At 42.8% G+C, this 72,089-nt stretch overlaps 1 protein-coding gene across 2 annotated transcripts; it reads right to left on the bottom strand.

The window, feature by feature from the left end:
• Positions 1-34,185: 34,185 nt before the first annotated feature.
• A530021J07Rik (Riken cDNA A530021J07 gene) lies at positions 34,186-65,161 on the bottom strand. Of its 2 annotated transcripts, none has more exons than NM_177895.3 (5): positions 64,924-65,154; positions 64,421-64,520; positions 58,381-58,447; positions 57,688-57,891; positions 34,186-34,998 (listed from the first exon to the last, which is right to left on the bottom strand). In NM_177895.3, exons 1-4 carry the CDS (start codon positions 64,978-64,980, stop codon positions 57,702-57,704), a joined length of 414 nt encoding a protein of 137 aa, NP_808563.1. In that variant the 5' UTR covers positions 64,981-65,154; the 3' UTR covers positions 34,186-34,998; positions 57,688-57,701. The 2 variants fall into 2 exon arrangements, with proteins under 2 accessions (NP_808563.1, XP_030098555.1); XM_030242695.1 differs by having other exon boundaries at positions 34,204-35,003; positions 64,924-65,161.
• Between the last annotated feature and the right edge of the window lie 6,928 nt (positions 65,162-72,089).

Raw genomic sequence — 72,089 nt, 5'->3', positions numbered from 1 at the left:
TCTCTGAGAGACTGAAACTGCAGCCATTACTCTCTTCTGCCCAGCTCCAGGCAAACCATTGATCTGCTTTCTGTGTCTCTGAGCTGAATATCTATGTAAGCAGGATCATATATGGCATATTGTACCCTTATTGTACATGTGTGCTCTGGATTTATTCATAATTATCCATTTGTATACATCGCATAGTGGTACTTTTTATTTTACCATCGTTTCTATTATTATATATGTATTAATATATTTCTCAATAGTCCAACTTTCATTTATAGGTTAATCTCTGATTTATGGCAATGCTTTCTTAGTATGTTCTCAAATCAAATACAGCTCTTCTTGGTACATATTAGTCTCCTCAATTTACTTAGCCATGATTTTCCTTGGGCTCATCTCTGTTAGGAGTTGATACCAAAGGCAGGTTTGCATCACAATTGGGCAGATGCCATGTTTGTGAAAACTCCAGAGGAATTAATTCCACTTAATAGAATCTCTTTCGAGGACATGTGTTAGCCTTTTCCTGATTGGCTTAATTCTAATTTTGTTTCCCATAATTATTTTATCATCCTCCCTTATGGCTGTTTCAGGTTTTTGCCCTGGTGTGGTTTATTTTCTTTCTGTATTGATAAACAATTTAGAGCATTTAAGATTGTTTTCCACCATTGTAGAATCTACTCCCATTAGTTTTCTCTCACTTTCATAATTGCTTATTAATGTATACTTTATCTCCTTGTGTATCATTACTGATTTTAAGAGGCCCATTTTCTCATATTTTAACATTTTAAATTTGTTCTATGAATTAAATATATAAGGCTCTAAGCAAACAGGAACAAATAAATTAACATCTGTTCAAACTAGCTGGTGGGTGCTTGGGATCTGTTAGGTAAATCTTTGATAGGAGTAGACAGTGAACTTGCCTTATAATTAAAGTGACATTAACATGTGCTTTAAAGGTAGCCAAGGAGGGAAAAACGAGCAAGGAGCAATGTGTCCAATGGCTTCTTTTCACTCATGAAGAAACTGATATCACTTGAGAGGAAACATGTGGGGAGGGGGGGGAACATGGTATGTGTGAAACATGAATGGCTTCCTGAAGACAAAGGGCAGAAATGGGGACTCAAATGAGCTACCAGGGCCATGTCCTTCACAGAGGAGCAGCCAGCTCTCTCATTGTGTGCTTTAAGTTGATTCCAAAACATAGAAATGGCTCCTTAACATTATTCCTGGGGTGTCTGGCGTGCCCACCATTATTCAGTCTTTGGACTAGGACTAGGGACACCTGCAAAGAGATAACAATCGCAGGGAAGCTAACACACTGCCCCTGCTCCAGCCAACTTCTTGGCCTCAGTTTCTTCACTAGCTGTGATTGTTGGTCATATTTCAGGATGCAGAGTATCTGCATGTTTGAGCACTATCATGGAGGCTTCTCACTGTGTTTCCCTGTTTCATGCTTTGGGCTGGGGCGCTGTCTGCTCAAGGAGGACTAAGAGATGAGCAAGGTTTTAAAACCTGGATTTAGCCAGGTCCCAGGATTGAGGAGACACACTAAGAAAGCACGCTCTCCTGAGAGTCACATGTCACATCATTTTACAAAACAACAGCTTCTCACTTAGAAGAGAGATGTGCTTATTCTCCTGAATAAAAGGATGTGTGGCCAAACACTCAAATGTACGTGGACCAGCCTACTAATGTCCAAGCACTTGTAGCAATAGAAAAACCACGCTTGAGCAAATGCCAACTTCCTGACTTTCAAATACCAGAACTGGAAGAAGTCGTTGGAAAGTCATCTATAATCAGGATGGCCTAGTGCTCAGGTGGTGGATGTGGGCAGATCAGGTGTTCAAGTCCAGAGTGGACTACATGAGGTTCTGCTTAAAAACAACAACCAAAGTCATCCATCACGGAGCACAGTGCGTAGCCACAAATATCTTAGTGGCTTTGCCAATTCACTTTCCAAAGATTAGTAGCCAAGTGAGACTATAAGAGAAACGGCTGCTTTTAATTTAAAATCATAATAGTTTTTATTTGCTTAGGTTTTGGTTACATTTTATTGCTTAATTTCAGCTGGAGAAATGAAAAATAACCTAACCAGACATATATGTGTTGAAAATAATGGATTATTGTGTATATACACACAATGGAATTGTTCATTCACAAAGAAGAATGAAATTACGCCACTTATGAGCAACTGGGTGGAGCTGGAGAAAATCAGTATGTGCAGTAAACTAAGCTAGACTTGGAAAGGCAGATAGCACATGTTGCCTCCCTGTATTGAATTTTGATTTAGATTATATATTATATATAATGCCATGAATGTATAAAGGGGACAAGCACGCGAAGAGGAAGAATAATGTAAGTAAAGCATATAATCCACATTGCTAAAATAATTCACCCCATAATTAAACCCATCCCTTTATATAATGCATATATGCATATCAAAAATAAAAACATGGATGGGAGGTCTAAAAAGGAAAAAGGTAATGAATGATTAAAGTCATAAGTTAATGTAAACCTTTAAGAACAGCAACACAACACAAGTGGTTTTGTTTTGGGCTTTTGGCCACATATCCATTTGTTTAGATAAAATCTACTGGAGAAGCTGGTTTGTGAAGTGATTGAAAAGAGCTCTTCTGGCTGGAGGTAGACTTGAGGCTAAAGAGGGGGTCCATGTGATAAGCAGGATTAGAATGAGTGAAATTTTCCTACTGCCCTCATAGCTATGAGTGATGTATGCTGTGTTTTGCTTCTGTAATCACCATTAAGTTCTCTCTCAATTAACCTCCAACCCCTCTACCTTGAAAAACAGACAGCTATGAAGTAATTCTCCTAACCTCACCCTTTCTCCTCCTGTAAACATGCTGCTCATGGACCTTAGTCAACTTAGGCTAAAATTCAAATCCCTAACTTAGAGATAACGGAAAAGATCAAAATGATGCTGTATAGCCTATAAATGTAACTATAGCTCAGGGCTGGTATCTCTCCAGGGCACCAACTCACTATGTCTGATAGACTAGCAAAAATATGTTCTGCATCTCTCTTAATGTATTCTTGATTTCTATAAGGTCTGATTTACACAACACATGTGGGCCCTGTATCAGCCAGCTTTTCCAGCAATAGTGCTATGTAACAAACAATCTCAAAGGCTTAGAAACGTACAACTGCAAACTTTTACATCTTGCTCACAGGTTCTGTGGGATAGCACTGCTGCTCAGTTTAAGCTTGGAGCATGGGCCAACATCTGACAGTCATTCTAACTATAGGACCAGGTTGAAGGGACAGTCACTTAGGACAGGGTGTCAGAAGAGGATGAGGTTACCATGGATACACTTCAGTCTGTGCTCAGCAGCTTCTTGTCCACCTATGGAGAAAGGGGTTAGTAGTTGTTCAAGCTCAAGACTTTATCATCCCAAGTTAGTGACCTACCTAGACCAGAACACAATTTTACAAACTCATTATCTAGCAAACAGTGATCCAAAAGATAGTTTGTGTCTCATAAATGATGAAATTCAGCTAGGGTTACTATTGCAGTGATGAAATAACATGACCAAAAGCAACCTTGGGGAGAAAAGAGTTTATTTGGCTTTCAGATTCCGAGTCACAATTCATGGAGGGAAGCCAAGGCAGGGACTTAAAAGGGGTAGGAACCTAGAGTAGGGAGCTGATGCAGATGCTTACTGGCTTGTTCCTCTTGTCTTGTAATGCCTACTTTCTTATAGAACCGAAGACCACCAGCCTAAGGATGGCCCCACCCACAATGGGCTGGGCTGGGCCCTCCCTCATCAATCACTAATTAAGAAAACACCCTACAGGCTTGCCTACAGCCTGATCTTATGGAGACATCACATTGTCCTAAAAGTAGCCAGTACAATGTGACAAACTAATTAACTATATCTTTGGTATACCAAAAGTCTTGAGACTCAGTTTAAGCACCATGAAACTGTTCCTGGAACCAATGCTTTCTGTTTACAGACAGCCTCTGATTCCATCCATGTCAACAGCATTTTGGCAGAGTCAGTGGCCTTGTCTGAGGCACCAGCATAGGATGTGAGATAGAAAATGGAAGGATGTCAGGGTTTTGAGGTTGGATTTCTATTTGGTTTGGGAATTTAGTTCCCAAGTGCATTTGTGTCTCCATGTTTTTTTGAATAGGTAACAGAAAGAAAATGCATTTCCTTCTGTTTGTGTGAACTTCAGACATGATTCTTGCATCTCTATCACTCCAGCTCCTCTCTTTCTTTCCCCCAACTCTTCCCATGTCCCATTATTCCCTTCCGAATGTATGATCTTCTTTAGTTATTGTTACATGTATATATAGATGTGTACACACACATCCATGCACATATACATACATATCAGTAGGCTATACAGATACACACATTTATATACAGAGTCTGTCTAGTGTTTCTTGCATGTTCGTGTGCCCAGGACTGGCCACTTGAATTGGACAACTTGTTCAGACCTCATCTAAGGATGAAACCATTTCTCCCTCTATCAGGACTACTTGTAGCTCTTATCTAATGATGGGACCTGTAGACCTTGCCCTGCTTGCATTAGCATGTCCATGTCAACTGATATTATGAGTAGGTAGGGCTTGTTGAGATTGCATGGGTGCATTTTCCCTATTACATGTAATTGATACTGCCCATAAGCAGGCACCCTATAATCTTTCTGTCCCTTCTTTTAGGATTGTCCCTGAGCCTTAGGTATTGGGGATGTGTTACAGGTCTATCAGCTGGGTTTGGGCATCTCACAGTCGTTGATTCTTTGCATGCTGACTAGTTGTAGATCTCTATAGAAGTCTCCAGATGTTGCAAAAAGAAGCTCTGCTGGTGAGGGTGAGAGTTATGCTTATCAGGCTGGGCCAGGGACTGTGTGTTAGATTTTTCACTGCTGCTCCAAAATACCTAACAGAAGCAACAGGATGGATCTATTTGGGCTCAGGGTTTCAGGGTTGTTGGCTCCACTGATTCAGAGCACCATGATGCTGGAGCATGTGGCAAAGGCTACTTACCTCCTGGTAGACAGGGAGCAGAAGGATGATGAATGGAACTTCAGAACCAGTAAAACATCCGAAGCATGCTGTCAGAGATGTACCACATTCTGTGAGACATTCCTCCTCCCCAAGTTTCTACCACTTCCCCACTTATGACCTCCAGCTATGAACCCAATTCTGGACATGTGAATCTCTGGGGTGAGTTTTATGTTCCAATGGTAACAAGTTGGTAATTTTAAAGATATTAGGGTTTTTTTACGTTTTATTTTTTTTTCCGATTAGCATGAAAGAGCCCATTGTTTGGCTTATCCTTTAAAAACAAGCTGTGACAGCCACTTTTATATTTCTAAAGAGTCTCAAAACAATGTTTTCCTTATTTGAAGTTATCAAGCATTTCTCAAAGACTTCCAAGCTTCCTTTTTCCTTCCTACCACGGAAGATCCTTTGTGTCAGGCTAGGGATCTTAGAGAAAAGTGCTTCCTAGATCCTGAGTGCTTCGTTTTAGAAACTAGAGTAGCAAAAGATGAGTGTTCTTTATAAACTGCCAAAAGACTTAAGCGAAGTTGCCACCTCCTTTGTTATCCCACAGGAGAGAGAAGCAATCCTGGGATGCATTCACTCTGAAGAAATGAGCTTTAGCCATGTGTGGTGGTGCAAGCCTTTAATCCCAGCACTCCAGGGCCAGAGGCAGGTGGATTTTTCTGTGAGGTCCAGGACAACGTGGCCTACATAGTGAGTTCCAGGGCACCTAGGACTACATAGTGAGATGCTTACAAAAGCAAAATAAAATAAATAAATAAATAAATAAATAAATAAATAAATAAAGTTTCTGTCTGCATTGATAGTGTAGCAGAAGCCAGAGTCCTAGAACCAGACCAATGGCTCATTGCAATGAACAAGTAAAGGTGTGTGGACCAAAGGGTATTTACTGTAGGACACACTACATATTCCACAGCGAAAAGGTGGAGATTTTTGTTTGCTTGTTTGTTTGTTTGTTTTAATTTTTATTTTAATTTTTTTATGTTCTTTTGGGTGGGAGGTTGCAAGGGCAGAGAGTGGATAGGAAAGGATGGGCTGGGGGGAGATGATTGGTGATATTGGAGGGTACATGATGTGAAGTGAAATTCACAAAGAATCAATAAAGAGGAAAAAGGCTTCTGTATTTTTCCATATTCGTGGGGGAGAAACATGACTGCTGATGTTTTGGATTGTTCTTTAATGCAGGGTAGACCACCAGCCTAGAAACAAAACAAAACAAAGTGTTTCTGAGGATCTCTACATAGGTATACTGTTTCCTCTCTCAAGGCAGAAGCTACTTCCACAATCTTCCTGGCTGGGTGTTCCCCTGACCTAGAGATCTCAACAATCAAGAGGAAACGGCTCCATTGTGTCTCCCTGTGAGTACCCAATGGGGCATGAAAGACAAAAGGAAGACAGCAAATAGCAGCCTCACCCCTCTGTGGTCTGTAGTGTTGCTGCTGTCCTGTGGGTGACAGATGCACAGCAGAGATCCTGACCTCCTAGGACATCATTCTCAGTGTCCTGAGAGCCTTGCTCTTGCTCTAGGTTCACGGGGCATCAGAAGCACTCCAGGCTGTGACCTTGCCTGTCTTTTAGTCAGAACCTACATCTTCATGACCTGGATCAATACAATACAGAATGTCTTAGTGTCTCCGTATTTGTGAATTTCCTCAATCTCAGAAATAAACAAAATGTGTTATTGAATATGTGAATGTGTTCTAGAATTAACTTGAATGTCCACCTTGCTCATCTTTGTGACTCTTCCAGTGTAAAGTAGACTAGTCCTTATAGTCAAGGCACTCTTGAGACTTCCTATAGCATTTGTTTGATCACTTTAATCTAAAATATTGAACCCTGATCGGGAAGAACTTTAAAAAGTCTCTTTGTCCACAACTGAGTTCTCTTTGGTCTTTAGGTGAAAGGTTCCAACCTTCCTCATATAAGGCCATGGGTCAAACTGGAACTTCCAGAAGAGCTCAGAGCCCTTGAACCTTTGTCTGTGCACACTGGGGATCAAACTAATGGTCAGTGCCAAGCAAGCACCCTAACACCAACCTGCACCCCCAGCCCTGAAGAAGGACCACAGGGAACAGGCTCAATCTTCAACAGGGATAACCGCAGTCAAGCACAAAAACAGAGCTTATAGCTTCATCTTCTCAAGTTTAGGGCAGGGGTCATCGTGTGGAGCTAGTTTGCTTGGCGTACTTAGTGTTCTATTGCTGTGAAGAGACATCATGACCGTTGATGTGTTAGAATGGTGGGTAGCCTATCAACAGCACACTAGGCCAAAGCAGTTCCATGTGAAAGAGGTTCTATTGGAAGGGAGAGACAAAGTAGTGGCAGAGAGAGAAGACGGGGAGAGAAGAGAAAGAGAAAAAGAAAGAGTGAGAAGGGGTGTTCTCCTTATTTATATGGAAAGTGACATAACACAAGTAAAAGTGGGAGGTGAACCAAGTGATTGCTGGGAATATGGTGCCTGTTGTCTTGGCAACAGGTCTGCAGGTCACAGGTCGAACAGTTGCCTATGTGATGTCATAAGTTTGGTATGTCCTGATGCCAACAACCATGACAATTATTATTTTTGTTGTTGTTGTTTTTTTTTAAGCATTTAATTGAGACTAGCTTACAATTTCAGAAACTTAGTCTAGCATTGTCATGGCAGGAATCATGGCAGCACACAGGCAGACAAGGTGCTGAACAGGTAGCTGAGAGTTCTCCACCTGGATCCACAGGCAGCAGGAAGAGAGAGTCACTGGGTCTGGCTTAGGCTTTTAAAAACCTCAAAATCTACCCCCAGTGACATATTTTGTCCCAACAAGGCCATTCCTACCCCAACAAGGCCACACCTTGTTGTACTCCAATAAGGCTACATTTCCTAATCCTTTAAAATAGTGCCACTCCCTAAGCATTTAAATATATGAGCCTTTGGGGACCATTCTTATTCAGACCAATACAGCCTACAAGGGTGCTTTTAACAGGAGATTTGTTGGCTTAGGGTAGGATACACAAGTGCAACTCTAGTACTCAGGAGACTGAGATAGGAGGACCTTGAGTCAAAGCCCCTTCCACTCATATCTCTTGTCCCATCCCCTCCAAAAGAAATAAGGGGGGGCAGGGAGAGAGGGAAAAGAATAAGAATTGTTGCAAGATGTTAAAGTTTGAAAATGTTCATACTAAAATTATCTCGGGCTGTATTTGACGATTTCATATGTGAAAGCATCAGGCCAGCAGTGCCCTTTTAAAACAGGCTAGCCAGCACAGTCCCGTGATGCATGATGCGTGATGCGTGTCGCACACCTGGACTATTTCATTCATTATTGTTAAATGCAGATGCTATGGGGAAAGTGTTCACTTGACATGCAGGTGACTTCCGTGTCCCCTGCAGGGATCCAGCTGGCTGTTCAACACCCAGAATAAAATAGAGGGTCCAGAGCACAGGGAAAGGTTGCCAGTCTTGCTTTTAGCAAGACCCCAGCCACTTCCTCCTAGAGGAAGCAGAGAGAGGGGGCCCTGGCTACTAGCCAGACAGCTTCTCAGGGCAGGTAAGGAGCTACAGAAAGATGCAACGCTGCAGACAAGCTGGGTCGCTGAACAAAAGAGCTGCTTGGTAACTGAGTCCTGCCTGTGGTTCTCAGCTTGCCAGTGTCTGTCCAAAAGCAGGCTGCGACCCCCACACCTGCTGGTATCTTCTCTCCATCCAAGCGGCCTCTTAGCAACCGACCTGGCTCCGCACAACTGCTAGAAGCCGCAGAGGTACAAAGGAACCTTGGAGGCAGGCAGAGGGCAGAGGCAGAGCAGACAGGATCCTACCAGAGCTGTCAGCTCAGCAGGCAGGGCCAGCGACTGGGCTCAGTAGCAGAGAGAGCCCCAGCAGCCATAGTTGCCTCTTGCCATCTTTGCTGGGCCAAAAGATCCTCCTTGGTATTCATGCTGCACGGACAAAGCACTGAGCCTTGCTCCCTGATGCGCATAGGTTCCAAATGGCCTTTGCCTCGAGCATCGCAGCCTGCAGACAGAAGTGGGCATCCTACCAATGACCAGGGATAGCCTGTGATCGCATAAGCAGAAGCCTCTGGCTGGTGTGGGCAGCAGAAACCACAGTCCTCAAATTCCTTGGAGGGAAAGGTAAGGAGAAGACAGGTGTGGATGCTGCATTTGCCTCCCTCCCTGAATCTCTTCCCCAGCACCCACACTGGCCAGGGAAGACAAAGCTAACCCTGACCCTGTTCCTAGGCCAGCTCTTGTCTCTTCCTTGGATCTGCAGCAAGTAAGTCCTCTTGGAGTTCTGCTCCTATTTGGCTGAGGGAGCTACAGCTACGTGAGAGCTGAATTGATGAAAAGACATGAATGGGGGAGGTGCAGCCTTGCCTGGCAGAGAAACCCAGGCGAGCTCTTTGCAAACAGCCCCCGGGGGATCAGGTGTATTCATTAATCATGACCTTCTGTTCATTTCCCGTGGTCTCACTCTCAGGCATCCCATGGGCCTCAGTTTGGGTTTAAATCCAGGGCACTGTCCTCTTGTGCCCTTTTGTCCCTGAGCCCAGGATCTCATTTATCAAGCAAAGGAGCATAATACCACCTGCCATAGGGACTCATCTTGTAACACACCCCCCCCACACACACACACACACATACTGTTACTTCTCATTAACACCCTAGACCAGCTGAACTGGTCACACTTTTCAGTCCTCTGTCTCAGCTTCATTTACATGGAGTTTCCAGCCTACTCTCAGATGTCACAGCCTGAATGGGCATAGAACCAAGCCACCGACCTAGTACAGAGTGCCAAAATGAATGGCCTAGCCTAGACACCGACCAGGTGGGAAGACTTCCACTGGGTAGGAAAATGAGGCTGGCAGAAATGCTAAAATCCTAAGGCACGATGCATGTGCTAGAAGTGGTGATTCCCAGGGCTGTGGCTGTAGGGCTCCCTGCAAGGAGAAAGGCAATTCCACGTTAATTTGGGGGGCTTGCAACCAGGTGTGCTTTGCGTTCACTTGCTTCGGGCTTTTATGGTCTCCCTTCTGCTTGGTACCATTTCATTAGGAGCCAGTGAGATGTATCTCAGCGTGGTGCAGAGAAACATCTCAGTGGAGCGCAGCTTGCCAGCATTTCTCCTTCCCTGGCGAGATTCAGGATCCCTAACAGTGGGTTTCTGATGCCTTGGAGGTGCCAATCTGTTTCCTGGATCTGCATGGACAACCTCAGTCCTCTCCTTGGTGAATTCTCTGATGTCTGGGCCGAGACTTTGCCCTTTTCATGACCATGGGAATAAGTTATCAACAGAGAAACAAGGAGCACCATCCTCCCAGTGAGGGACTATGGGTGCTCACTCTAGGGCTCCCTGGCCCTCCCGGTCTTTTGAGGCCAATAATTTTTCTTCCCACCCCATTTCAATCTCCTGATAGAAGACATTCTTTGTCATGGATAACTAGATGAACACAGAGCTCAAATGAACCACTAGCTGGGGGCTTTACAAGAGCATCCTTGGATGAAGCAGCCTTTGCAAGGCTTTCCAAGAGGGACTCACTTAGAGTGGCTTGTAAGGCATACATGCAAAACTAGGAGAGAGGCTGAATTTCACTTCTAAAAGGTCCCTCTTTTCCTGTTTCCTCCTTTAAACTATAAAGAGCTAGCCAGACAGATTTCCTTTGTCAAAGGAAGGCAGGCATTGTCTAGTCACAGAACTGCACCTAGATCTCTATTCACTCGGTAAACAGTCAGACTGATTTTTTGGGCATTTGGGATAAGAACTCAGTGTGAGTGTGGTATTATCTATATTGAAAAGAAACACTCTCCACTCCTTTGTATTTGTGTGACTGTCCAATTAAAAAGCACCCTCCAAGGCCAGGCAGATCATAACGAGCAGATGCAAGTGTTCAAATCCACATAACCCATGGAACTTGGGCACTGGCTCCTCAAATAACTGTGTGGTTTGGAACCATTTTGTTTTTCCAGTGTTGAACAATAAGCTGATTAATTCCCATTTTTCAAAGTCAGTTTCAAGCAGTAGTTTTTTTCTTCTTCTTCTTCTCCTCCTTTTTAACATCTACAGAAAACCTGGAAGGGAATACAAATTTCTTCCTGGAAAACACATCTCCCTTCCTGCCCTCCCTGCACCCTCTGATAAATAACATGAGCATGCAGTGATTTGCCAACAGCAGCTCCAGGCATGAAGCACAACATCTGCTAGCGAGACGCTGGAGAGACAGTGGAAGGCATGCTGGCTGCCTGCCCACCTTCAGACTCCAGATTTTTGCTGACAAGGCTGTCAATAAATGGGCAGATGGCATGGACTCTGCTGGCGGGAGAGTTCAGTTAACCTGACTCCAGACATTATCTCCAGTTCATGGTGCACTGGGCTGAGCCCTTCACTCGACCATTAAAGCTGTTCCTTGATGGAGCACAGAGAGCAAGACATAAGACTGGGAAGGAGGAGGCAAGCGCTCGCTTCCTTTAATTACATTAACTGAGTCTCTCCTGCAGTTGGCAGGCAGAGTGAGTGAGATTATTTAGCCCCTGTGACCACGGAAGTGGAGCGGGAGCATCCACACTGTATTTCATGCTGTTTAAACATGGGCATCCCATCCTCGGGAGCAGAGTACCTCCCTGGGGATAGAGTTTGGCATAAAATAAACACCCAGTAGGATGGATCTGGGGTCCTCCCTTGCAAGCAGGCAAGCTCTTGCATTGTCTTACAAGGACTGTCTGCAAACAAGCTGCAGCCAGTGTTCTTTACCCAGAAACAGCTCTGCTAACTGCAGAAACGTCCTCTAGTGGCGACTTGGGTAAAACACCCTCTGCCATCTGAGCATGCTTCAAACTTGTGGCAAGGGCAGTTTAATCTAAACTCATCAGACTAAGGAGCTGAGCACTGTGCTCTGAAGTCAGTTATTTAAGCAATCGGCCCTTTTTTCCATCTCTGCAGAAATCAGCTGCTGGAAGTAATACATGCATCAATGCTACACACCCGCATGGTATTGCAGAATTACAAAGTGACTTTGCATACTTTAACAGTGGTTTTTGACTGGGAGTGACTTTGCCCCCCCCCACCCCCCAACCCTATCCCTGGCCGGGGACAATGCCTGGAAACATACTAATGTCTCTAGGACAGAGAGCAGCAATGCTGCGGAGTGTCTCCACTGCACAGGCTTCACATTCACCCACAACAAAGAGCTCTTCCGACCAGAGTGTCAGCAGTGCCAGGGTTGAGAATCCTGCATCAGGACAAAGGAAATGAGTGAACATTTCTCACATCCCTTGAAAAGAAGAGCAAAGAAGGAGCAGCTGGTGGGCATGCAGAGGGGAAGCTGGGGATTTGCTCTTCGTGTCCCAGGTAGACTCACAACAGTGTCATTATTCCAAATGCTATTCACTAGTCAGGAAACAAGCAGCTCCCCAAGTTCTTACAGCTGTACTTCCATCAGATCTGAACAATGAAACATCGCATCCACGAAAGCCATTTTAGTCTAATTCATGTTTATTAAATGAGAATACCCACCTGGCGCCAAACTGGGACTGCAGAGGCTTCAGTGGAAGAGTGTTTTAAAACTGGTGCCTGGGTATTGTGGCTCATGCCTGTAATCCCGGCACTCAGAAGGCTAAGGCAAGAGAAGTGCCATGAGTTCCAGGTCAGTCTGGAGTACAGAATGATACTCTCTCACACAAGAAACACACACACACAGACATGCACACACACACTTATGCACAGGTACATGTTCACATATGCACAGGCACACATGCACGTGCACACACACATGTGAATGAAATCAAAAGATTAAATAAACCTAGCAATTAAAGTCTGGGACAGAAATCAGACTGGAGGGGTTGAGGGGGAATTAAGCTGAGCACAGAATATATGAGGGTAGGGGCTTAGGATTTAACAGATATGATCACATTTTCATTTGTCGTCTGTGGTTTGAGCAGCTTTGCATGTAACCACTAGTCTTAAAGGTATAGCACTCCTTTAAAGATATCGGTGAAGCTAAACACTGGCCTCTTTCTTGTTAGTTTTGTAGAACTGTGTATCCCTGCCCCCTGCCCCAAGAAATCATATGTTAAAGTGTAAGGCTGAATGCTGCCATCAGGATCAATGAGATATCCCAGTTTACACCTAATCATACTGAGTAGGTTGAGCCTCCAACCCCATGAGGCTGCTGTTTTTATCTAGAGAAGAAACTTAAACCCAGATTTCCACCCAAACAGATGTCAAGGCAAAGGTCAGAGTTTTGCCAACAAGGTCTTTGAATCCAGGAGACATGCACAAAGCAGATTACTTCTTGCACCCCTCTGAAGGCATCTACTTCCAGAACCGAGAGCCTAAATTCTGTCGAGGAAGTCATCTGGGATTTGTTTTGGGCTGTGATGACAGAGTTCTAGTTAACCAGTAAAGATGAGGTGAACACTAGAACAAGGCAGGGGCAGACAAATGATCCTTACTAGAGTTTTCTTTCCCAACTGATGCCTGCAAACTACTACTTCTTCAGAGCAGGCAACTCAGAGGATCCACCTTGGGCTCAAAGGCCGGCATCCCTCCATCTAACAGGAAGCAGGAGCGAGGTAAGTGATTAATTAATTAAGAACATACATTTCATTATGCCCCTGAGCCCACCTTTCAGGAATTCCTGATGTATAGCTGGGAGACACTCTCCTTTCTAAACCAGCATGAGAGGTGGGTAATGAGGGTGATACTTCTACTATTTTGGGGAAACCTGGTATTTCCAAGACTATCGCACAAATAGGGGGATCTACAGCCATAGTCACACATCTATGCATACTAGCAGTATCCTGGACTTTTAAAACAAGTCAACTAAATAATATATAGGGACCCATTCCAGGACAAAATCTGGGAGGGGTCTCAGGCTGAGACACATACAGGAGTGAGACCCAAGGCCAGAAGGAACATCTTACTGCAGGGACAAATCTACCTGAGATGGGAGACCAAGTTTTGGGATCCCTGTGAGAAACCATAGTTATGCTATGCAGACCTTAAACCTAGCATGCAAGGCAGTCAGATTTCCATTGCAGGAAACAATTACACTAACAGATAATCCTCTCCCGCTAAGCAGTGAGTGTTATTATTATAATGCATGTTTTACAATGCAAGAAAAATCAGCCTTACATTAGATTTACTGGATATTAGGAGTCAGCCAAGAAGTGGTAGGTTTTAGGGCATTCAATACTTTTCTGTTTGCTGTGACTAAATATGTAGCCGGAAGCAACATTAGGGAAAAGAGGCTTGTTTTATCTCATCGCTTGTGAGTATAGTTCACAGGGTAGGAAGTGCTGGCTACAGGAACGTGAGGAGACTGGCCATGTTTTTTTTTTCTGCAACCAGGAAGCACAGAATAGACGGAAAATAGGATGGGGCTATAAAACCAAAAGACCCACCCTGACAGTGACATGTACCCTCCAGCAGGATTGCACCTCCTAAAGGTTCCATAGATTTCCAAAATGGTGTCACCAACTAGGGACCAAGTATTCAAACACATGAGCCTGTGTGAGACATTTCACTTTTAAACTACAGCACCTGTGTTTAAAATCTTTAATTAGCTCATTGTACAAGTGTTTAAAATTTCCTAGGGAAAGTTATACAAGATGCACAATAAAATGTACCATGCTGTAGGTTTGCTCTTGACTTGGTTGCGAAGTTGTGGCTGGTTTGGGGCTTTGGAGTTTTTTGGTTTTTTTATTATTCTTTGCTTTGATCTTTTCTTTTTTTCCTGTCGTTTCTTTTTGTTGTTATTTTGTTTTGTTTGGAATCTTTAATGTGCCTGATTCAGAGAGCCAGAAATCTGAGAAGATGGCAGACTGGCACCCTCAAAGCTGCCTTACACCTCATCTCCAGCTATCAGGTTAACTATGGCAGAGATGCTGGTGATACGCCAAAGGCAAGATCATCCTGGAACCCAGTCTTGGCCCTCTGGCTGGGTGATGAGCCTTACACTGAGACTTGGGGTGTTTGTGGCTCTCATGTTATCACCCCGCCACTTTTTATGGTTGTTTGGGAAGAGTGTCACTCTGTGGTCCAGGACGCCCTGGAATTCACTATGTGCTCCAGTATACCCTTGAATTCATGAGTACTCCTCCTGCCTCAGTCTTCCTAGTGCTGGCATTACAAGCAGGAGCCACCATGCAGGCTCTAGTATTTTGTTATTAACTCATTAAAAAAAGACATTATAATTAGTATCTCTGGTCAACTTGACACACCTGGTAAGAGAGACCCTCAACTGAAGCACTGACTCCATCAGATTGGCTCCTGGACCTGTCTGTGGGGCACTTTTTACATTGCTAATTGCTGTAGGAGAGCTCAGCTCACTGTGGATGAAGCTCCTGAACTGGTGGTCCTTCCTTGTATACGAAAAATAGCTGAGCATTCCAGAGGAAGCAAGATCCTAAGCATTCTGCCTCTTAGTCTGTTTGAGTTCCAGCACTGACTTCCCTCTGTGATGGTTGTAATCAGGAAGTATAAAACAAAATAAGTGCTTGCTCCCTCCACCCTCCAAAAAAAGGGTTTAATTATGTCTAAGAGAATTTCATGCAATGTGCTGTGGTCATATTTGCTCCTCACTCATCCCCCTAACTCCTCCTAGGTCCACCCCTATCTCTGCACCCTACCTCCCAATTTTCTGTCCTCTTTTTTATTATTTATTTAAATAACTCCTTGACTCCTATTTATGCTGCCCTTGTACTCCTGGGAAAGGGTCATCCACTGAAGTGCAGTCAACCTACTAGGGGCCACAAATTTAAAGAAAACTGACTCTTCTTCCTCCAGAAACCATCTACTGTGCATAGCTCCTCCAGTAGGGATAGCTCTATTTCTCCATTCATGCTGACTGGCTTGGGCCTGTCCTGGTCCTGCACAGGCAACCAGGGCTGCTATATTCATGAATGCAGTGGTTGTGTCATATCCAGAAGGTGCAGTTATCATCCGTCCTCCAGACTTCTGCTCTTGCAATCTTTCTGCCCCCTCTTTCTGGATGGTCTCCAAGACTTGCAGGGGGTGTGTGCTATAGATGTCTCCTTTGCATCCGAGCACTACACTGGCATGTATCTGTACTTTGGCCAGTTGTGAATTTCTGGGTAAACACCATGTAACCTAGTTGTTAAAGTCAGATTTCCCCACACATCCTGTGCATTTCCTCAGACATTCAGTGTTCTTGAAGTCTGATCTTCAGTTGCTGTGCTTAGAAGTGTAAGCATTTTTGAAGCCTTCGTAACTCAGCATCCAGACTAGCTCTGGTAGTCTTGTTTTCTGCCTCATTGCTCCGAGCTAATCTCTATGCTAATACCATGACCATTAAAACAAAACAAAACAAAACAAACAACAAAAAACCTCAATCCCCAACATGACTTGCAAGAACCCATTCCTTTCTCCCATTTCTGTTTCCTAAACTCTCCAGCTATTCCCTCCTCACCTAGCACACACCCTTTACTCTCAGCCACATAAGGACACTCTCACATGCATTCCTCACCTGCAGACGTGCCTCACTCTCTGTCTCCCCTGTGCTTTCTGCAGGACCTGAGTTTTCCACTCCCAAACAAACAAACAAACAAACAAAACAAACAAACAAACAAAACAAAACTTGAGAACTTCTATTCACCCTTCAAAACACAGCTTCTATGATCTTAGGACAAAATCCACACTTCCCTGGAACTTCCCACTGAAGTGACCAAACACCCATAACATTGCTTTATGGTTGCTTGGCTGGAGTTTTGGACTGTGAATTCCTGGAGGACCAGGGCTGAATCTAACTCATCTCCCATTTCCTGTGCCTCCCACAGCTCCTGGCACACGGAAGCTGCTTAATCAATGTTTACAGCAGGCAGGATTAAATAGATAAAAGCTTAGATTGAATCAAAGACTTCTTCCGGTGAGAAGAGTACTATTACTTACCAGAGCCTGGTGCTGGAAGCCAGTGAGCTTAAGCTAAGGAAAGGTGGGTGGCCTCCCTAAATGTGAGGAAGGATTAGATGGTCTTCCCTTCTTCCCAAGTCCCTACATGGTGACCCTGAGCCAAACACTGACCTCTTGGCATATGTAAACTAAGGGAGCGCCAGTCTACAACCTCTCGTGTGGCATACAAAAAAGTGTAAAGTGCTAGTTTCCCAAACATTTCCTTAATCCCTACCTAAAGGAGCCAGGAGAAATGGATATCAGAAACCTAGACTTCTCCCTGGGGCATGTATGTGTGTGCGTGTGTATCCAAAACATGCGGATGTCAAAAGGGGGGGGGGGGGATCTGTGGAACTGTTTGATCTATAGAAAGGAAATATAAACAGAGAGAAGCTCTGTTAACCTCACATCAAAGTGATTCTGGGTTCCTCTTTTACAATAGCAATTAACATGTCTATTTCATGATTTATTGCTTAGGTGGAATGGATCCAACTTTCTGTTTATAAAAAAAAAAAAAAAAAAAAAACAGCAGAGATTTAATCTTACAGAGAGCTCTGGGTCAAGAATAGCCGACTCCACACCCTTTTCTGTCCCGCATGCAGAAGCTTTACCTGCTGAGTTCATGGCTGCCCAGTGGAATGGAGGCTTCACAGAATCGAGGAGCATGCGGGGACGCGCTGTGTGTTCTGGGGGCTGTCGGTTGATAACTCCGTCTTGCTTAGGGTTAGCAGTCAGAGCTGTGCCATGTTAACTAAAGACGCTCCTTTTCTTGATGCAGATGTGCAGATGATGAGGGGCTCAGAGACCACACACTCAGAGCCAACGTACAGGTCAGAAAGAGACCAACCCAGTAGTAGGAAACAAAGACTTAGTGCCCCCATTTTGTATGTCCACCTGTCTCCAACCACATGCTCTCCCGCAGAGAGCACGCAGGACAAGCTGATGGCTTGTGTTGCTTCTCCTCAGACGCCTCTGGGCCTAGAAAAGCAGAAACCCATTGTGTCCATTTTTAGGAAAGCCACAGGAAGTGCCTTCAAGACGCCATCCATGTCGGCTCCAGGTTGTATGGAATTCTCTTCTTGAGGTGTCTGAGGCCCAGGCATCCATTTCCTTGCTTTCATAAAAGTTTATTTCCATTCATCTATTTGGACCTACTTGGTACTGGGTACTCAGCAGGATTTATGATGCCCTTGACACATCAATTCAGCAGGTCTCTCATTTGCTCTACAAAACAAAGGTTGCAAGCCTTGTAGGTGAGTTTTTATACAGGATCCAGTGGCTCAGCCACAGGCTTAGTCAGCAACAGGCCCGGTCAGCAACAGGCCCGGTCAGCCACAGGCCTGGTCAGTGACAGGCCTGGTCAGTCTCAGGCCCCAGTGCTATTCATGTGTCTCATTACCCCATGAGGGGCTCTGCTTCCCCATTCTCATCACTACTTCAAATATGTCTCGGGGACATGAAACATTTCATACTGGATGCAGCCTCAGCCCTGACTCTTGCCTCCCTCCAGACCAGCTTCTGAGTCTCTTCTCAAGTACTCTTCAGATGCCAGGAGGAACTCAGAGAATAGGATGAAGAAGCATTGCCGTACCCAGATACTTAGCTCCCACATGACCTCTCATCTCACTTGCCCTGCACTGTTCTGCATGGTGTTGCCATCAGCCCCTTCCATTTCTCTCAGTAGCACTGGATAGGAAAGTAAGGCATGTCCTGGTGGCAAAGTTCTAAGCTGTGACCTGCAGGAGCTTCTACCATGTGGTTCTGACAGAATGGAGTCACACAAAGAGATATTAAGAGCTCCACCACAGCGAAGAGTCTCCATCCACGTGGAAGTGTAGAACCACAATGGTAAGGAAACACCATTCCAAGTCTCCAGAGTAAAAGATATCTCCTCATGACATCACTAACCTCAACCACCCAAAGTCCCATGAGCTTACAATCAATGTTGAACCATGCACCCTCCACCCCTGTTTCAACTTCCCAATTATTACTCTCTCCTCCTCCTCCTTCTCCTCTTCCCCCTCCTCCTCTTCTTCCTCCTCCTCTTCTTCTTCCTCCCCCTCCCCCACATAGAGTGTGATTAAAGTTGGTTAACAAGACCATTGGGCCAGCTGTTTGGAGCCAATCTTAGTTTATCATTGCCAATTTTCCAATGCTGACTTTATATTACAGCCTACTAAGAAACTGTGTTTCCAACCTTTGTCTAAGACATCTCAGGAGACTAGTGGCATCTTAGTGGTTTTTAAAAAAATATTTATTAATTTACTATCATGGATATGAGTGTTTTGCCTGCATGTGTCTATGTATACCATGTACAGAGAGTGCCTGAGGAAACCAGAGGTGAGCATTGGAAACCCTGGAGCTGGAGTCACAGAGGTTTGTTCTGGGAACAAAGCCTGGGCCCTCTGTGAGAGCAACAGGTACTTGTAAATGCTGAGGCATCTCTCCATCTCCTTATCTGTTTCAGTTCTTAAAGTTGGACTATCTCTTCAAACATATATTGGAGCTTCTTCCATGGGTGTGCATGTGGGATTAGCTGGCAGAAGCAGATGGCAGCTTTTATAGGAGACACAGGAGACACAAGGGTTCTAGTCAATGAGAACGCCAGCCCTACCATCTTTGCTGGGGGTCTGGACAATAGACTGCTGCCCTTCAAACTTTGGGACAGACTCTGTATTCTCACTCACTTCAAACCTTCCTTTCCACCAACTTCTCCTTTATTTTGATGTTGTTTTCGTGGGCACCCTGTTTTGGCTCTTTGTTTTCTGGTTTTTGTTTTGTTTTTCTATTTTAATCATTTATTAAAATGAACCTAAAGAAATAAATTTTTAAAATATAGACACTTTTATTTGGCAGCATTTTAACTTTACAAATTTCCAATATGTTGTAGTAAATTCCAAATAGATCTTCTTCCAGTAGCAGATTCTTAGCATGAGTCATAGAAGTTTGAAGGACTTTCTGATCTGTGCATAGAGTAGACTTGGGTGTGAGGGGAATCATGGACTTTTTGTTTGCATGTGGTTCTCTATGTGATCTAAGATGTGTATGACAAGTAGCTAAACTCTGCAACATCCCATTTGCCTCTGCCACAGGACCACGAGCCTTTCAATTATTCTGCTTTTCTAATAGTCTGGGAATGAAAACTCCTGGAGCCACTACTAACGTGGAAAGCCCTGGACAAATTCTGAGTTCAGGAAAACATTAGTGTCTCCCTGTTTCTCTCCACACAGAGCTCAAAAATCCTATGCATAGGAGCAGTGAGGTACTAATGCTTCTAAACACAACTCAGCCTTGCACTAGCTGTTTACGTAACTCAGAGCAAACTTTGCTCTCTCTAACTTTGACTTTGTTGCCTGAACAGCAGGAATATTAAACACAATTACCCCTGATTGTTTCTTTAAATTGGAAGGATCTGGTAAGTTAAAGTGCAATTGTTTAAATTATTAAGTTGATGAAATCTAGAATCAGCTTGAGAAATATCTCTGAGGATGTCTGAAGCATTATCTTGATTATATTACTGGGGTAGGGGGAGAGCCACCCACTGTGGGTGGCACCAATCCTTATGCAGGAAGTTTTGAACTATATGAGAATGGAGAGAGTAATCTGAGCACTAGCAAGCACGCATGAGTTCATTGCTTCTGCTGTTGAGTGTGGATGCAATGTGACTAGTTCTCTCAAGTTCCTGCTGCCATCACTTCCTTGCTCTGAGGGACTAGACTATGTATTAGTTAAAGTTTCTATTCATGTGATAAAGCACCCATTGACCTAAAATAATTTGGGGTGAAAAAAATGTATTTAAACCTACAATTGCACATCATAGTTTATTACTGAGGGAAATCAGGGCAGGAACCTGGAGGCGGGAACTGAAGCAGAGGCCATGGAGGAATGCTACCTACTGGCTTGCTCTCCAAAACTTGCTCAGCCTGCCTTCTTGTGAAACCTAAGACCACCACCCCAGGGCCAGCACCATCCTCAATGGGTTGAGGCACTCTACATCAGTCAACTAATTAAGAAAAAGCATCACAGGCTGGCCCGCAGGCCAGTCTGGTGGGGGAACTTTCTAAATTAAGATTCCTTTACTCCAAATTACTCTAGCTTATGTCAAGTTGACATAAAAACTAGCCAGCACAGACAATAAGCTGGAATCATAAGCCAAATAAACTCTCCTTTAAGCACATTTTGCGGTATTTTATCACTACAGCAGGAAAAGAAACTCAGATCTTGTCTTAGGATTTTACTGCTGTGAGCAGACACCATGAACATCATTTAATTGAGTCTGGCTTACAGGGTCATAGGTTCAATCCATTATCATCATGGTGAGAACAGGCAGGCATGGTGCAGGAGGAGCTGAGTGTTCTACATCTTCATCTGAAGGCTGCTAGAAGAAGACTGTCTTCCAGTCAGCTAGGAGGAAGTTCTTAGAGCCCACACCCACAGTGATTCACCTGCTCCAACAAGGCCACACCTACTCCAACAAGGCCACACCTCCTAACAGCACCACTTCCTAGTCCAAACATACATCACAGATACAGTGCATGCAAAAATATATAGAGAATTGCAAACTGTTTAGTAAGCCTGAGAAACCATCATATCTCCAACATCTTTACCATCATCCTCATCATCTGTATTTCTTGGCCATAGTTTAGAGAGTATATCTGAGTCAAGTTCTAAAGTAGTATCTCTATAGTTGGAAGCTTTTAAAATTCTGTGCTCTTTCCGGCTTTGGGGCCCTAACCTGTGCATAGTAGGATGTTTTCCAGCATGCATTGGCTTTCTCCACAAATGCCTGTAGCATCCTCTCTCGACTGTTAAGAATAGAAAGTCTCTCTAGTTTCTGCTAGTTGTGTCATGGAGATCTTTTATCACCACTGGCTTAAGAGGAAATCCATCTCCTAGGTATCAGTTGAAAAGAGGGAAAAAAAACCCCAAAAACCCAAAAACAAAAAACAAAACCAATTATGTCCTTTAGGCAGAATGGAATTGATCTCACCAAATATCTAAGCAAGAATCAATTGATTCCCGAGAGATCTCCAAGGAGCTGCTGGTGACAAATGGTTGTGGAGGAGTCATTTTCATCAGTGGTATAGGCACTGGTAAGTTGGCCATACTCATACAAGCAGATCTAGTTAAATTCACTATGTCACAAACCAGAACTCAGGAGGAGGAGTTGAGAAGAATTGATTCTGTTAGAGTGGGAAGGGATGAGAAGAGGTGCTAGGATTGAAAATGACCAACATACAGTCAATATGTGGATAAAATTATCAAAGCATCTAAAAAGAGAAAAGTATCCCCTGCATGAATTGCTTCTGTTATATCTTCAGTCTCTCTATGCGCACACTTTTATTCCTCTTTGGACTCCACCAGCCTAGTCATTTTTAGTAGTTTCCTCTCCCAAGTGGGAACTGTGTTTCACCCAGCACCTTCTGCGATTTGAATGTAGTGGGTCTATCCACTGTAACTTCTGGTGGTTATTTTCTGTGACCTGTGTTAGAAATGGGATTGCATTCTAGAGGGACCAGTGGCCCTTGGCAATGCATGGAGAACTCTTGCTTAGCTATGAAGGACACAGCCCAATGGACTGTCCTGTCTACTCCCATGACATTCACACTCTAACCAACTGGGGAAACTTAGCCCTTGCAACCATGGATTCCTGACTGGTTCTCTGTCCTAGTTGGTTCTTTCCCTGAAAATGGGTTCCCAAAGGACTTCAACACTCTCTTTGCACCAAAGAATTATCCATTTTGTTCCATCTTGTCCAGATTTCTAAACTTTATGCTGCATTTACTCTGGCCAAGGCTGAGGATCCTAGGTGTTGTTAATCATACCCAGGAATATTCTCTCCTAATCTCTCTCCTAACCCCAGCCTATCTCCTTATTGATGAAAGGAGATTAGACAGGGAAAAACTAACTGGAATTTTTAGGACCAAAGTACCTAACTCCATCCCTTGATACATTGATAACTTTTTTTTCTAGTCCCATCTAATTCTGTTTCTGTGTAAAAAGAGCTTGCATACTTATTAATGTATAAATATAACTGTGTACCTCACTTTTCAGTTACTATCATATCTTAAGTGCTTTCAATTTTGCCTTAAAAGTTCTATTTTAATGACTACCTATGCCTCTATTAAAGTGGTTATAAAACGTGTACTTAACTACTTTCATAAGATTTGGTTTCTCAGCTACAGAATTATCTCAGTGGTTAGGAGAAAGGCTGCACTTGCAGAAAATCTGAATTTTCTTCCCTGTCCACATATCCAGTGGTTCACAACAACCTGTAATTGAAGCTACTCATGATCTGACACCTTCCTCTGGCATCCACAGGCAACTGCCTGCATGTGCACATACTCCGTCTCTGACTCACATATATGCACATAAGTAAAACTAAAATCATTTAAAACTAATATTTTGTCTTATTTTTTTCTTAGTCAAAATTTATTCTTTAACCAACATCCAACAAGTTGCAGAAACCTTTATCTCCTTAATTATCTCCTTCTGATGGGTTTTCATAAATAAGTTTAGAGTTCAATGGAGTATGTGGATTATGAGTTTAATATAGACAGGCTACCCAGGGTGACCCAAATACAAGCAAGGTACTTTTGCTCTCAACACGCTATTTATTTTGCTTTTAAGATACCACATTCTTAATCATTAGTTTCATTTTTATATTTTTCTATTACTACAAAAGACAAGTATGTTTCACTCTGTGTTTATAGAAGGGACACAGGAAGCAGTTTTCAAGCCCACGTCCTCCTAGAAGCCACTCCGAATCCTGCATTGAGTCAGCCCGTTCTGTCTGAAAGTACCATACTGGCCAGGCATCACGTGTGCCCTGCTAAGTTGTTCTGCTGCTTTCTCTGACCTCACCTTCCATGTGGTAGCAACTTTCTGGGATCTCTCCTGGGACACAAAACCTTAAATTCCCCAACCTTTTATTATCCAAGATCTCTCAGTTCAGCCTATGGTGTATCCATCAATCCAATGAAGGCTGTCGATTCCCAGAACCTAAAATTAAGAGACACAGCAGGAACAGAAAACAGTAGGAAACACTGTTTTGTGACAGGCGCTTATACCTCAGTTGTCACAAACAGAAGTCATCAATGGCACATTGCAGATAGACACTGTTCAGAGAATTCTGTTGAAATACAAATTTCTTCTATGTTCTTATAAAGTTCTATTATTGAAGAGAGCCTGTGTAAATCTCATTGATACGTCAATAAAGAATTACATGGCCCAAATCTATAGCAGCCATCTGAGAGTTCTGACTGTGTTAATATGAAGTAACAGCAGCAATACTGAAGGCTACCACTTTCATAGCTCCTGATGCCTGCCGGGTACCACTCTACACGTTTCCCATACATGAACTAATTTAATCGTCTCAAAACCTGAGTTAGGTGTGATGATTAGCCCCATTTTGCAGTTGAAGAAGTCAAGTCACAAGATCATCCAGAGCTGGGTTCACTCACAAAATTCAGCACTGTGCTGTTAGCCACTGATGACTCTGCAGGGGGTCCAGCATTGAACCCTAGGGGTAAGAGAAGGAGTGTGGGAATGTGGCAGACCTACCTCAGATTCTGTGTTCTGTATATGCACAGGTTGCCTATATGGCTGGCTTTTTATGCCAGACCACTCTGGAAGGCCCTGTGCCCATCGTCAAGTAGGACTTAGGCTTTCTTTCATTCTAAGGGGCAGGACTTATAAACACACTTATCTCCGACTTCTTTTTGTTGGCTAATGCTAAGGTCAGAAGCAATGCAGCAGGATAATGGGTCTCAGTTAATACTGTACACAGAATCACATTTTGCTGCTTCTAATGCTTCCTTAAAAATCAATTCCATTGGCATTAGCAGAATGTTCTCATTCAAAATACATGAAACATACTCAGCAGAGTATGAACAGAAAACAAACATTGTGAAATGAGGTCTGGAGCAGCAGTGCGTCTACTCATCAATAGCCCCTGCTCTTCTCCAACCTATCAGTGGTACTGTAGTTATTGTTAATTAATGACTAGTTCTAAGCAGTATAAATGGCAGCTCCCTGATGTGAACGGCCACCACATAGACAAGAGGAACACTAGCCTTGTAGGGGAGTCTCGGCTGTGCAAAGTGGAGCAGACCCTTTAGTGTCTCTCAACATTCTCAATGAGGTGTAAGTGAAGGGCTGGAGAGAGGGCTCAGTGATGAAGAGCACTTGCACTTGCTGCTTGTTCCAATTTGCTTTCTATTGCTGTGGCAAACATCATCATCAAAAGCAACTTAAGGGGGTGGGAGGGAAGAGCTTATTTCAGCTTACACCTCCAGGCCACAGTTCATCACTGAGGCAAGTCAGAGCAGGAGCTCAAGCAGGAACTGAGTCCAAAACCATGGAGGTATGCTGCTTATCAGCTTGCTCTCTGACTTTGCTTAGCTAGTTTTCATATATAGCCCAGACACACCCAAGTAGGGATTAGGGATAGTGCCACCCACAGTGGACCAGGCCTTTCTACATAAATCAACACTCAAAAGAGCCTCTCACAATCTTACATGGGCCATTCCACAATATAGGTTCCCTCTTCCCAGGTGACTCCAGGTTGGGTCAAGTTGACAATAAAAATTAACCAGCACACTGGTCTTGAGGAGGACCTGAATTCATTCCAAATGCTCATATTGGGCAGTTCACAACCAGCTGTAACTCAAACTTGAAGGTTTCTAACCCCATCTTTTGACCTATATGGACACCCAAATACATCTGCACACAGAGAAAGGTATATACCGACTAATATATCATAAAAAGGATAATTTTTTTCAAAATTTAAGAGGAAATATAAATCACTTAAAGTTCTCTAACTGGAAGACTTGGGTACATAGAAACCTTGAATGTAGAGCTCTGTAGCAGATTTACCAGAACAACTAAAACTTAGAAGCAGCTGAGATGTCCTTAAGAAGGTGAAAGGATCAAGAAACTGATCTACCCAGACAGTAGAATATTCAGTACTAAAACAGAAATGAATTCCCAAGCCATGAAAAGCCATAGAGGAGAGTGAAAAGTATATTAACAAGTAAAAGAAGCTGATCTGAAAGGCCTGCATGCTATATGCCAATCCTATGGCCTTCTGAAGAAGGAAAACCTATGCAAACAAGCAAATGAATGATAGGTCCCTGGCGTTGGGGCTGAGGTAAAAGAAAAAGCACAGCGGTGTTGGAGGGCAGTGAGATTATTTGACTTGGTATTATGATGGTAAACAGTGTTGAACTATTCAAATGAAGTCTTCTAGTTCTAATTCACAGATATGAGAAAATTCTAACTAATAATAAAGACAAGGTACAACATAGCTATATCTTCCAATTGAAACCTTCCATGTTGGAATGCGGAGAGGGGAAGCTGGTTAAAAGTCAGGGAGTAAATAAAACTTAACTTTCATGCCTGAATAAAATATTCCATTTTAAAACTAAAAGAAGTGAAGGAAATTCACAAGTCTCAGGAAGCATCTGAAACTTACAAGATTCACAAGGTTCCTGCCCAAGGTAACTCAGGCAGTGACAGCTGCTGAGACTCTGATCAGGTAGAGCTGTCTGCAAATTGCAGATTCGCTGCAGGGGTGTAGCTTTCAAGAGCTGAGATGTGCTCTCTAGTATAAAGCTGACTTTGAGTCACCATGCTCCTGTAAGAAACCCCAATAAATGGATTCATTTACTAAGCTACAACTAGTTGCAATCAGAGCATTTGACAACTCAAGAGGAAGAATCTATGCCAAAGGAAATAGATAAAACTGTAAAAAGGAAAATATGACATTATTGTTCCTTCAGCTTTATAGCTGTTAATAATTTCTCTTTTGTGTCTCTTGCTGCAAAACATTTTTAAAAAGCATTATATCCCTCATTATTGTATAATTTTGAGTGTAGTCAGTTACCACTTAAGAGGAAAGGAATTGATTACATGTAAGCAGGAAGGGATCTCTGAGAGCCAGAGCTGTGTTTTCAAGGTAAGAGCTGTGTTTAGTCAAGCCCCTGAAGTATGCTGCACAGTGAACGGTCACTCATACCAGGTGGAGGCGTGCACCTAAGCCATGGAAAGATTGATGGTTTAGTCAGGGTTTGATTACCATGAAGAGACACCATTACTACCGCAACTCTTATAAAGGGCAACACTTAATTAGGGCTTGCTTACAGTTTCAGAGCCTGTTCAGTTCCATGCCTGTCATAGCAGGAAGCAGGGCAGCATGCAGGGTGACACGGTGCTGGAGAAGGAGCTGAGAGCTCTACATCCAGATCAATAGGCAGCAACACGTGACCTTGACCTTGAGCTTCTGAAACCTCAAAAGAAATAAAACAAACAAAAAAAATAACTAAAGGGATAATTTGAAAACGAGCAGGAGGGTCCGGGACCCGCCGAACTTAGGAAATTAGTCTGAACAGGTGAGAGGGTGCGCCAGAGAACCTGACAGCTTCTGGAACAGGCAGAAGCACAGAGGCGCTGAGGCAGCACCCTGTGTGGGCCGGGGACAGCCGGCCACCTTCCGGACCAGAGGACAGGTGCCCGCCCGGCTGGGGAGGCGACCTAAGCCACAGCAGCAGCGGTCGCCATCTTGGTCCGGGACCTGCCGAACTTAGGGAATTAGTCTGAACAGGTGAGAGGGTGCGCCAGAGAACCTGACAGCTTCTGGAACAGGCGGAGGAACAGAGGCGCTGAGGCAGCACCCTTTGTGGGCCGGGGACAGCCAGCCACCGTCCGGACCGGAGGACAGGTGCCCGTCCGGCTGGGGAGGCGGCCTAAGCCACAGCAGCAGCGGTCGCCATCTTGGTCCGAGACCCGCCGAACTTAGGAAATTAGTCTGAACAGGTGAGAGGGTGCGCCAGAGAACCTGACAGCTTCTGGAACAGGCAGAAGCACAGAGGCGCTGAGGCAGCACCCTGTGTGGGCCGGGGACAACCGGCCACCTTCCGGACCGGAGGACAGGTGCCCACCCGGCAGGGGAGGCGGCCTAAGCCACAGCAGCAGCGGTCGCCATCTTGGTCCCGGGACTCCAAGGAACTTAGGAATTTAGTCTGCTTAGGTGAGAGTCTGTACCACCTGGGAACTGCCAAAGCAACACAGTGTCTGAGAAAGGTCCTGTTTTGGGCCTTCTTCTTCGGCCAGGAGGAGGTCCAAATACAAGATATCTGCGCACCTTCCCTGTAAGAGAGCTTGCCAGCAGAGAGTGCTCTGAGCACTGAAACTCAGAGGAGAGAATCTGTCTCCCAGGTCTGCTGATAGACGGTAACAGAATCACCAGAAGAACAATCTCTAAACAGAGTCAACTATAACTACTAACTCCAGAGATTACCAGATGGCGAAAGGTAAACGGAGGAATCTTACTAACAGGAACCAAGACCACTCACCATCACCAGAACCCAGCACACCCACTTCGCCCAGTCCAGGGAACCCCAACACACCTGAGAACCTAGACCTAGATTTAAAAGCATATCTCATGATGATGGTAGAGGACATCAAGAAGGACTTTAATAAATCACTTAAAGAAATACAGGAGAACACTGCTAAAGAGTTACAAGTCCTTAAAGAAAAACAGGAAAACACAATCAAACAGGTAGAAGTCCTTACAGAAAAAGAGGAAAAAACATACAAACAGGTGATGGAAATGAACAAAACCATACTAGACCTAAAAAGGGAAGTAGACACAATAAAGAAAACTCAAAGCGAGGCAACACTAGAGATAGAAACCCTAGGAAAGAAATCTGGAACCATAGATTTGAGCATCAGCAACAGAATACAAGAGATGGAAGAGAGAATCTCAGGTGCAGAAGATTCCATAGAGAACATCGGCACAACAATCAAAGAAAATGGAAAATGCAAAAAGATCCTAACTCAAAATATCCAGGAAATCCAGGACACAATAAGAAGACCAAACGTACGGATAATAGGAGTGGATGAGAATGAAGATTTTCAACTCAAAGGTCCAGCAAACATCTTCAACAAAATTATTGAAGAAAACTTCCCAAATCTAAAGAATGAGATGCATATGAACATACAAGAAGCCTACAGAACTCCAAATAGACTGGACCAGAAAAGAAATTCCTCCCGACACATAATAATCAGAACATCAAATGCACTAAATAAAGATAGAATACTAAAAGCAGTAAGGGAAAAAGGTCAAGTAACATATAAAGGCAAGCCTATCAGAATTACACCAGATTTTTCACCAGAGACTATGAAAGCCAGAAGAGCCTGGAGAGATGTTATACAGACACTAAGAGAACACAAACTGCAGCCCAGGCTACTATACCCAGCCAAACTCTCAATTATCATAGAGGGAGAAACCAAAGTATTCCACGACAAAACCAAATTCACGCATTATCTCTCCACGAATCCAGCCCTTCAAAGGATAATAACAGAAAAAAACCAATACAAGAACGGGAACAACGCCCTAGAAAAAACAAGAAGGTAATCCCTCAACAAACCTAAAAGAAGACAGCCACAAGAACAGAATGCCACCTTTAACAACTAAAATAACAGGAAGCAACAATTACTTTTCCTTAATATCTCTTAACATCAATGGTCTCAACTCGCCAATAAAAAGACATAGACTAACAAACTGGCTACACAAACAAGACCCAACATTTTGCTGCTTACAGGAAACTCATCTCAGAGAAAAAGATAGACACTACCTCAGAATGAAAGGCTGGAAAACAATTTTCCAAGCAAATGGTATGAAGAAACAAGCAGGAGTAGCCATCCTAATATCTGATAAGATTGACTTCCAACCCAAAGTCATCAAAAAAGACAAGGAGGGACACTTCATTCTCATCAAAGGTAAAATCCTCCAAGAGGAACTCTCAATTCTGAATATCTATGCTCCAAATACAAGAGCAGCCACATTCACTAAAGAAACTTTAGTAAAGCTCAAAGCACACATTGCGCCTCACACAATAATAGTGGGAGACTTCAACACACCACTTTCACTAATGGACAGATCATGGAAACAGAAACTAAACAGGGACACACTGAAACTAACAGAAGTGATGAAACAAATGGATCTGACAGATATCTACAGAACATTTTACCCTAAAACAAAAGGATATACCTTCTTCTCAGCACCTCATGGTACCTTCTCCAAAATTGACCACATAATAGGTCACAAATCAGGCCTCAACAGATTCAAAAATATTGAAATTGTCCCATGTATCCTATCAGATCACCATGCACTAAGGCTGATCTTCAATAACAAAATAAATAACAGAAAGCCAACATTCACATGGAAACTGAACAACACTCTTCTCAATGATACCTTGGTCAAGGAAGGAATAAAGAAAGAAATTAAAGACTTTTTAGAGTTTAATGAAAATGAAGCCACAACGTACCCAAACCTTTGGGACACAATGAAAGCATTTCTAAGAGGGAAACTCATAGCTATGAGTGCCTTCAAGAAAAAACGGGAGAGAGCACATACTAGCAGCTTGACAACACATCTAAAAGCTCTAGAAAAAAAGGAAGCAAATTCACCCAAGAGGAGTAGACGGCAGGAAATAATCAAACTCAGGGGTGAAATCAACCAAGTGGAAACAAGAAGAACTATTCAAAGAATTAACCAAACGAGGAGTTGGTTCTTTGAGAAAATCAACAAGATAGATAAACCCTTAGCTAGACTCACTAAAGGGCACAGGGACAAAATCCTAATTAACAAAATCAGAAATGAAAAGGGAGACATAACAACAGATCCTGAAGAAATCCAAAACACCATCAGATCCTTCTACAAAAGGCTATACTCAACAAAACTGGAAAACCTGGACGAAATGGACAAATTTCTGGACAGATACCAGGTACCAAAGTTGAATCAGGATCAAGTTGACCTTCTAAACAGTCCCATCTCCCCTAAAGAAATAGAAACAGTTATTAATAGTCTCCCAGCCAAAAAAAGCCCAGGACCAGACGGGTTTAGTGCAGAGTTCTATCAGACCTTCAAAGAAGATCTAACTCCAGTTCTGCACAAACTTTTTCACAAGATAGAAGTAGAAGGTATTCTACCCAACTCATTTTATGAAGCCACTATTACTCTGATACCTAAACCACAGAAAGATCCAACAAAGATAGAGAACTTCAGACCAATTTCTCTTATGAACATCGATGCAAAAATCCTTAATAAAATTCTCGCTAACCGAATCCAAGAACACATTAAAGCAATCATCCATCCTGACCAAGTAGGTTTTATTCCAGGGATGCAGGGATGGTTTAATATACGAAAATCCATCAATGTAATCCATTATATAAACAAACTCAAAGACAAAAACCACATGATCATCTCGTTAGATGCAGAAAAAGCATTTGACAAGATCCAACACCCATTCATGATAAAAGTTCTGGAAAGATCAGGAATTCAAGGCCAATACCTAAACATGATAAAAGCAATCTACAGCAAACCAGTAGCCAACATCAAAGTAAATGGAGAGAAGCTGGAAGCAATCCCACTAAAATCAGGGACTAGACAAGGCTGCCCACTTTCTCCCTACCTTTTCAACATAGTACTTGAAGTATTAGCCAGAGCAATTCGACAACAAAAGGAGATCAAGGGGATACAAATTGGAAAAGAGGAAGTCAAAATATCACTTTTTGCAGATGATGTGATAGTATATATAAGTGACCCTAAAAATTCCAACAGAGAACTCCTAAACCTGATAAACAGCTTCGGTGAAGTAGCTGGATATAAAATTAACTCAAACAAGTCAATGGCCTTTCTCTACACAAAGAATAAACAGGCTGAGAAAGAAATTAGGGAAACAACACCCTTCTCAATAGCCACAAATAATATAAAATATCTCGGCGTGACTCTAACGAAGGAAGTGAAAGATCTGTATGATAAAAACTTCAAGTCCCTGAAGAAAGAAATTAAAGAAGATCTCAGAAGATGGAAAGATCTCCCATGCTCATGGATTGGCAGGACCAACATTGTAAAAATGGCTATCTTGCCAAAAGCAATCTACAGATTCAATGCAATCCCCATTAAAATTCCAACTCAATTCTTCAACGAATTAGAAGGAGCAATTTGCAAATTCATCTGGAATAACAAAAAACCGAGGATAGCAAAAACTCTTCTCAAGGATAAAAGAACCTCTGGTGGAATCACCATGCCTGACCTAAAGCTTTACTACAGAGCAATTGTGATAAAAACTGCATGGTACTGGTATAGAGACAGACAAGTGGACCAATGGAATAGAATTGAAGACCCAGAAATGAACCCACACACCTATGGTCACTTGATCTTCGACAAGGGAGCCAAAACCATCCAGTGGAAGAAAGACAGCATTTTCAACAATTGGTGCTGGCACAACTGGTTGTTATCATGTAGAAGAATGCGAATCGATCCATACTTATCTCCTTGTACTAAGGTCAAATCTAAGTGGATCAAGGAACTTCACATAAAACCAGAGACACTGAAACTTATAGAGGAGAAAGTGGGGAAAAGCCTTGAAGATATGGGCACAGGGGAAAAATTCCTGAACAGAACAGCAATGGCTTGTGCTGTAAGATCGAGAATTGACAAATGGGACCTAATGAAACTCCAAAGTTTCTGCAAGGCAAAAGACACTGTCTATAAGACAAAAAGACCACCAACAGACTGGGAAAGGATCTTTACCTATCCTAAATCAGATAGGGGACTAATATCCAACATATATAAAGAACTCAAGAAGGTGGACCTCAGAAAATCAAATAACCCCCTTAAAAAATGGGGCTCAGAACTGAACAAAGAATTCTCATCTGAGGAATACCGAATGGCAGAGAAGCACCTGAAAAAATGTTCAACATCCTTAATCATCAGGGAAATGCAAATCAAAACAACCCTGAGATTCCACCTCACACCAGTGAGAATGGCTAAGATCAAAAATTCAGGTGACAGCAGATGCTGGCGAGGATGTGGAGAAAGAGGAACACTCCTCCATTGTTGGTGGGATTGCAGGCTTGTACAACCACTCTGGAAATCAGTCTGGCGGTTCCTCAGAAAATTGGACATAGTACTACCGGAGGATCCAGCAATACCTCTCCTGGGCATATATCCAGAAGAAGCCCCAACTGGTAAGAAGGACACATGCTCCACTATGTTCATAGCAGCCTTATTTATAATAGCCAGAAACTGGAAAGAACCCAGATGCCCCTCAACAGAGGAATGGATACAGAAAATGTGGTACATCTACACAATGGAGTACTACTCAGCTATTAAAAAGAATGAATTTATGAAATTCCTAGCCAAATGGATGGACCTGGAGAGCATCATCCTGAGTGAGGTAACACAATCACAAAGGAACTCACACAATATGTACTCACTGATAAGTGGATACTAGCCCAAAACCTAGGATACCCACGATATAAGATACAATTTCCTAAACACATGAAACTCAAGAAAAATGAAGACTGAAGTGTGGACACTATGCCCCTCCTTAGAAGTGGGAACAAAACACCCATGGAAGGAGTTACAGAAACAAAGTTTGGAGCTGAGATGAAAGGATGGACCATGTAGAGACTGCCATATCCAGGGATCCACCCCATAATCAGCATCCAAACGCTGACACCATTGCATATACTAGCAAGATTTTATCGAAAGGACCCAGATGTAGCTGTCTCTTGTGAGACTATGCCGGGGCCTAGCAAACACAGAAGTGGATGCTCACAGTCAGCTAATGGATGGATCACAGGGCTCCCAATGGAGGAGCTAGAGAAAGTACCCAAGGAGCTAAAGGGATCTTCAACCCTATAGGTGGAACAACATTATGAACTAACCAGTACCCCTGAGCTCTTGACTCTAGCTGCATATGTATCAAAAGATGGCCTAGTCGGCCATCACTGGAAAGAGAGGCCCATTGGACACGCAGACTTTGTGTGCCCCGGTACAGGGGAACGCCAGGGCCAAAGGGGGGGAGTGGGTGGGTAGGGGAGTGGGGGTGGGTGGGTAAGGGGGACTTTTGGTATAGCATTGGAAATGTAAATGAGCTAAATACCTAATAAAAAATGGAAAAAAAAAATAAAAAAATAAAAAAAAAAAAATAAAAAAAAAAAGAAAATAAAGGTGGGAATGCTGGAAAGGTAAAAAAAAAAAAAAAAAAAAAAAAAAAAAAAAAAAAAAAGAAAACGAGCATGTCTGTTACAATTGAAAAATCCCCCAAAACTTATAAGACAAGTACAATATTGAGAAAACATTTGTAATCTGTTTCATGGAGTGCTAACACACAGAAAACTCTAAGGATTTCTCTTGCTAATTAGGAAGAGAGAACCATCCCATGGGATGAAGTGGTAGAGCAATCATTCACAAAGTAGGATATTCAGAGGTCTAATAAATACATTGTATTTCTCTTTATTGTGATTAAAGACAACAGAGCAATTAAAACAAGCACAATTTTGTATTAATTTTATTAGCAGGGGTGTTTAATATTCCATCCTAAGAACAGCACAGGAAAATGAGCATGCGTCCCACCGTCCTCAGGGTTCTTTAGGTCTGGAGAGCGAAGGGAGTTTTGCAAAGGGATATGGAACATTTTTAGTATGCCCACTTTTCACAGAAACTTTCTCTTTGAAGTAAAACAAGATAATAATGCAATAATTCAAAAACCATGCAAAGCTTTTGCTTAAAATTTTATCATAAAATCAAATTGATCTCATAATTAGCCATTAAATGGTAAGGAATTATTCTAGCACAACACGATTTGACTTAACAATGACAACTATAAGCTATATGGCTACTTACAAGAAATAGAAATAGCCATGGAAGGACACCCATGACAAATGGCAGGGTGTTAACTGTAGGTTTATATGCACAAATAAGCCAGGCTTGGGCAGTATTGCCTGTACTTGAGAAGACACATTCCTTCTGTCCTTTTTGGGAGTAGAAAGCTGTCTCTTCTGTTTCCTTGGAACTGGGTGGGATTAGGATCAAGCAGTTAGTTTTAGCCAACAAAGTGTGTACAGAAGTGATCTCTATCATTTCTGGCTGGAGACATAAAAAGCTGGTGCCTAGTTCTTTCCTCTCCTCTCCTCCCTTCTTCTGCAGTAATTGTGAAGACTATGGGAGCCAGACAACGTGGGACAGTGGGGTCTTTGGTAGCCTGATGGATGAATAGTTGTAAAGAACAGAGTCTCTGCCAACCTGTGCTGGAAAAAAAAAAGGATTATGAACTAAGAATAAATCTGTTTTATTAAGCCACTGAGAATCCAGACTTAATTTATTGCTGTAGTAAAACTTAGCTAGTGTGAGTAACACACTATTTTAAAACGTAAACTCACAACAAATGGGTGTGTGAGTATGTACATGCATGCAAATGTCTATGTTTGCTTAGCAAAATATCTGAGAAATGATATTTTGAAATGCAAACTGTGACTTGCTCTGGCTGATGGATATTCCTAATTGTAATTTTCATTCTCTACTCTTTTTTTTCCCTGAACTTTCTACAATAAACATGTATTGCTTTCACATGCAAGAACACTGAATCTATTTTCATCTCAGAAAATAAAAGGCATATTGATACTATCTCAGGGGAGTGATCTTGGTTGTTGGAGGGCTAATGTTTACACTCTTTCAGCTGTTATTTGGTGAGGAGAATCATCTTTTAAGCATGATCTTCTCAGTAAACAAGCATATCGTGTTTGGGTAGGAATGTTTTCCCTCTGGACTAGTGCTGAGAAGCCTAGCGTTGAAATGGAGTATGAGATTGCCAGGGTGGATAGATGTCAAATTAGGCAGGCCGAGAGACCAGGAAGGGGAGAAAGGAGAAGGGATTGAATGAAACCCTGAGGCCAACTGGCCCACAGTCCCCTGCCTACATTCTGTCATGTTCTAGGGGTCAGTGTTCAGGGCTGGAAAGGCAAGCGTGGTCAAAGTCTGTGAAGTCAACCATGTAACTTAGGGTGATATTTGGGTTTGTCCATAGAGTATGATTCATGCTCTGATGGAGTTGAAAAGAATGAAAAGGGGCGGGACTATCTTTCAAAATGAGAGACGAAAGCAGAGACTTGGATGCTCACTCAGGAAGTGACCAGGACCTCCAGACCTTTAGCCTATGCTGTGGTTATCCCAGCTCCAGCATAGCCACTGCCACTTTCCTCAGAACTTCTCTAAGTAGGCCAGGGATGAGATGTTTGGAAACACTGGACAAAAACTGAGCCTGGAAGAGGACTCCAAGATGAGGCCATGTGCAGTGTTCAGTTGTTTTTCCTGTACCACCTAGCAATTTCTAAAGACTTCTGGAAAGTCCGCACTAGCATCTCTTTTTCTACGAGCAGCGTAATCAAGTAAATAATCATTGGCAGGGGATGGAGAGAAAGAGAGAGCGAGAAGAGCACATACTGACGACCTAAGTTCAGTGTCCAGCAGCCATGTTAGGAGGCTCTCAACTGCCTCTGAGCCCAGCTCCAGGGGATAGACCTTTCTCTTCTGGCATCCATGAGTACTTACACTCATATGCACATATCTCAAGACAGACACATACACGTGCACATAATTGAAAATAAGATAAATCTCTAAAAAATATCTATTAATAAAAGATCCTGGAGGAGGTGTGGGGGGGAGAGGTAACAAAATCCATTTTGTGATGTGTTACGATGTCTCTCATCTCCAAGTTCATGTGCCTGGTGCTCAGGGTCATCGGCAGAACTCTGAAAGCCACATTTTTGTTCTGCCAACTGCTACTGGGTTGTTCTAGTGAGAGAGAAAATGAGAAGAGAGTTGACAGATAAAATAGAAGAACATCCAGGCCACTGTAAACTTTTAGATCAGCATCAAATACTAGTCTTAGTGTCTGTACATCTCAAACATTGCATGGAGTAGATTTATTCTAAAAACATCATCTATAACTGAGTTAAAATTTTAAGTTTAACTGGGTATCCTGTGGTTTTTTTTCTATACCCTACAACCATAAGAGAAGTTCTGACAGTGTCTTCCCTCCCCACTACAGCTGAACAGGTGGTCAGAGTAGAAGCTACTGTATTGGGAGGCCAGTCCCACTCCTGTCCAAGCCTACCCCATTCCCATCACTACACTGAGGGTGGATGGGTCTTGGCTCAGCAGCATACTCTTCACAGAAGTCTGAGAATTCTCTCATAGATAATCCCAACCTTTTCCTATTCCCCTACCATTAGTGGTGGGAGCTGTGTCCTGAATTCATTGCTCCTTGATACACTGAAAACGCAAGCAGTTTCTTATACCTTTAGGTTCCTTAACAACCAAAGAGCAATTATTCACATTAAATTTTCTCGGTGAAAATTCGCTGGTGGGTTTGTTATGTTTGCAGTGGAACAGCCTGATAAGTGCATCTGCAGCTAATTCTGGAAGCAAAAGGAGTGCCACGGGAGAAACAAAAGAAAGAGCTCCAAAGAGGAAGCCAGCAGGCTGGTGACATTGTAAGGAGTGGGGCAACATGGCAGAAAAGGAAAAGCTTTGGAAGAAGAGAGTTCCAGGGCTTTGTATGCACAACTTCCAGGCTTCCTGACATGGGAATGAGAATGAGTGTTCCAGGGACTGGTGTCTTGGTAACAGAGCAGTGATGTTTGAGTATGATAAGGGCTCAGGCAAGGAAACTGGCCTGAAAGAGAATGGCCATAAGTAGAAAGATGAGCAACGGTGTCAACGTGGCTTTAGGGAGCATGAAGGGTAAATGCATCCCCTTTCTGCAAAAGCAAAGGCAGCTGGCAGGGGGAAAGACCATCCCCTGAGTCACCTAAAGGGGGCTAACCAGGAAAGGCTTCAGTGTGAATTGAAGGCCCCCTATAATGGTTCAGAGCCCAGAAAGAGGAGGGGGCACATGATGGCTATTCTTGGTTGTCAACTTGACTATGTCTGGAAGTAACTAAAACTCACAAATGGCTGGGCACCTGAGAGGGACTTTGAGGTGGAAAGACACGTCTTTAATCCAGACCTTTTAAGGAGGGAAGTTCCACCTTTAATCTGAGCCACACCTTCTGCTAGCATAAATACATAAAATCAAGGAAGGGGGAAACTCACACTGCCTATTTGCTCTCACTTTCCCTGGCAAGTTTATTTCTTTACTGGCATTAGAGCCTACTTATTTGGTATTCCAGAGTATACTGAAGACCAGCTGAGATAGCCAGTCTTGTGAACTGAACAACTACTGGATTCTTGGAACTTCCCTTGGTAGACAGCCATTATTAGACTGGCTGGACCACAGCCTATAAGCCGATAAATCCTCTGTGTGTGTGTGTGTGTGTGTGTGTGTGTGTGTGTGTGTGTGTGTGTGTGTGTGTATTTAATATATAGAATTTTATATATTAAATATAAACACACACACACACACACACACACACACGTTCTCTTCCTCTAGAGATCCCTAACTAACAGGGGTAGGTATTTTATATTTGTATATGCAGACTAGAATGAAAGGGAATCACGGGAGGTGGAGCCAACCTGAGAAAGCACATAAATGTCAAACATAAAAGAAAAAAGCACTTAGCGGGTATAGGTTATGGATGAGAGGCAGTACTGTTGGGTTTGAACATCAATGGAGTGTCAGGCAGAGGGTGGTACAGATGCTTCATAGTGTCCTGGAAATTTGAAAGAGTCATGATTCTTCCCTCAGAATTGGACAGGGTAATAGGAAAGTCTGGTATGCTACTTATTGCTCCCAACCTCCTACAAGTCAAATTTAATAACTCTAGCCTTTAGCAAGGGTGTGAGTGCTTCTGTGAACAGGGAACAGTAACCCTCCAAGGGCTATGCTTTTAAACAACACCAATTTATCTTTGTGTGGCTCTAGAGATCAAAAGTCAGCATGGGTCTCACTGGGTTACGTTGAAGGTGCTGACAAGGTTGCTTTCCTTGAGGATCTGGGAATATCTGCCTTCTGTTTTTTCTAGTATCTGGAGGTGGCCTACATTCTAGGCTCCAGCCCTGCATGGTTCTAAGCTCTTTTACCACAAACTCTTCTATCAAGAAGCCTAGATCCCCTCAGACACTCCAAGTTCCCCATTGTGTTTTTATTGACTTTTCAATCTGATCACTCCCAACAAAACTCAGGATTATTCCTTTATTACTGGATTTGTAACCAATCTTTCATATAATCTAGCATAGTGACATGAGCTTCCTGGTAAGATATGGGAATTAGGAAGTCTTCATTTCGGGCAGGAGACTATATTGCCTATCATAGGGACTACAACAGAGTGTCATAGTGTCAGTTGCCTTTACTGTGAAACTTGAGGAGAAATGGCTTTCCTGCTTATATTCCCTAAAGTGATGGCAGTTGTCATTGGAGGGTCATCTTGAGCTCCAGCAAAGGTGACAATGCCTGTGGATAAGCTAGTTTGGATGTCTCTTCCTTCCATACTAAAGGCAAGTCACATGAACAGAAGTGACAAGGGGACATTGAGCCCAATATAACAAAAATCTATTACACGTGGAAATTAGCCATTAGCTCTGGAACTCAGGTAAATGGTAAGGGATAGTCAGGGAAAGTTTGGGAGAAAGTAAGACTGCTTATAGAAACCACCCTGGCCCTTCTGTTTTGTCCTGGGGTATTGATGATGCCTTCTGTGTATCTCTTGCCTAAAGACACTCCTCCATAGAGAAACAGTAGCTTAAAACAGAGGTTAAGAGCAAAATGGTACCTCAGACACTATACTATTTGTAACTTGGCTACCAGAGTTTTTGTTCTAGAACATCTGCCAAATCATCCAGCTAGAAAGGCTTACTGAATATGCTAAGCTAGAAAAAAACATATTTACTTGCTCATAGACCCTCTATCTAACTGACTATGATGCAACAAAAGTCAGATGTCTGAGTACTAACTTCCCAACCAAAAAAAATCAAGGAACACTGAGGGTAGCTCCAAAGAAATATCTAGATGGAGGCCTGGTAGACAAACTGCACCCTAGCCATGCATGTTTAAGCCACCATTCACTTCTTCCTACGTTAGGTTCATTTCACCCTTGGTGAGTCATCCAGGCCTGCAAAACAAGCACACTGCAAGCATATATGCACATGCATGCATGCACACACTCACATATGCATGCAGGAATGCATGTGGATGGTAAACTCATCACCCTCTGTCATGACTCTTCATGCTTCCTGCTGCATAGAGCATTTTCACACAGAGCATCATCTCCAGATGTTTCTGCTCTTGTCTATTGTCACACCACACCCTTATTTTTCAAATGAAGAAGTGATCTCCGGAGATGACGTGACCTGACCGGTAATGATTGAACTCTCTGAGCTGTCTTCTGTGGTTGTCTTTGGGATACGGTGAAGATAGCTAGCTTCTTTTCTCACAGAACACCAAGTCAGGGAGAGCTCTGGCTGTGAGGGGAGCAGTAAGGATGTGAAAATGAATGCATTACATGCAGCAGTGGAGAGATAACATCCAGAGCGGCTGAAGGGAATAACATTCTTGGGCAATGGTGGTGTCCATAGTGCTGGGCTCAGAAGGAGGAGAAGAGGAAGAGAGGAGGAACAGAGATGGAAAAGTCACAGTTTTGCTTTGAGAACAATGAGACTGCAGTTGAGGTGGTGATGATTAGTCCTAGTTGTCAACATGGTCCAATTGGGCAACGTCTAGGGCATTAGTACAGAGGAATGACATTGAGAGGAGAGAGAGAACTTACCACTAATGGGTCTGGCACATTACAAAGAAGTGTGAGGAAGGCAGCAACCTTACCTGTAAGCCTCTTTTTTTCCTGAGGGAGGTTGTCCCTCAGGCTGTCATTGCCCACTGATATATCCCAGATGCTTCAGTTTTTCAAAGGGGACTCGGTATCAGTGACTCCCTTGAACTCTTCAAGCATCCAGCACCAGACTCCCTATATGAGGTTTCCTTCTTACTGTGCCAATACCCAACACAAGCAGCCTAAGAACCGAATTGGCCTCATGGCAGAGAAGGCACCATGGATAGAGTGGGGCAGCCTGTGGCCACAAGAGCAGGTATCAGCCACTTCTCATGTGGCACTAACTTTGGCTGGAATCTCAGAAGTGAGTACAATTTTTTTTAGGTCCAATACCAGACATCCACTTCTGCTAGCTGGACCATACATCTCAAAGGTTCTACACTTTCTCCAAACAGTAGCACCAGCTGGGGATCAAGTAAGTGTTCAAACATATGAGCCTGAAGGGGACTGAACCACAATAGGCACCTGACTGTGTTCTCTACCATGCAAATGGCTACTATTAAATTATCCAGCCTTTATCATATAATCCGAGTCAACAGTCCCTTTGTATAACATATATTATTGGTTTTGTTCCTCAAACTAACTGTGGCATATGACCCTGTGTGGGATCACATAACTGAATGCACAGGCAGTCATAAAATTTTTCAACAATAGGTTTCTAAGCATGCATCCACTAAGAGTTAACTCAGGACAGGTGAGAGTGTGGACTACAGAGGCTAGCAGCTTCTGGGACAGGCGAGAGCCACAGAGCTTCTGGGGTAGCACCATTTTCGGGCTCCAGACATCCGGCCACCTTCCTAGCCAGAGGACAGGTGTCCACCCAGCCTGGGAGGCCTTTGCCTCAGGATCTGCGGGAGCCATCTTGGTTCCAGGACTCCTAGGAAAGTAGACTACACAGGTGAGAGTGTGGACTACTGAAACAACAGCTTCTGTCATAGGCCAAAGCAACACAGCTTCTGGGAAAGATCCTATTTTGGGCCTTCATCTTCGTCCAGGAGGAGGTCCAAACACCAGATAACTGTGCACCTTCCCTGAAAGAGGAGAGCTTGCCTGCAGACAACCAGCCACCTTCCTGGCCAGAGGACAGGTGTCCACCCGGCCCGGGAGGCTTCTGCCTCAGTTTCCACCGAAGCCACCTTGGTTCCGGGACTCTGACCACTGAAACTCAGAGGAGAGATCTAGTCTCCCAGGTCTGCTGATAGAGGGTAACAAAATCACCAGAGGAACAATCTCTAAACAGAGACAACTATAACAACTAACGCCAGAGATTACCAGATGGCGAAAGGTAAACGTAAGAATCTTACTAACAAAAACCAGGACCACTCACCATCATCAGAACCCAGCACTCCCACTTCGCCCAGTCCAGGTCACCCCAACATACCCGAAAAGCTAGACCTGGATTTAAAAGTATATCTCATGATGATGGTAGAGGACATCAAGAAGGACTTAAATAACTTACTTAAAGAAATACAGGAAAACACTGCTAAACAGGTAGAAGACATTAAAGAGGAAGTACGAAAATCCCTTAAAGAATTGCAGGAAAACACAACCAATCAGGTAGAAGACATTAAAGAGGAAGCACAAAAATCACTTAAAGAATTGCAGGAAAACACAACCAAACAAGTGATGGAATTGAATAAAAGTATCCAAGACCTAAAAAGGGAAGTAGACACAATAAAGAAAACCCAAAGTGAGGCAACGCTGGAGATAGAAACCCTAGGAAAGAAATCTGGAACCATAGATGTGAGCATCAGCAACAGAATACAAGAGATGGAAGAGAGAATCTCAGATGCAGAAGATTCCATAGAGAACATCAGCACAACAATCAAAGAAAATGCAAAATGCAAAAAGATCCTAACTCAAAACATCCAGGACACAATGAGAAGACCAAACCTACGAATAATAGGAGTGGATGAGAATGAAGATTTTCAACTCAAAGGACCAGCAAATATCTTCAACAAAATTATAGAAGAAAACTTCCCAAATCTAAAGAAAGAGATGCCCATGAACATACAAGAAGCCTACAGAACTCCAAATAGACTGGACCAGAAAAGAAATTCCTCCCAACACATAATAATCAGAATAACAAATGCACTAAATAAAGATAAAATACTAAAAGCAGTAAGGGAAAAAGTAATATATAAAGTAATTATATAAAGGCAAAGTCAAGTAATATATAAAGGCAAGCCTATCAGAATTACACCAGATTTTTCACCAGAGACTATGAAAGCCAGAAGAGCCTGGACAAATGTTATACAGACACTAAGAGAACACAAATTCCAGCCCAGACTACTATAACCAGCCAAACTCTCAATTACCATCGATGGAGAAACCAAACTATTCCACGACAAAACCAAATTCACACATTATCTTTCCACGAATCCAGCCCTTCAAAGGATAATAACAGAAAAAAAAAACAATACAAGGACAGAAACCACACCCTAGAAAAAGCGAGAAGATAATCCCTCAACAAACCAAAAAGAAGACAGCCACAAGAACAGAATGCCAACTTTAACAACAAAAATGACAGGAAGCAACAATTACTTTTCCTTAATATCTCTTAATATCAATGGACTCAACTCCCCAATAAGAAGATATAGACTAACAAAATGGCTACACAAACAAGACCCAACATTTTGCTGCCTACAGGAAACTCATCTCAGAGAAAAAGACACTACCTCAGAATGAAAGGCTGGAAAACAATTTTCCAAGCAAATGGTCTGAAGAAACAAGCTGGAGTAGCCATTCTAATATCTAACAAAATCGACTTCCAACCCAAAGTAATCAAAAAAGACAAGGAGGGGCACTTCATACTCATCAAAGGTAAAATCTTCCAAGAGGAACTCTCAATTCTGAATATCTATGCTCCAAATACAAGGGCAGCCACATTCATTAAAGACACTTTAGTAAAGCTCAAAGCACACATTGCACCTCACACAATAATAGTGGGAGACTTCAACACACCACTTTCACCAATGAACAGATCATGGAAACAGAAACTATACAGGGACACAGTGAAACTAACAGAAGTGATGAAACAAATGGACTTAACAGACATCTACAGAACATTTTATCCTAAAACAAAATGATATACCTTCTTCTCAGCACCTCATGGTACCTTCTCCAAAATTGACCACTTAATTGGTCACAAAACAAGCCTCAACATATACAAAAATATTGAAATTGTCCCATGCATCCTATCAGATCACCATGGACTAAGGCTGATCTTCAATAACAAAATAAATAATAGAAAGCCAACATTCACATGGGAACTGAACAACACTTCTCAATGATACCTCGGTCAAGGAAGGAATAAAGAAAGAAATGAAGGACTTTTTGGATTTTAATGAAAATGAAGCCACAACATACCCAAACTTATGTGACACAATGAAAGCATTTCTAAGAGGAAAACTCATAGCTCTGAGTGCCTCCAAAAAGAAACTAGAGAGTGCACACATTAGCAGCTTGACAACACGCCTAAAAGCTCTAGAACAAAAGGAAGAAAATTCACGCAAGAGGAGTAGAAGGCAGAAAATAATCAAACTCAGGGGCAAAATCAAACAAGTGGAAACAAGAAGAACTATTCAAAGAATCAACCAATCGAGGAGCTGGTTCTTTGAGAAAATCAACAAGATAGATAAGCCCTTAGCCAGACTCACTAGAGGGCACAGGGAAAGCATCCTAATTAACAAAATCAGAAATGAAAAGGGAAACATAACAACAGATCCTGAAGAAATCCATAACACCATCAGATCCTTCTACAAAAGGCTATACTCAACAAAACTGGAAAACCTGGATGAAATGGACAACTTTCTAGACAGATACCAGGTACCAAAGTTAAATCAAGATTAGGTTAATAATCTAAACAGTCCTATATTCCCTAAAGAAATAGAAGCAGTCATTAATAGTCTCCCAACCAATAAAAGCACAGGACCCTATGGGTTTAGTGCAGAGTTCTATCAGACCTTCAAAGAAGATCTAATCCCAATTCTTGACAAACTTTTCCACAAAATAGAAACAGAAGGTACTCTACCCAACTCATTCTATGAAGCCACAATTACTCTGTTACCTAAACCACAAAAAGACCCAACAAAGATAGAGAACTTCAGACCAATTTCCCTTATGAATATCGATGTAAAAATCCTCAATAAAGTTCTTGTTAACTGAATCCAAGAACACATCAAAACAATCATCCATCCTGACCAAGTAGGTTTCATCCCAGGGATGCAGGGATGGTTCAATATACGGAAATCCATCAACATAATCCAGTATATAAACAAACAAAGACAAAAACCACATGATCATCTTGTTAGATGCTGAGAAAGCATTTGACAAAATCATGATAAAAGTCTTTGAAAGATCAGGAATTCAAGGCCCATACCTAAACATGATAAAAGCAATCTACAGCAAAGCAGTAGCCAACGTCAAAGTAAATGGTGAGAAGCTGGGAGCAATCCCACTAAAATCAGGGACTAGACAAGGCTGTCCACTCTCTCCCTACCTATTCAACATTGTACTTGAAGTCCTAGCCAGAGCAATTTGACACCAAAAGGAGATCAAGGGGATACAAATTGGAAAAGATGAAGTCAAAATATCACTATTTGCAGATGATATGATAGTATATATAAAGTGACCCTAAAAATTCCACCAGAGAACTCCTAAGCCTGATAAACAGCTTCAGTGAAGTAGCTGGATATAAAATTAACTCAAACAAGTCAATGGCCTTTCTGTACACAAAGGATAAACAGGCTGAGAAAGAAATTAGGGAAACAACACCCTTCTCAATAGTCACAAATAATATAAAATACTTTGGCGTGACTCTAACTAAGGAAGTGAAAGATCTGTATGATAAGAACTTCAAGTCTCTGAAGAAAGAAATTAAAGAAGATCTCAGAAGATGGAAAGATCTCCCATGCTCATGGATTGGCAGGATCAATATAGTAAAAATGGCTATCTTGCCAAAAGCAATCTACAGATTCAATGCAATCCCCATCAAAATTCCAACTCAATTCTGCAACGAATTAGAAAGGGCAATCGGCAGATTCATCTGGAATAACAAAAAACCAAGGATAGCAAAAACTCTTCCAAGGATAAAAGAACCTCTGGTGGAATCACCTTGCCTGACCTAAAGCTGTACTACAGAGCAATTGTGATAAAAACTGCATGGTAGTGGTATAGTGGCAGACAAGTAGACCAATGGAACAAAATTGAAGACCCAGAGATGAACCCACACACCTATGGTCACTTGATCTTTGACAAGGGAGCTAAAACCATCCAGTGGAAAAAAGACAGCATTTTCAACAAATGGTGCTGGCACAAGTGGCAGTTATCATGTAGAAGAATGCGAATTAATCCATTCCTATCTCCTTGTACTAAGGTTAAATCTAAGTGGATTAAGGAGCTCCACATAAAACCAGAGACACTGAAACTTATAGAGGATAAAATAGGGAAAAGCCTCGAAGATATGGGTACAGGGGAAAAATTCCTGAATAGAACAGCAATGGCTTGTGCTGTAAGATCAAGAATCGATAAATGGGACCTCATAAAATTGCAAAGCTTCTGCAAGGCAAAAGACACTGTCAATAAGACAAAAAGACCACCAACAGATTGGGAAAGGATCTTTACTTATCCCAAATTGGATAGGGGACTAATATCCAATATATATAAAGAACTCAAGAAGGTGGACTCCAGAAAATCAAAGAACCCCATTAAAAATGGGGCTCAGAGCTGAACGAAGAATTCTCATGTGAGGAATACCGAATGGCAGAGAAGCACCTGAAAAAATGTTCAATATCCTTAATCATCAGGGAAATGCAAATCAAAACAACCCTGAGATTCCACCTCACACCAGTCAGAATGGCTAAGATCAAAAATTCAGGTAACAGCAGATGCTGGTGAGGATGTGGAGAAAGAGGAACACTCCTCCATTGTTGGTGGGATTGCAGGCTTGTACAACCACTCTGGAAATCAGTCTGGTGGTTCCTCAGAAAATTGGACATAGTACTACCGGAGGATCCCGCAATACCTCTCCTGGGCATATATCCAGAAGATGCCCCAACTGGTAAGAAGGACACATGCTCCACTATGTTCATAGCAGCCTTATTTATAATAGCCAGAAGCTGGAAAGAACCCAGATGCCCCTCAACAGAGGAATGGATACAGAAAATGTGGTACATTTACACAATGGAGTACTACTCAGCTATTAAAAAGAATGAATTTATGAAATTCCTAAGCAAATGGATGGACCTGGAGGGCATCATCCTGAGAGAGGTAACCCAATCACAAAGGAACTCGCACAATATGTACTCACTGATAAGTGGATATTAGCCCAGAAACTTAGGATACCCAAGATATAAGATACAATTTGCTAAATGCTTGAAACTCAAGAAGAACGAAGACCAAAGTGTGGACACTTTGCCCCTTCTTAGAAATGGGAACAAAACACTCATGGAAGGAGTTACAGAGACAAAATTTGGAGCTGTGATGAAAGGATGGACCATCTAGTGATTGCCATATCCAGGGATCCATCCCATAATCAGCTTCCAAAAGGCTGACACCATTGCATACACTAGCAAGATTTTGCTGAAAGGACCCAGATATAGCTATCTCTTGTGAGACTATGCCGGGGCCTAGCAAACACAGAAGTGGATGCTCACAGTCAGCTATTGGATGGGTCAAATGGCCTCCAATGGAGGAGCTAGAGAAAGTACCCAGGGAGCTAAAGGGAACTGCAACCCTATATGTGGAACAACAATATGAACTAACCAGTACCCGGGAGCTCTTGTCTCTAGCTGCATATGTATCAAAAGATGGCCTAGTCAGCCATCACTGGAAAGAGAGACCCTTTGGACTTGCAAACTTTATATGCCCCAGTACAGGAGAATGCCAGGGCCAAAAAGGGGGAGTGGGTGGGTAGGGGATTGGGGGGTTGGGTATGGGGGACTTTTGGGGTAGCATTGGAAATGTAAATGAGGAAAATACCTAATAAAAAAAGAGAAAAAAAAGAGTTAACTCAGAAGCAAGTGTATAATAAATCTGAGATATCTCTGGCTGTGTCTATCTGGGTTGCATTGTACTACTTGGCTATGGTGCTAACTCTTAACACACAACATGCACACACCATCACGCCACACAGCACCAGCAAATGCTGCCCCAAACACCTCAGTTCAGATTCAAAACCACTATATGTTATGAATTACACTGTTTTAACAGTACAAACCTGTCTGCTTTTATAGAAACATGATGGTTTAATTATAGCCACTTTGAGCTCATCCTGCCCTTGAGTCAAGAGGCTAAGAAAACAGTAACAGTGTTACCAGGGTGACTGATCTAGACTTCCAAGGGAAAACTGGAATGGTGTTGTACAGTGGAGGCAAGGGAAAGTGGGCCTGGAGTACAAGAAATCCCTCAGGGCACCTCCTCTTACCCCTATGGTTTATGACCATGGGAAATGACAATATAATCCAGGCAGAATGAGAAATGGCTCAAGTCCTTTAGGAATGAAGGTTTCCTTTCCCTTTCCAGGTAAAGAAGAAGACCTGCTGAAGGTAGTGGGAGTATAGAATGGCTAGAAATCAGCTGTAAATATTAGCTCTGACCATATGCCAGTTTCAGAAAAGCAATGTAATTGTTGTGAATGTGCCTTTCCTGCTTTGTTAATACATATCACATATATACATAATACATATCATATATTTATTAATGTAATATATATGTAGTGGTTATCACGAGAATGACTCCCATAAGCTCATATTGTAGAATGCCTAGTTACAAGGGAGTTGAACTATTTAAAAGGGATTAGAAGCCGGGCATGGTGGCACATGCCTTTAATCCTAGCACTTGGGAAGAAGAGGCAGGCAGATTCAAGGCCAGCCTGGTCTACAAAGTGAATTCCAGGATAGCCAGAGCTACAGAGAAACCCTGTCTCAAAAAATAAATAAATAAATAAATAAATAAATAAATAAATAAATAAATAAATAAAAATAAATAAAATAAAATAAAATAAAATAAAATAAAATAAAATAAAAAAGGAATTAGAAGAATTGGGAGGTGTGACCTTGTTAGAGTAGGTGTGGCCTTATTGGAGGAAATGTGTCTCTGGGGATAGATTTTAAGGTTTCAAAAGCCCAGTTTCTGTCCCACCCTGTCTCTTTCTGTCTCTTTCTGTCTCTTTCTATCTCTCTTTGTCAATCTCTATCTCTGTCTATGTCTTTCTTTTTCTCTTTCTTGTTCTCCTCCCTCTCCCTCTCCCTCTCCCTCTCCCTCTCCCTCTCCCTCTCCCTCTCCCTCTCCCTCTCCCTCCCCCTCTCCCTCTCCCTTTCCCTCTCCATCTCCCTCATCTCTCTCTCCATCTCCATCTCTATCCCTGTCTCTATCTGAATGTTTCCTGCTGATCAGGAAATAAAGCTCTCAGCTACTGCTGCAGTGACTGACCTGTCTGTCTAGTTTCCACCATGATGATAATGGACTAACCATCTGGAACTGTAAGCCAGCCTCCAGTGGCTAAGACTATATATAAGTGAATATATATATATATATATATATATATATATATATATATATATATTATATATATATATATATTATATTATTATATTATTATTATCCATGTTTTCTTTCCCTTCCTGTTTGTTTACTGTACAATATAATATGGAGTTATGGACATTTACTATTGTTAGCTCTATATAGTCATATTTAAGTTATGCAATTTCAAATTTTTTAAGCATCCTTATGGGAGGTTGTTACCTATTCTGGAGAAAGGATTAATATATATGTAATTATATTAATATTATAATTAATTATAAAATATTATATATAATATTAATGTTATATTATTCCTTTATAAATGAAATGATTGTGCTGTGTTGTATAAAATTATGGCTATCTAACTGTATTTATTTAGAAATTAAGTATGCTATAGGAGATGTGGTTGAATGTCTGGTAGACTCATATGTCTGGACTTAACCTTTAATTTGACTAGATTAAGAGTGCCTTAGTTAGGATTACTTACTGTGAAGAGAAACCATGTCCAAGGCAAATCGTAGCAGAAAGCATTTGTTTGGAGGCTGGCTTACAGTTTCAGGGGTTTAGTCCATTATTATCATGGTGGGATCATAGCAATATGAGTCGTGCTGGAGCAGTGGTGGAAAGCTAAATCCTGATCCCCAGACCAAGAGAGAAATGCTGGGCTTGGGTTGAGCTTTGTTAACCCTGTAAGCTCAGCCCCCAGTGACACATTTCCTCCGACCAAGCCACACCCATTCCAATAAGGCCAAACCTTCTAATTCTTCTAATTCTTCTCAAGTAGTTCCACTCCCTAGTAACTAAGCACTCAAATATATGAGCCTATGGGCAGCATTCCTATTCAAAACACCACACAGAGGTTTTAAAAGGAGTTATGGGACTGGCAAAACATACCTGTATGTCTGCAAGGGTGTTCTCAGGGAGAACTGACCCATGAGACAGTGACTGAGACAGGAAATGTCCTGGTTAGCTTTAACTGTCAGCTTGACACAATCTACAGTCTTCTGAGAAGGAAGACTCATTTAAGGGGTTGCTAAGATCAGATTGGTCTGTGAGCATTTTTGCAGGAGATTCTTTTAATTGTAACTGCTATAGAAAGGCCCAGCCCACTGTGAGCAGCACTATTCCCTAGGCAGGAAACACTAGACTGTATATAACACAAACAAGCAACAACAACAAAACTTGGTTAAGCATGAGCCTCTGAGTGAGCCAGCGTGCAGAATTCCTCCATGCTTTCTGCTTCGCGTTCCTATTGAGCTCCTGTCCAGACTTCCCTCAGTGATGAACCATAGCCTGTAAAATACAATAAACCCTTTCCTCCCTCTGCTCCTTTTGGTCAGTGCTTTTATCACAGAAACAGAAATGAAGCAAGAACAGAAATGTTCTCCTTCAGTGTGGGATGCATCTTCCGACAGGCAGCAGGCAGCTCAGATAAAAAGAAGTCTGAGAAAAAGCAGTCTGCTTGTCTGCCAGTCCTTTCTTCCTGAGAGAGCATGTCTACCACAGCTGCCATCACCCATAGGCATCACACTCCGGCTCCGTGGGCCTTTCAGTGGGCATTGTGAAAATTCTTTCATATACTACATCCTGACAGCAGTTTCCCCTCCCTCCTCTCCTTCCAGTCCCTCCTCTCCACTCCCTTCTCCCCAGATCCACTCCTCTTTCCTGTCCCTTAAAAAAAGTTCAGGCCTCCCAGGGATAGCATAGCAACAGAACTTGGCATATCAAGTTAGGAGTTATGGAAACAAACTGTGGAGCAGAGACTGAAGGAAAGGAAATCCAGAGACTGCCCTACCTGGGGATTCATCCCATACACAATCACCAAACCCAGACTCTATTGTGGATGCCAATAAGTGCTTGCTGACAAGAGCCTGATATAGCTGTGCATGAGAGACTCTGCCAGGGCCTGGCAAATACAGAAGTGGATGCTCACAGCCATCCATTGGACGGAGCAGAGGGTTCCCAATGAAGGAGCTAGAGAAAGGACCCAAGGATCTGACAGGGTTTGCAGCCCCATAGGAGGAACATCAATATGAACTAGCCAGTACCCCCAGAGCTCCCAGGGACTAAACCACCAACCAAAGAATACACATGGTAGGACCCATGGCTCTAGTTGCATATGTAGCAGAGGATGGCCTAGTTGGTCATCAATGGGAGGAGAGGCCCTTGGTCCTGTGAAGGCTCTAAGCCCCAGTGTAGGGGAATGCCAGGGCCAGGAAGTGGGAGTGGGTGGGTTGGTGAGCAGGGGAAGGGAGAAGGGGATAGAGCCAGACTACCAGGGGGGATTGGAATACTACTCCATAATAGAGGTGGGAAATTTGTCTGGAGTGCAGCTCTAGCAGAGGCAGCTGCTAGTATTACCATCCCCATGACGAAGGTCCATGGGAAACTACAATACAATCTTACATGGTGGCAAATGGCTCAGGATCTACAGGAATGAAGATAGGGTCACCTCCTTCAGGAGCTTCAGGAATAAATGTAGGGTCACCTCCATCAGGTAAAAAAATCATGATCTGCCGCTACCTTGGCAACCCTGACTGTACTTAGGAATCACTTTTGGGCACTCAGTGCCAAGTGTGTTCCTGAAGTCTTTCCAATTTTCATAAGTCATTTCCTACTCAGAGACAAAGCTGAGTCTCCAGGGTTTGCTGCGAAGAACAGGTGAAAAAATGTGCCTTGTGCCCTCATCTCCCTACAGAAATGACTAGAGAGGTCAGGTGCCCTGACCAAGCTGCTCTGTTGCCACTGTTCTTTTGTGCAGCACGGAGGTGTTTCACCGGAAGGTATATGCTCTCTGAAGGCTCACGATGTCTGCCAAACAATCAATGCTGATATTTACGAGCACCGAACCTGCCAGGCATCTCCTCAGTGCTTACTGTGTCCAGTAGGTCACCATTTCTGGGAAGGTATACCCTAATAGCCTCCCTCTGCAGAGGAAGAAAGAGGCCTCACGTCATTAAGATCTCTGTCCTGTGTGCCAGATAGTTCTGACTCCAGACACTGTGCAGCGAACTGATGACAAGAGGAGGGGAAAGGAGCTCACCAACTTCCATGGGGAGATAACGTGTTTTTACACAGTGCTCCCTGGAGGAAGAAAAGGCTTTGCTTTTGTGGCCTTCATCTGGATTCACAGCTTCTGCTCAGTAAGGGAGGTGGGTGTGTGGGTTTGAAGAAGCAGGTCTCCACTTTGCTCCAGAAAAAAATGACTCACCAAAGCAGTGAGACTTAGAAAGCTAGGCACCCACACCAAATGGCCCTGATGAAATGTTCTAGAATCTGGAGCTGATATTTTCCAACTCTAGATGTTATTAGGCTAGGCATTGTTGTGTTCCTTGTTTTTAGTGGAGAAGGAAGGCAGATACCAGCTCTGGAGGAGAGGATGAAGGTGGAGACAGAGAAGCAAAGTCGAAAACTGTTGGATATTATGTTACTTTTCTCCTACTCTGTATCAAATACCAGACAACATAAGAAAGATTCCATTTGATTCCTGGTTTCAGGAGGTGTCAGTTCATAGTGGTAGGGAAACTATAGAGAGACCAGCTCTGTCCATAATGGTGGTGCTATAGTTGCATCTATTCACATTGTGACAGACAAGAAACCAGAGAAGAGCCAGGACCAGGGGTTATAGGTTACCTTCAAAAGCATCTCCCTAGTGTCGTGCTTCAACCAACTTCAGAAAGTTCCACATTTTCTATAGTATCACCACCAGCCGGAGAATAAGTGACCAAAATAGGAGCCAATGGGTGACATTTCAGATTCAAAATATAATTCAGCCCCTACCCCCCAGTAATTATGATCATCTGATAATGCAAAACCTATTTACTCTAACTTCAAAAATATCCTTACTCTTAACAATTATAATATTGTTCAACAGGCCAAAGTTCAGAGTCCCTTCAGACATTCAAGCCAAACTCATCTATATGCATCTGTAAACAAAAATACATAAATCTAATATACAGTGGCACACAGCACTCCTTTCCATTCCAAAAGGGAAGAAAGGAGGCATATAAGGAAGTGTGGAGCCAGCTGGTCCCTCCAGACTGGACACAATCATCACTATTCTGAAGCTGCACAGCTGTTAAAATGTGTATAAGACACTCAAGACATCAAGCCCATTAATATTTTCCCAGGGAGGGAGGGAGTGGCTCACAAGACTCATGAGATTCACGAGGCTTGTGAGATTCTCCCAAGGTCTTCACCAGACTGTCTTCAATCAAGACATCTGTGAGGACTTGTATTCCTTCATGGAGGTAATGGAGAGAGACACAAATAATAAGGCTTCCTCTCTCCTCAAGGTTCCAATTGTAGGCGGTGGTTCTGATGCTAAGGCCCTGTTCCCCCAATTGGTTCTTTTTTTTTAATTGGATAATTTCTTTATTTACATTTCAAATGTTATCCCCTTTCCCGGTTTCCCTCCCTCCCGGAAACACCCTATTACATCCTCCCTCCCCCTGTTTCTATGAAGGTGTTCCACCACCCACCCACCCTCTCCCACCTCTCTGCCCTTGATTCCCCTACACCGGGACATTTTTTGAGCTTTCATCAGATAAGGAGCTCTCCTCCCATTGATGCATGACAAGGCCATCCTCTGCTACATATGCAGCTGGAGCCATGTGTACTCCTTTGTTGATGGATTAGTCCCTGAAAGTTCTGGGGGCTCGGGTTGGTTGATATTGTTGTTCTTCCTATGGGGTTGCAAACCCCTTCAACTTCTTCAGTCTTTTCTCTAACTCTTCTATTGGGGACCCCGAGTTGTGAACAACCACCTCTCTATATGTAAGGCTCTGTCAGGGTCTCTCAGGAGACAGTCATATCAGACTCCTTTCAGCATGTACTTCTTAGCATCCAAAATAGTGTCTGGATTTGGTAACTATATATGGGATGAATCCCCAGGTGGGACAGTCTCTGGGTGGCCTTTTCTTCAACACTTTATCTCCATATTTGCTCCTGTGAGTATTTTGCTCTCCTTCTAAGAGGGACCAAACCACCCACACTTTGGTCTTCCTTCTTATTGAGCTTCATGTGGTCTGTGAATTGTATCCTGGTTATTTGGAGCTTTGGGGCTAATATCCACTTATCAGTGAATGCATACTATGTGTGTTCCTTTTTGTTTGGGCTACCTCACTCAGGAAGATATTTACTACACTCCGCCATTGCTGGTGGGATTGCAAATTGGTTCAACAACTCTGGAAATCAGTTTGGTGGTTCCTCAGAAAATTGGACGTAGTACTACCTGAGAACCAGCTATAACATTACTGGGCATATACCCAGAAGATGCTCCAACATGTAATAAGGACACATGTTCCACTATGTTCAAAGCAGCTGTACTTATAATATCCAGAAACTGGAAAGAACACAGATGTCCTTCAACAGAGGAATGGATTCAGAAAATGTGGTACATTTACACAATGGAGCACTACTCAGCTACTAAAAATGATGAATTCATGAAGTTCTTAGGCAAATGGATAGAACTAGAAAATACACACAGAGAGAATTGGGAGATGGGAAGAAGGAGGAGGCAGTAGAGGATGGAACTAAAGCCAATAAGCCTTGTGAGTTTTCGGTTGAAGTGGCCAATGACCGCTCTATCCGATTATGTCTTGGGTAGCAGGGGAAGTTAGCAGTGCCCAGTCATTGAGTTAGCAAAGGCATTTTAAGGTTAACTGGTGTGTGTGTGTGTGTGTGTGTGTGTGTGTGTGAATCTGGGTGAGGGTTGGCAGCACAATCCACCTGGAGCTTAAAACAGGGTAGCAAAAACTACATGCTACATCCAGTCACCACTCTGGAGGAGGGAAACAGTGCACTAGGGTAAGAGTTCTCAGTGAGGTTGCTACCTGCAAATTACTCAGGAGACCTACCCATGCGATAGATATCTCTAAATTACTATTGCTCCTGTAAGTAACCCCAAGACACATATCGTTTCACCAAGGTGCACTTGGATAGAATACTGTATCTGGTCTCTCAGTCTACCCTCTAGCAGGGTGAATAGATTTCCTTTATGTCTCTCCAGGAAAGTCACACAATAAATGGGATCAAAGTGATCTCAAAACCTAGCAGAGTAATGTTGGAGATTGGTGATAATATTTTGAATTTGCATGTCCAGATGCCGAAGGTCCTTGTCCCTAATTGGTTTTTGATCTATCAATAAAGATGCCAGCAGCCAATGGCTGGGCATGGGGCAGGAACCTTAGAGTTGCATAGGCTAAGACTCAAGGAGAGAGAAGAGATCAATATATTTGAGGGAGACAGATGGAGCAGACTCAGAGCTGCAGGAGATATCATCCAAAATATAGGCAGAAGGGGAAAGTAGCCCACAGAAGGGCAGCCCAGAAGTGTCTTGGGCAGCAAGACCAATGGGCATCACAGAAGGTAACTAGGCAGCAAAATTAAAGGTAGATTTGGAAGGTGTTTACTCAGAAGTACTGGAGAGAAGGGCATGCTAGCCATGGGAAGCTTAGAAGTGCCCAGCCTTTGAATTTGTGAAGGTCTTTTAAAATTGAGTGTGTGTGTGCGTGTGTGAGTTTTCCATTTGTGGATCTGAGATAGCTCCTGGGCAGGTGTGTGCATGGGACTCTCTGGGAGCACAAAGCAGTGCAGGCAAATATCTCACCACAACAGAATAGACCTTCCATGCTGTAGCTCAATGATCAGCATCCAGGACACAGTGTCATTATGTAAACTCCGTTGAACTTAGGCGTCTCTATGCCTATGATCTTGCCACGTGTAGGACATAAAGTCCTTCTCTGAAACCAGATCTACGAGTTCCCTTCAGGTTTCCTCAGTACATGTTGCATATTTGTGCCATTCAACATCCTGAGATCTCCACTACATCTTAGCAAAGCTCTCCCATGCACATCACCCTGTAAGAGTAGGGAATTCCCAGTAGGGAATCTGACCCTCTTACACTCACCTGGCTCCATAGCACTTTTCTTTGGAATCTTGGTGGCTATTTTGATCCCATGATTCTTGGATTCAGCATGCATCCAAAACCAGCACCAGGTAGATAACACCAAGTTCTAATGACTTGAGATAGAGTGGCTCTCCCTTGGACCATAAGCTAGACGTTTGTTTATTTGTTCGTTTGTTTGTTTGTTTGTTTGTTTGTTTTTAGAATCATTAGCCACTTATATTTATTTTATTTAATTTCTTTGTATGTTATTTTTGTTTATTCACTTTATATCCCTCTCACTGATCTTCTTCCTGGTCACCCCCTCCCTTTTCCCTTGTCCTCAGAGAGAGTGAGAGAGTGAAGCCCCTACCATGGCACATGAAGTCTCTGCAGGGCTAGTTAGGCTCATCCTCTCCCACTGAAGCCAGACAAGGCAGCCCAGCAGAAAAACACATCCTACAAATAGGCAACTGTCTTTGGGATAGCCCCACTCCAGTTGTTCAGGACCCTCAAGAAGACCAAGCTCTCTCTATCTGCTACATCTGTGCAGGGGGCCTAGGTCCAGTCAGTGTATGCTCTTTGGTTGGTGGACTCAGTCCCTTAGGGCCCCAAAAGTCCAGGTTAGTTGGCTCTCTTGGTCGCCCTGTGGAGTTCCTATCTCCTTTGGGGCACACAATCCTTCCCCCAACTCTTCCATAAGAGTCCCCAGGCTCTTATGTTTTGCTGCGGGTCTCTGCTTCCATATAAATCAGCTGCTGTGTGGAGCCTCTCAGAGGACAGCTATGCTAGACTCCTGTCTTTTTCAAAGAAAATCTTTTAAATGAGTATTAAGTTTTCTGTTACAGAACTTACAGAGAGAGAGAGAGAGAGAGAGAGGGTAGCTCATGTGCCCCACCAGTGCCCCAGTGTAAAGCAAGCAGGTCTTTTTTAGTGGAACTAATCTCTTCATCAACTACAGCTTCTTTGTTTTTAAACTTATGCATATTTCTTTTCTTCCTAAGGTCCATTTTTTAAAAATTTATGTATTTTGCTTTTTACTACCAATTTGCACTGTAAACCTGGCCAAAGCCAGAAGCAATGACCATGCTACTGCTTGAATGCAGTGAATACGCTTGAATAGCTTGACATTTGTTCTATCAAATAAGTCAGTCTACTCACTTTTGACTTGGGTTCACTCAAATTTCTAGAACAAGAGGAAAGTATAATTTTTGCCACAATATAACATGAATGCCCCCTGGTCTAATTTTTGACAGAGTGCTCGCCTCTATCTGAAAGCTCTTCAGCAGGAACCTTACCAACGATATTTATTTTTTAAAGTTATTATTTGTATTTTAGTGCACATGTGTGCATGCCACATTTCTATGGGTATCCACAGAGACTGGGAGAGGGTCTTGCATAGTGTGGAACTATAAATAAGGGTGGTCATTTGCTGCCTGTTATGAGTGTTGAGAATTAACTCAGGTTGTCTGAAAGAGTACCAAGTGCTCTCAGCTGAGCCATCCCTTCAGCTCTACCAAATGGTATTTCTATCAGTGTTCTGGTCTCCTCAACTCTGTCTAGAATCACTCTCTGAGCTATGCTCACAGCTTTCTGGGGATTCTCTATCCTACTCTATCTTCAAACATGTTAAACCTCCTCCCCCACCCCCCACCCCCCCAGAAAACCTCTAATAAAGTCCCAAGAACTTCAACCCCGCTTTTCTGGTATCGACTTTGCTTATTGTTTACTTTGCCAGAATCTAAGTGAGGAAAGACTCACTCTGGTTCTTGGTTTCATCCATTGTGACAGGGGAGGAAGAGCAGGAGGTCAGATTTCACGGCCACAGGGCTGGGTGGTAGAAGCCGTTCCCATTCTGGTGGGTCAGGCAGCAGAGACCTGTCCAGATCTTCAAGGGTTTTGTTCTTCTTGCTCTGCTGCCACCATCTTTCAAAGGTTCCACCACCTTCCAATTCCTGCCACCAGCTGGGGAACAAGCATCAAAGCACGAGCCTATTAGGGGTTTCAGATGCAAACCACAGCAGGTGCCCACCAGGATCTGTTTTGAAATAAATACTTCTTGTATTGCTTTAGATGAAATTTTTTTTTTTACTTCATATCAAACTATTGTCACTGGACAGGAAACTTTATAAATTGTCAGTGTACAGCTTAGAGCTATCACAGACTGAATCTCTTCATAGAATAAGGTTCTGACTCGCAAAGGGCACAAAGGGCATATCCATCCCTTCTAGGTTGTGGTCCTATGAAGTTATTATGATCTTGAACTCTTATACCCCAGGTGAGTCTTGTGAGACCCTCAACCACACATAAACTGAATCACACAGTGATTACAGTTGCTTTTCAACTTACAATGGGGTTACACCTCACCCAAACCAATATAAGCTACAAATATCATGCACCAGAAGGCCTTGAGCTCCCCCAGTCTACCAAACATCCTAGCACAGCAACACCTACCTTGTAGAGTCTGTTGGTTCATTGTCTCCCAACTGTGTGGCTGGCTGGAAGCTGTGGCGGCTGCTGCCTGGATTCAAGACAGAGAATCTGATTAGCTATTGAGAGCCTGGAAGTGAAAGGTCTGCTAAATGGGCACCACGTTCTTATCATTGCCAAAGGTGAACAATTGTAAGTCAAGGTTCTGTACCACTTGGCAGCTATCCCTACTCTTTCCTGCGCCATATCTTTAGCCCAACAATGTCTCTCTGTGTTCATATTGTCGTCTGAAACTTACCTAAAGTTTGTTTATTTTGTGATTGTGTGGTATTTGTTTTCTTCTATGACTATACCACCTGTCCATTCTAATGTTGAGGACATTTGGGGACTTTCCAGATTAGTGGCATTGTAAATACTACAGACTTCATGGCACAAGTCTTTCTGTGAACTTTCTGTGAATTTTTAAAGCCATGGTATATTCTATTCTTAAGAAGGCTAGGCTCAAAATACAAAATACAAAAAAAAAAAAAAAAGCAATAAAGCCCCAAATTCCCACAAATGGAGTAGCTAATTACTCACAGGGACATTCTCAGGGCACGGTGCTATGTATCACATCATATCATGGTAGAAGATGACGGGCGCAGAGGATTTTGCTACCTCTTTTGCTACCCCTTCCCTGGGACTGGGAGGGCCAAAGTCATGTATTTGAGTTCATGTATAGCAACTTGAGTTCAACCCTAAACTCATGCCAAAAAAAAAAAAAGCAAGTGTGTGGACCAGCACTGGGGAGGTGAGGATGGGGCTGGGGGGTAGGGTTCCTGAAACTTGCTGCTTGCTGACCAGTCACCCTAGCTGAATCTGAAAGCCACTGGCCAATGAAAGACCTTGTCTTGGGAACACAGAGGTTATCTGTTGGGGGTTGGTCTGAGGCTGCTATGTATTCAAATGCTAAATACTGGCCCCCAAGATCTGGCTGCCCCCTTACCCACAGATCCTCATGTATCTCCCCAACTTACAGCTATTGCTTAAATTAAAGGGGCTACAGACAATTTCTGGGGAGAATAGAAGAGGTGGAATTTTAGTTACAAGGCTTGGAGCCACAGGTAGAGACCAAGAGGAAGGAGGAGAGGGGAGGAGAGGAAAGGAGGAGGAAGACAGAGAGAACAGGAGGTCTCCATTAGATGTGATGGACCAGGAGCAGGTGCAGGAGGGAAATGTCCTCCAGGACAGACTGCTGGAGCAGAAAAGACCCGGTGAGATTTCAACAGCAAATACTTAGGGAATGCAGCTGGGAATTAACAGTCTAGTGAACAGAGATATAGATTAGGGGTAATCTCTCAGCATTTGTGCAAGAACTGATTAAATAATCCATAGGACTAGAACACAAATAACATAGGTCATCAGGGGATGGCAGTCATATTAATAACTAATAGAGTTTATTAAACTCCATTAACAATTGTTGGCTAACTTACACACATACACACACACACACACACACACACACACACACACACACACACACAAGCATATGCATATAAGTAAGAAAGGGAGAAGAGAGAAACAGGAGGACAGAAGAAAGGAGTAGAATAAAGAATAATTGAACTAAATAGACGTATCATATGCTGAAGATTTGACTAGTTGAGTGCAGTTTGCATGCCTGGGAAGAATGAGTCTGAGTCTACCATCTATTGGTCCATATAAGAGAAATTTCCCTGAGGACAATTCCTACTTCATATGAACCAACATGTCTTCATTTCACTTTTTCTATTAAAGAATCCCACAAGGTTCATAACAGAGTTCTGCAATATAAATGAAAATTTAGTTTCCAAATCAAAAGCTGGGAGAGGAAGTCTATAAGGTTTGAAAAAACAAAAGTTGAAAAGTGCCCTGAATGTCTCAGAGCTCCGAGAAAATACGCATTAATATTGATGGCTTTTCAATAAATGCTGGGGAAGGAAATATCTCTCCCCAAAGGAAGTACACAGAATTGCTTTCTTTCGGATAATTTTCCACATTTCCTCCGAAGTTTCCATAATTGACTTCCATCCACCTTTGAGAAGAAAATAAATAAAATCACTTTCCAGGAGTGAGTCTCAACAAACATTTCTCCCAGGAGAAGCCATCGGCACTGCCAGCCTGGTGGGCGTGGTGAGGTTTCCTGAGGTGGCCGTGGTGAGGTTTTCTGAGGCTCCAATGACGATCAGTTTCACTTGAGAGACAGAGCAGGATCCCCCAGGAGCACGTTCCACACAGGGCTGCATGTTCCTTTTCTTTTCCAGGAAAGACAAATGATACAAGAGAGAGCAGGCCTCCTCTCTATCAGTGGCTGGGTAGAAGTTCTCAGGTGGCCTGAACTGACTACTTTTTGGTTTAACTGCAGTTAGGTTTGCATGTTTGTTTTCCATCTGTTCCCAGACACCTAGCCCAGTGCATTTCATTTATGGTAATGTGATCGTGACCAGGATGTACTAGGTGATGTGGCTGTACTATAGGAACAGTAGAGCAATGGAGCAATGGGACTAACCAGTCCTAACAATTAGAGATATGAAGACCAAACTTGCAACCCAAGTAAAAATAGAATAAACATCATGTTTTCATCAATGGAAGAGCTAAATATGACTAACACCAAGTTGCTTTCATGCTGCCATCAGTTGATGGGAACATTGAGGCTCCTGTCCAGAGGACTCATCTGAAGAAAACTGGTAGAAGATATATGCCAGCATAATATGTCAACTGACCTGTGTTTTGTACTCAATGCTTCAGCTAAGTGTGCTGAGGGAATGCCCTCTGCAGGAACCTGAAGGAGACACATAGAAAATCCAATGGACCACGGCTGTACTGTGTCATGGAGCCTACAAGATGGTCAGGAGACAGATTAAAGGTATGAGACACTACTGTTCCAGATGAAAGGGGAAAGGTCAGCAAAGATCTCTACAAAGAAGTGACACTTGATGAAAATCTGAATGGCGGGGGTGAGTGAGCAATCTGCAGGAAAGTCACACCAGACAATATGGTCAACCCAACAGGCAGCCAGGGCCAAGCTTAGAGTGGATGACTGTGTTTTCCAATCACTGAAAGCAGAATCTGAAAGACATTTTGTCCAGACAAGAGTAAGAGTTGTGATTTTAAAAACCTTGGAATGAACTTTTCATCAGTTTTGTGAGTGAGAATTAGGGATGATGGCCAGGATCCAATTCACCCTCTAGAAGATGCAGGTGTAGACAGGCAATATGTTGGGTTTAAAGGGGCCAGTCTGTCTGTTCTCCTGCAGTGAGGGATGAACTCTTGATAGTCTGTGACTATCCTGATTGTAAATGAAGATGCCCAATGTAATAAAACCCATTGTTTTCTATAAAATATGTTAATTTTAACAATAATAAATAATAGAAAATTCCCTTATATCTGCAGATGCTAATCTTGCAAGTAGTATACCATATGACCAAGCTATGCCACTCCTTGGAATATGTTCAAAGGACTCCACAACCTTCTCTACATCTACATGCTCAGTCATGTTCATTGCAGCTCTATTCATGATGGCTAAGAAATGGAAGCAACTTAAATGTTCAGATGAATGGATAATGGAAATGCTATACATACATACACACTACGGAATACTTCTCGGCTATAAAAAAGTAAGCCAGGAAATACACAAGTAAATAAATAGAACTAGAAAATCCATATTGCCTGGGGTAACCCAGGACCAGAAAGATGATATTGCATGTTCTCTCTCCTTGGGTGCTCCTAACTTCTGACCTTCAGATGTGAGTACATATTTTAGGAGAACTGCAGAAACTAGGGAATTAAGCATGGGCTGTTGTCAGGATGGGGAGAGGTAGTGGTGAAGTAGAGATAGATAAGAGAACATCAGGGCACAAATGATCTGATCAGTAAATGGAACAAACAGGGGGGGGGGGCCCAATCAGGGAGGGAGAAGGGAGATAAATACATAAGAAAGAGAGAGGAAGGCAAAAGAACAGCAAGAATGTCTATAAAAGTCATAAGAATCATACTATCAACTATCTACCCCCCAAAATACCTACAATGCACATAAATCTCTGCATAAATAAGCATATAGTTTAAATGAAGCTGTCTCATCTGGGTGGACAATGCTCCCTCCAAGAGCCAACGACCCTGCAACGAAAATCTGAATGCAAGACATGAAAAGCCATACTTTTCAGTTGTTGGTCAGGGTTGTCTGGGAGACTCTCAAAATATTACAGACTATTTTTATATTATATTATAAAAATATATTATGTTATTTTTATATTATATTTATTTATATTATATTTGCCCTCAGTTGCCCCACAAGAAAGTAAGGTAAATTCCTATTGTGCAAGATAAATCCCTGTTGCATGGCCTGTCAGATGGCGGCCCAGAGGTTTCAGAGCTGGAACAGATGAAAGTCCCCTCTGTGAGGACTAGCTTTCATGTTACCATGAGGCACCGTGCAAGCTTCCGTAGGAGAAAAGCAATCAACACTCCTACAGTGCTATGATATCTATGAAGCACAACAATGACCAGTGTGGCGCCATAGCCCTCAGGTGCAATAGTGGCACACATACCTTTGCTGGCATACAGATCAGTTAGGTCTCAAATTAAAGCCCACTTAAGAAGACTGAAACATAGTGAACATCCAGATCTTGGAGGAGACTCTAACATTTCATTAAACAAACATAATCCCTAACTGCATTCTAAACATTTGTCTGTATACTCACAGAGAAGTATATCTCTCACCTTTCATCAAGAAAAATTCTCTTTGCAACATTCAGAGACCATTACAGAAAACCACAACTAATAAAAATTCAGTGTTTAGAACCCAATCCCAATGGATACATCCACAAAACAACCTCAGCTTCTAAAGTTCAAGAAACATTGAGATAAAGGAGGTGGAATGATTACAGAATAATCATGGAATTGGCTGTGAGACTGTATCTCCTGCTAATGTCAGAATCTACAGCCACCTAAACATTAGATGAACAGCAATAGACCTAGACCTGCCAAAGTATATGGGGTACAGGATGAGGGAGTCCTCTAGGCTCCATCCTATACAACTAAGGAATGCTAAGAGCATTCTTTCTGAGAGATACAGTCTTCTCCAGGGAATTGGTTATATAACACAAAATGGTCAGCCATAAATCATACACACGAGTAAATTATACAGATTGAGAAGGTTATATTTAAGAATGAAATACATAATATACTTAGGTATATGCAATAACAATTAATGAAAAAAGAGGCCATATCCAGAGACTGCCCCCACCTGGGGATCTATCCCATATACAGTCACCAAACCCAGACACTATTGTGGATGCCAACAAGAGCTTGCTGACTGGAGCCTGATACAGCTGTCTCCTGAGAGGCTTTACCAGTACCTGACAAATACAGAGGTGGATGTTCTCAGGCAACCATTGGACTGAGAACAGGATCCCCAATGGAGGAGCTAGAGAAAGGACCCAAGGAGCTGAAAGGGTTTGCAGCCCTATAGGAGGAACAACAATATGAACCAGTCAGTAACCCCAGAGCTCCCTGGGATTAAACCACCAACCAAAGAGTACATGTGGAGGGACCGACTGCTCCAGCTGCATATGTAGCAGAGGATGGCCTTGTCAGTCATTAATGAGAGGAGAGGCCCTTGGTCCTGTGAAGGCGCTAAGCCCCAGTGTAGGGGAATGCCAGGACCAGGAATGAGGAATGGGTGGGTTGGTGAGCAGGGGGGGAGGGAGAGGGGATGGGGGTTATCGGAGGGGAAACCAGGAAAGGGGATAACATTTGAAATTTAAATAAAGAAAATATCTAATTAAAAAAATAAAAAAGAGGCCATAAATTTGAAAGAGATCAAGGAGGGCATGTGGGAAGTCTTAGAGGGAAAAGGGAGAGTAAATGATAAAATTATAATCTGAAAATAAAAGAAATAATCTTTTTTAAAAGGATGAATAGTAAAGTAAACATGAAGTACAAAATAAGGAAGTCCAATATAACAACAAAACAAAACAAAACAAACACAGTCAAAAAGAAGAGAGGGCTAGCAAGCTGGCTAACTGAATAAAGGGGCTTGCAGACAAACCTGATGACCTGAGTTCAAGCCTCAGAATCCACATAGTAGAAGGAGAGAACTGACTCCTATGAGTTTCTTTGTCCTTTTGATGTGTGTGCCTGTGTTCCTCCTGTCAACATACAATAAATGAATAATTGTGTTTAAGAGAAAAGGGAAGCTTTAAAAAATGCTTGTAAGAAGAAACAGAGGCCTGAAAGTGCCTTTTGCCATTCTAAATACATTTTCTAAACAGAATTAAATAGTATATAAAAGTGTAAAAAGAATTCTTAAAACAAAGAAATACATCATAGTCAGTTTTTCAGTATCTATGACAAATCGGTCCCAAAGCCCCAAGGGGATGCTTAAGCCTCTTATGGGAATTGCTGTATCCTTTTGCATATAACCCACACACATCACCCCTCTCTGCCCTTTAGCTCATATCTAGATTAATGCCAGTGCCTGGCAGGATATAAATTCTATGCACGCAGAGAGATTACATTTATTAGAGAAAAAGAAGAAAAATATATACATACCAAGCAGAGACAAAGTTTTTGAACAAGTACTTTCTGGTCCACAGAGGCAGAGTCCATGGTACACAAGAAGACAGACACATCACAGCCAAGTCTACCGAGAGAAGAACATATTTACCCCACACCACCCAGCCTGTGCTGCTGCAGGCTAAAGCAAATCCAAATGATCAGTGCTGAAACCTCTGAAACAGGAGCTGAACCAGATGTCTACGCTTTTTTAAAGATGTTTGTCTCAAGTGCTTGTTAAAGTAATGGAAAGCAGAAAAGAATTGGAGCAGACCGTTTCATATACACACTCTCATTCAAAAGGGGTATGCATGCTTGCTGAAACAAAAGAAACCAGGCCACAGTCTCAACCACCCACTAGTGATGGCAAAGCCACAAGAAAGAAATGTCAAGTTGGGAGTGTTCATATGTGCCAAACACAGCAAGAGGGTTAAGAATGGCTTGCGACTTTACAATTAGTAATGGCATTTACAAACTTGGTCATCGTTTGCCTTAGCAGGTTCAGTGGATGCAAACAAGCAGGAACTTGTGAAAGGATTGGATAGGGAAGGTGTGAGCCATATTATTACTTGAGTAAAAGGGTCCGAGATACAGCTACTTGTGTGGCACAGTTGAGGTAGTGGAAGGTGATTGCTGTTTCCTTCTTCTTGTTTTCAGGAGACTTATATGCAACCACAGACCACAGAGAAGGCGATGGGGGTGGAGGTGGAGGTGTGGGGGGCAGAAGGAAGATATGAAGGACCAGAAACATGGAAAGGAGGGAAATGGAAGCAGCTGTGATCTACCCTAACAGAAAGCATGGAAGTGACGCTTTCCTCAGAGCTAAGACAGAGGGAAAAGGCTGATGTAGAGGAAGGAGGGAAGCTAAGCATGATTGCCAACCAGAAGACAGAGCTGTCATGCAAGGTATGTTGGCTGGTTTTATGTCAACTTAACATGAGCTAGAGTACTGGAGGAGAGGGAGCCTTGATTGAGAAAATGTCTCTAGAAGATTGGGCTATAAACAGGTCTATAGAGCATTTTTCTTAATCAGTGATTGATGTAGGAAGGCCCACCCCATTGTGTGTGGTGACATTTCTGAGCTGGTAGTCCTAGGTTCTATAAGAAAGCAGGCTGATCAAGCCTTGGGGATCAAGCCAGTAAGCACCATCCCTCCATGATCTCATCTTCAGTTCCTGCCTTGTGTTCCTGCCTTTACTTCCTTTGATGATTGGCTATGATGTGGAAGTGTAAGCCAAAATAAATCTTTTCCTCCCCCAAGTTGTTTATGGTCATGATATTTTACTACACCCATAAAACCTCTAACTAAGAACAATCACCCACCCCACTTCACCCCAGCCTCACTAACAGTACAGACATCAAAGCAGTTCCTGATAATGAGGCCAAATAAGCTGAACAATTCACACCTGTAATGTAGATCTAAGTTTTGGCTAAGGCCAAAGATGATTTAACGTTTTGTAAGGAGAATGGAATTCAAGTACATGTCCTAAAAAATGGCGAGAGTTCCAGGGAGTATAACATGGAGTAGCGGGATCCTTGGTGAACGTAATATGAAGACGCTGACCAAATGGCCTTGGCTTTCGGAAGGGAACTAGGAATGGATCAAATTCTAATCATTACAAAGGCAAACATGATTCAAAAATGTTGGAGAAGCCTGAGACACTGTGATCCCTCAGTAACTACTCAATAGGTATTTCCAGGCTAACACATCTTGCATGGGTGTTTGGAGTAGTTTCTTAGATACTTCTCTCAATAATCAGCTACATCTCCTACCTGTTTCCAACTCCCATAGGCCCAGCCAGAATTCTTTTCCTAAAATATAGATTCTGGATTCATTATTCACTGTTGAGAATGTGTCCTTATCATGCCCAGGGTAAATATAAAAACATCAGTCTGCCACTGAAGCCTCGGGATAATGTGGAGCCACCCTACTTTCTAGTCTAGTCTCTCTTGCATCTCATTCATGCCAATCACTTTAGAGTGACTGCCCTGGGGTTGGGGAGAGACTTGGAAAATGCAAAAGCAGCTTCCATGGATTGGTATCCTGTGTCCATCACATTCCCTCGCTGTGTGACCTTACTACTGTCACATTACTAATATAAGCCCATTCCATACACTGAAGATGACATCTCTCTCAGGATGTTGTTACAGGATTAAGTGAGCTAATGTGACAAAACACATAGTGAGTATTACTGATTCCATGGCACGTGCTCTCGTGCCTGAGGGAGTGTCCCCTTGCTCTCTGCTGAACATCTTCCCACTCTGCCCATCTCACACCAAGATTACCACCTCTTTGAAGTTCTCCATTCTCTTATTTTCATATGAGCCAAGGTAAAATTAATCACTGCCTTTGTGCTCCTGGGAGATTCATTTGGTCCCAATTAGAGCAATATTAGCATTGTGTTTGAAGTAATTCTTTACCACAGCTTTCCAAGCACAAAGCAGTAGTAGGCTTGTCCTTTTGCTAAGGGCCACGGGCTAATTCAAGCTTTGCAGCCTTTGATGTACAAATAATGAAAAGAGAGGGTGCGTTCTTAATCAGAAATAAAGAAACATCACTTGCTACATCTTCAAGGAAAAAAAAAACCATGCTTTTTCACTGATAATAAAAAGCCCAATTACTGTCTTCTTTAAACCATCTACATCTCAAGGGTTTAGACAGTGCTTGTGACAGGTCATTTTTCAATAAAGATCTTCTAATCAGGTGGGATGGAACAAAGTCATCTTCCTGGGGATAAAGCTGTCCCCATCCACCACCCAAGTTTCATTACCGCAAAGTACATCTATTTTGAAAGAAAATTCTAAAGTGAACTTCTCATAATATGAACAGCTAAGATGCATTTTAATGAGCAGCAGAAAGCTTATAATATCTCACGGTACTAGCCGGCAATATGTCCCTTTTCTTGCCAGTAATATTTTCAATGAGGAAAGCATCTACAAGTATTTCTAGCTCCCTTCATGTTATTAAAAGTACCCTTGTAACCTAGCAACCACCAAGATACAGATATTAAAACAGACACTTCATGATATATTCCAGTACTTTGCCATCCATAGCATAAACGTCTACATTCTAATAATTACTCGCTCCTTATTTATGGGAATAATTCAATGCCATTTCCCCCCACTGTCTTTTGCAAACCCCCTTCCCCTTCCCTTAATATTTTGACCTATCTGCTCAGAGGTAAAGTAAGGGGAAGATGAAGTCAGCTCAAAAACAAGCAAGAGTGGAAGGGTGTGTCCTAGCGGGTCAGGAGAAAGTGGTTAGGAAGCTCAGCCCACCCAGTCTGACCATAGCCCCTGGGCCTTGTCCTTTAGACATGATCAGACTGTTCTCTTTGCAGTGGACAGGCACCTCATTGGTTGAAAGCTTTACATCATGTTGCAGTCACTGAGGCCACTGTGATGAATGCCTTCTGTCTTCTTGCAGTCTCATAATCTCTCCATTGAGGCATCAGAAGCTGGCTAAAGCTGTCACGTGACCAACTGTAGACCAATGCAACAAATCTGTGCGCTTTTATGTGCACAGGGTGGAAGGGCTGGTGCCCTGGCTTGAGGTAGGCAGAAGAGAGTGATGGGAGTGGAGTTAAGGTAAGCTGAAGGGAAGAAGAATATCACCTCCTAGGGGCTGCGGTCATTAGAGACACTGATGGAAACAAATCCTTCCAGGACAGGATGGTGTCTCCATGGGCACAGTGCTTGCCGTGAAAGCATGAAGGCTTGGGTTTGGATCCGCAGCTCCCGTGTGGATCACGAAGCTGAGTGTGGTGGTAACAGCATGTATTGACAAGCCCAGCACTCAGCAGATGAAGAAAGAAGGGTCCCTGGAGCTTACTGGCCACCAACTCAATGAACTCCAGGTTCAGTGAGAAACTCTGTCCTCCAAAATAAGGTAGAAAGAGAGACTGGGGAAGAGACCCAATGTTGATCACTGACCTCTGCATTTTCTCACATGTGCATACCTGCATACACTACTACTGCACACATATGAAAGAATCTCATTTTAGTTTAGTTTACTTTAATTAAACTCTTTCCACCACACGTGTCCAGGGTACTGGGGAATAAAACACAAGTTTAATAGCTAGAAGAAACTCTAAACTTGAAAATCAGGGGCCCAGGAGATGTCTTAGAGTATAAAGGTGCTTGCCACCAAACCTCATGACCTGAGTTTGATCCCTGTGTCCCACATGGTGCAAGGAGAGGAGTAAGTTAAGACTCTCAAAATTCATTCTCTGACTTCCACAAGTGTTTCACAGCACTAGCACATCAACACACACACATGCACACGCACATGCACAGACACACAAATGCAGGTACACACTCACATATCGCACACATACACACACATAAATAAAGTTTTTTAAAAAGAAGAAGATCACAGTTGTGATGAGATTAACAAAAGAAGGAACGTGAAGAATAGAGAAAAAGGAAGTGCTTAACTCTAAGCCTCAGGCAGGATGACTTCTAAGGGGAGGCGGTGTGTTATGGTGATAATGAATAAAGATGATTGATGTTATCAGCAAATACACTGTCTTCTGGTTCCTGTTTTCTGTGCAGCTAATGAAGATAAACTTAAAGAAGTATACAGAGCCTAAAAGGAGCTGTGAGTGTGACGCTGCTACTAAAGCTAACAGGCAGTGTTGCTTCCAGCACCTCTGCAGTAAGAGTCTAACTCCTGCTTCACTCCAGAAGCCACAGGTTAAAAAGCAAACAATAACAAATTATAAAGTTTCAGGAGATGGAAGACCTCGGAGGTCCCCATGCAGGCAGTGTCTCAGAAGTGACTCAGAGGCTTGGAGGGCAGGGGATGGAGGTGAAGAACGATCATTCCTGAATATGCATATGACCCCTTTCCAAAAACCATCACATCTACTGGATTACAATATCAGTGGCACATCTTGGCCACTGGGTGCCTTTGTGACTTCCAAATGAAGTCATAAGGAGACTCTCCCCAATCCACTCCTGCAGGCACTTCAGTCCCTAGTGGTGAACTGGGCACAGAATTCACTTAAGGTTTCCATGTTTGTGTTGCTTCCATGTTTGTGTTTCTTCCTCCTAAGCAGATTCCCTTGCCTGTTCTCTTTCTTAGCTCTCTCTCTCTCTCTCTCTCTCTCTCTCTCTCTCTCTCTCTCTCTCTCTCTGTGTGTGTGTGTGTGTGTGTGTCTGTGTCTCTCTCCATGTCTCTCTCTGTCTCTCTGTCTCTCTCTCTCTCTCTGTGTGTCTCTGTGTCTCTCTCTCTGTCTGTCTCTCTCCGTCTCTCTCTGTTTCTCTCTGTCTCTCTCTGTCTCTGTCTCTCTGTCTCTGTCTGTCTGTCTGTCTCTCTCTCTCTTTCTCTCTCTCTCTCTCCTGTTCCACATCCTTGAGCTGGAGGAGAAGATGGACCAAGAGTAGTGGTGAACAGCCCAGCTGAGACTTAAGAGGAGGCAGTCACAGTATGGGGCATGACTTTCCCATAAGCCTTTCCACCCTGTGACTGGCAAGCAACTGGGAATGCTGGCTGTTTCTGAAAAGACTTCACCTATTAGACTATCTGCCCTGTGTGCAGGACCAAATGCATTGCGCTGACAGCACTGGCTCATACCCTAGAGAGTAGGTGGATCTAAACACTCAGGAAATACAGGAAGTGGCAGGAGCCAAAGTGAACGTTCACCAGGCTAAAGATGGGAAGATATTTCATAATGGAAGAAACATAAGACATTGTAAACTCGTGGGGTGGTATAAAGGAAGACCTCAAACTGTTGAGGCATAGTAGAAAACACAGAGAAAACCAAGAAAGAGATAGAACCAAGGGCCTTGAGCTTGACTGTAACGATATCACAGTGGATAGATGTTGGCACTAGGTTTGGACAGATGTGGAGCGAATATTGCAAAGGCCTGGTGGTGTTCAAAGTTGCTTCTCATATAGCTGTGGTGCATATACTTAGCTGAAAGAGGCAAGGCAAGATATTAGTATGCACCTGAGAAGCTAGGAATCCTTCTCCACGATGCCAGCCCATCACCTCCGTTTAGCGTCTCCCAACAATGTTTTATAGAAGTGACACAGACAATATGTGTAAATGTGAGTCTCGCTGCCTCATGTTCTTACTGCTGTGGCTGTCACCAGCTGCTGTGCGGATAGCTCAAGGGAGTGAGTTCTGGAAGAATTTTTGAGAATAAACGGTTGCTGAGAGTTGTCTCTTCAAGTTTAGTAGTTCCCTGTGGGTTTGACATAATCTGTATGGAGACTTGAAATGGGAGACCCATTGAGGATGACATTGAAAAGTTAGGGTGTATTGACAACCACCACGGGGAAAACACCATGGTGAGGGAGATGAAAGGATTCTTGAAATGTGTGCATAGCCTTTCCTCAGCTGGAATTCTCTTAAGTGGAGGCTCTCAGATGTGTTGATTCTCTACTACAATAAAGCAGCGATGACCAGACCCATCCCCAGAGTTTGGGATCGGCAAGTATGAAAGTCTGTCCTGAAATTTTGCATTTCTAATGAATTACCTAATGGTGCTGGTGTAGCTTCTCAGAAAACACAGACTGGTTCCAAATATCTTTTCAAGCATACTTTTCTAGATAGCAGAACTCTGATTAATTTTAAAAAATGCTTACTTGGAATTTATCTGAGGCAAAGAAAGGATTAGGATACAAGCATAATGGGAGATGATCCCAGAAAGCCATGGAAGGGAAATAAAAAGGAGTAGTGAGGAGAAGCAACTGGGAAAAAGTAAGAAAGGAGGATCCTAAGTCCAGTTACCACTGTGAGTACCTAAAACTTCATAGATGACTCTATGAGTCATCTCATAGAGGCAACAGAAAGAAACCAAGTACCTCCATGTGAATCTCTCTGGGAGTAGTCATGAGGGAGTATTACACACTAAGTTCTACTAACCATTAATTGAGAGCTACTCTGGGTATGTTGTCTGATTAGCACGTCCATCTGAACATAGTGACTGGCAGAGAGCTCCAGACCTTCGTGGTCTATTGAGAAATTAACACACACACACACACACACACATACACACACACACACACACACACACACACACACTCACACCAGAGCCAACATACAGCATCAAGCATAGCACCAAGGAGGTGGTTGTTTGCAAGTACAAGAACTTTTTTGTTGGCTTGTCTTGAAAACCTGGACACTCTTTCAAGCAAACAGTAGTTGGCTTCT

This window comes from Mus musculus, chromosome 7, assembly GCF_000001635.26.
Source record: "Mus musculus strain C57BL/6J chromosome 7, GRCm38.p6 C57BL/6J".
In the NCBI taxonomy this organism is placed as follows: Eukaryota; Metazoa; Chordata; class Mammalia; order Rodentia; family Muridae; genus Mus; species Mus musculus.
This window is presented reverse-complemented; position numbering and strand designations above follow the sequence as displayed.

Coding starts and splice junctions, on each gene's coding strand:
- A530021J07Rik (XM_030242695.1), bottom strand. CDS start 64,980: ATGGACTCTGCCTCTGTGGACCAGAAAGTACTTGTTCAAAAACTTTGT. Junction 58,448..64,420: donor GCTTGAACTCAGGTCATCAG/GTTTGTCTGCAA, acceptor TCTTGAATCCAG/GCAGCAGCCGCCACAGCTTC. Junction 57,892..58,380: donor GAACCAACAGACTCTACAAG/GTAGGTGTTGCT, acceptor CTTGTTCCCCAG/CTGGTGGCAGGAATTGGAAG.